The 72,089-nt window shown below is 37.2% G+C and overlaps 1 protein-coding gene across 1 annotated transcript; it reads left to right on the top strand.

Moving 5' to 3' along the window:
* The first annotated feature begins 38,392 nt into the window (after positions 1–38,392).
* LOC149234938 (spermidine synthase 2-like) lies at positions 38,393–44,961 on the top strand. Its single transcript, XM_089371990.1, has 9 exons — positions 38,393–38,826; positions 40,263–40,339; positions 40,577–40,699; positions 41,742–41,846; positions 42,767–42,839; positions 43,074–43,145; positions 43,312–43,507; positions 43,707–43,836; positions 44,567–44,961. The coding sequence occupies exons 1-9, from the start codon at positions 38,643–38,645 to the stop codon at positions 44,642–44,644; spliced, it is 1,038 nt and encodes a 345-aa protein (XP_089228116.1). The 5' UTR covers positions 38,393–38,642; the 3' UTR covers positions 44,645–44,961.
* Positions 44,962–72,089: the final 27,128 nt, after the last annotated feature.

Below are 72,089 nucleotides of genomic sequence, written 5' to 3'. Positions count from 1 at the left end.
CTCATGTGGTGGGATGGAAGATTCAGAAGGAAAAATGATGTGGAAAAAGTATCTGTATGACTGAGATGAAAGGAAGGATGACATGACTGACATGGTTCAAGAAGGAAAGTGATGGATGGTCGATACCCTCTGAACAAGTCCCAAAATATGAAGGCTCCATAATATTAAAAATGAACTTCATGACATCAAAAGAAGGATCCCCTCAAGCAATTGATAGTTCAATTATCTCCACCTATAGTAGAAATTTGATGGAAGCAAGTCCCTAGTTAAGAGGGAGCTTGGACAAGTCCTTGGGTAAGAGGGAGCTTGGGTACATTCCTTTTATAGGAACAGGTACATTCCTTCATAGGAATGGGTATATCCTCCCTAGTTGATAGGGATCACTAGGCACATCATTCTTGTCTTCACTTTGGAGGAAAGAATGGAGGATTAGGTAAGCATCTGGCATCCAATACTCTTTGAGGATGTGGTAGGGCATCCAATATAAGAGTGGTTGTAGAGGATCTATACTCTTTGAGGACTGGGAATCCAAGATAAGAGTAGTCTTATAAGGACACACCCTATGCACATTCAGATGGGGTATCTGCCTTGAGAGACAATGATGATGGTCTCTACAAATCACTGGTCTCTCCAGCATTGTGCTCTGATATTCTAGAGAGAGAGTTGTTATTCAAGGCCTTGCTATGTGACAATGTTGAAAATAACAACAAGAAATGTTAAAAATAACATCAAGAAAGATCTTGATTTAATTTTTTCTTGAATTAAATTAGGAATAAAAGTTTAATTCCACCTCAGGACAACTTGTAATAGTTAACTAAGTTAATTTGACTTAGTTAGCTCAATTAATTTGAGTTGAGGGTATAAATAGAGTCATGTCCAGTGTCTCCTACAATTAGGAACACTAGTTGAGTTTATTTTGAGTTGTAATTATTTAATTCAGTATAACTGAGTTAAATTCAATTAAACTAGTTCCAACTGATGGAGGAATTAGAGGGAGGTCCAATAGTGGGATGCAACCTATAGTAGTGGGGTGCACCTGCAATAGTGGGGTGCAACCTACAATAGTGGGGTGCTACCTATAGTAGTGGGATGCAACCTGCAGTAGTGGGGTGCAGCCTACAGTAGTGGGGTGCAGCCTGTAGTAGTGGGGTGCAGCTTGTAGTAGTGGGGTGCTGCCTATAGTAGTGGGGTGCAACCTGCAATAGTGGGGTGCTACCTGTCGAATAGTGGGGTTCTTTCTGAAGTGTAGTGCGGTTTTGCCTACAATGGTCAACCAATAAAATGAAGATTGACTCATAATTAACTCATGCATGTCAGATCAGAGAAAGACCTAGGTGAGATTGGAGTTCAAGGACAATGTACTATCATTTTTTAAATCATCTAAATTAAATTGATGTTGCATGTGATAAAAAAATTCCTATGAGGATTGCACAAATCCTAATTGAGGAATTTTCTAATTAAATAGAGGCTAATTCCCAAGGGAAACACGTCAGGAAATATGGATTTGGGCAAGAAAGAAATTGGATAAGTATTGGCTTGAGCTTGTCTAGGAGGAAGTGAGATAGATAGATAGTGCAGAGGTTGCTCGAGCTTGAGAAAAGCATTGTAATATTCTCATATTTTCTGGTTAATTCAATATACAGATAGCAGGGGTTTTTAGCTATGGATTTCCCCAGAAAATCATTATGTTATGTCTGATTTAATTATTTCTCTTTTTATGCTTCATAATTTCATCGATCGTTTATTGTTTCTGCTAATGAGAGTCAATTTTCTTAGCATATTACAATATGCAGTTTGAATCTAAAAGAAATTTATGCATGTTATTGGAGCTGAAATCACTATAGAAGAGAAGAATATGAGTTTATCTTTTGCAGAAGAAATTGAATTTGTAGTATCATACTTCAGAGCCAGCAGGATTTCATTCTACAGATTGAGACTCGAATATGCCATTGAGGGTAGTTCGAACTATATTGCTTGGAAGGACAAGATTGAGGAAGTGTTGGAAGACAATGAGCTTATGGAATTCATAGACAAAGATATTCCTAAGCATCCAACATGAACTGATTCTTAGGATCTGGCAGGGTGGAGAAAGTGTGTGGCAAAGGTGAGAAGGATTATTCTAGAAGGAATTTGAGATCATATTGTCTCGAACCTCCATGGTAAGGAGACTACTTTTGAAATGTGGAAGGCCTTGATAAACCTGTTTCAAAAAGATAGTGACCACATGAAGCTGGCACTAAAGGAAAAGCTTAGAAAGATCAAGATGGAGAAGGGCGACACAATACCGAAGTACTTGACCAAGTTCACCCAATATCAGGATGAGCTTGAAAGTTTTGGTGTTACAGTTACTGAAGACAATATGGTGAGTCTAACAATTCTAGGCCTTCCCAAGAGCTGGTACAACTACTAGGAATTAGTTAATGGGAGGGAGAAGCTATCGGAGTGGGAGTGTTTGTAGTCTGACTTGGTGCAAGAAGAGATTCAACAGAACACCATAGATGGGACCTCATCCAAAGAAGCGGAAGAGAATTTTGCAATAGTCAACAAAGAAAATAAAGCCAAGGGAAAGAAGTCCCAAGGTGAGGAGGGAAAGAAGAAAGAATTGTCCAACATCAAGTGTTTTCACTATCACGAGTTTGGGCACTATGCCATTAAATGTCCACAGAGGAAAGCAAGAAAGAAGGAGCCTGCAGTAGAAGCAACAGATGAAGCTTTAGATTCACAATTCGAACTTGAATTTACTCTCATTGCATGCATGGAAAGCACTGAATGGGAATCATGTGGTATCTCAATAGCGATACCTTGTTCCATATGACGGGGAATAGAGATCTCTTCAGTGACATGGAGGACAAATACCTTAAGCATAACATAGAGTTTGGAGATGATGGAAGGTATAACGTGACTAATATTAGTAAAAATACTTTTGAGAGGGATTTTGGCTCCCCTCTCAGACTCACATATATGATGTATGTTCCAGGACTAAATAAGAATATTGTTTCTATCGCGGTGTAGGAAGATGGTGTCCATGATGTGATATTTAGCAAAGGAAAGGTGAAACAAATTGGTGTGCAAGTAAAGAACCTGTATGAAATTGAGGTAAAAGATGCAGGGAAAGCCTTGAGGAGAAAGGTAAAGGTTAGAGACTTGGTGGTTGAGAGGGAGTATGAATTACCTCTCAACATGTAGCCTCAGCTAGTTGTGGAGTAGCCACAATTGTAGAAGTAGAGAGGAGCTCGAGTGGAGACATCCACTCAAGAAGAGACCTCCAGTAGGGGGAAATTTCAAGTCAAGTGGGCAGAGGGAGCACATGCAACCATACCTCTTGGTGAGAGGTGGGGCGATGTGAAGCAATAGTTCCAAGAGTGCAGAAATTTGGGTAGCATCCATTGAGGTGTGTTTGTGTCATGGACCATTACCTTGTTATGGGGGCCCATATTATTCAGTAGCAGGAGGATCAGTGTTAGTAATATATTGAGGAGTATAGAGAAGTGTTGACAGCAGAGCGAGAAGCTTAGTAGTAACAGAATTTTACCAGTAGACAGTTGCAGCCACAGTTGATTCAGTTTTTTTTGTTTGCATGATTTTTGGTTGCAGATGTTGCAGTAGAAACAACAACAGTGAGAAGATTTGCATGAAGAACATGCCAAAGGTGCTGGATTGGAATAGGTGTTAATCCCTTTCTTTTTTGGAGGGAGTGTTGAAAATAACAAGAAGAAATGTTAAAAATAATATCAAGAAAGTTCCTGATTTAATTTGTCCTTGAATTAAATTAGGAATAAAATTGTAATTCCACATCTCATCACAACTTATAATAGTTAACTAAGTTAATTTGACATAGTTAGCTTAGTTAATTTGAGTTGAGGGTCTAAATAGAGTCATGTAGAGTGTATCCTATAATTAGGAGCACTAGATGAGTTTATTTTGAGTTGTAATTATTTAATTTAGTATAACTGAGTTAAAATCAGTTAAACTAGTTCCAACTGATGGAGGAAATAACGGGAGGTCTAGTAGTGGGGTGTAGCATGCAGTAGTGGAGTGCAACCCGCAGTATTGGGGTGCAACCTACAATAGTGGGGTGCTACCTGCAATAGTGGGGTGAAACCTACAGTAGTGGGGTACTTCCTACAGTAGTGGGGTGCAACCTGCACTAGTGTGGTGTAGCCTGTATAGAGGGGTACTGCTTGCATTAGTGGGGTGTAGTCTGCAGTAGTGGGGTGCTGCCTATTGAACATTGCAGTGTTGCCTGAATTTTAGTGTGGTGTTGCCTATAGTGATCAACCAGTAAACTAAAGATTCACTCATAATTAACTCATGCATGCCAGATCACAGAAAGACCCAGTTGGGATTAGAGTTCAGGGACAATGTACTATCAGTTGTAAAATCATTTAAATTAAACTGATGGTGCATGCAATTGGAAAAAGGCCTATGAGGATTGCACAATTCATAATTGAGGAATTTCCTAATTAAATATAGGCTAATTCCCAAGGGAACATCGTAAGGAAATAGTGACTTGGGCAAGCAATAAATTGGCTTGAGCTTGTCAAGGAAGCAGTGAGATAGATAGAGATAGTGCAGAGGTTGCTCAGGCTTGAGAAAAGCATTGTAATATTCTCATAGTTTCCAATTAATGCAATATAAAGATAGAAGGGGTTTTTAGCTGTGGCTTTCCCCAGAAAATCATTGTGTTATGTGTGATTGAATTATTTCTCTTATATGCTTCAATATTTCATACGTCGTTTATTGTTTCCACGAATGAGTAGAGTAGATTCAAGTCAATTGTTTTAGCATATTACGATCTGCAGTTTGAATCTACAAGGATTTCTACAGACAATGCTAGTTGGTATGATGCTATATATATGGGTTACTAATCCGAATATTCTTATGATAATTCTCCAGATTGAGAATGTCCAAGTACCTTGTATGGATTATGAATACCTCCCTAGATAAGATGGAATGTTGAAATATGTACCTAGGTTCAATCTTCATAATGACATATGTAATCATGATTTTATATATTTGATGTAATAAGAAAAATAAATTTATTATTGTTGTTCTTGAGGCATGAGTTTCATGCTCAAGAGAAATTTATTTTATAGGTCAAGCTCCTATTATGATCTTCTAGGGCTTTTCATTGAGTCTACAAGTCATTGTCATGTATAAAATACCCATTTTTGAATGTTACATATTGTAAAATAATTTATTAAAGTCAAAGTTGTGTCAAAAGACCCTCCAAGACCTATTCATAATACAAATATCAAGTTGTCCTACACACATGGACAAGTCGTCCTAAAAGAAGCAATTCAACCCTCTAAGAAGCCTATATAAAGGAGACTTTGACCTCACTTGGAGAGACACACTTCACTCACTCAAGTTTGATCATGAGGAAAAGAAGTAGTGCGAATAATAGGAAGATGAAGGAAGAAGGAAAGTCGAGTTGTTTTGGATTTGTTTTTGGGCTACTTCTTTCCACACATGAAAAAGAATTAGCGCACATATTGCTAAAATAAAGCTGACTTGTAGAAGTGAAGATAGTACATCAAGAAGAGCTATTTTGGGAACCAAATTATCTAGGAGAGAGAATTTATCCAAATGAAGGAGAGAGGAGGAGGAATACACCATTGTTCTTGACATGCGAAAAGGCTAGGGTTTCTGTAGAAGAATCTATTGGAGAGGTCAAAGTTGCGGAAAATTCTACTGGATAGGTTGAAGTTGCAAAATAAGCTACTAGATAGGTCGAAGTTGAAAAAAAAAGTTGTTGGGCAGGTCAAAATTGTAGAAGAAGCTGCTGGAAGTCAAATTTGCAAAAGTTACTAGAAAGGTGTGACTTGGTCTTGGCAGGTCTTGGTCAAGGGTCAAAGGTGTTGGAATTTGTCAATTGAATTCCTATAAGAAGAAAAACAAATTATGGTGGTTTTTTCTCTCAAGTTGGAGAAGGTTTGGCCCTAGATGATCGCCTATATCTTGTGTCCTTTGTCTTATTTTTCTTTATTGTTGTTGGGAACGAGTCCCCTGGGGTCAATTTTGGGGTTAAAAGCCCAAGTTTTGTGTAAAGAATGTAAAGTCTTCGCAATTTGTGGTCACGGAGCACAAAGATGCAAATAGTCAAAAAGGGTTTCCGCCCTTAGTTTAGATAGTTTGTGTCGTCTTGATGAGATCTGCCCTTGGTCCGTGGACCATGGGATGGTATAAAAAGGGAATCTTAGAAGATTCTAAGGTAGTTCATAATTTTTTGGTAGAGTTCGGAGTTAGTTGATTGGTTTGTGAGAGCTAAGAGTGAAGAGTCTTAGCATAGGAAGAGGCTTTGTAGCTGAGTACACAAAGGCCTAGGGTAGAAGTCCACAGCTGAGTGCGCAGACCCCTGCAGCTGTGTGTGCAAGGTAATCAGAGTATGTACTGGAAATATGGATTATCAATAAAGAGAAGTATTCTGGAATTACCTGTGTATTTTACTTTTGTTAATTGCATGCGATTATGTTATGTTGAATACTGGGTTTATGTTTTAATACTACTATGATGCGTGAATCTATATGTTTCTCTTTATTATATGAATGCAAGTAAGAATATATGTTTACGCATGATAATTATAATTACCTATTAAGACAGTATGAAACTAAGAGAATCTGAGTAAATATAGAAGTAAGAGTAATTACAGAGGCATGTAAGTGCCTGATCTATCTATTTAGGGTCTGCGAAGGATGATCGGAGACTTTCGCGGAGGCTTCAAGGACGAATAAGAGAAATACTTTGATAAGCCCTAAAGGGCTTATCAATTTGCGTGAAGGAAGGGTTAGGGCATATAATCGACATCACAACCATCTCACGGTGCGGAAACTTGGTTCCTTCATCCCCCCATACTGCTTTGGTTGAGACTTCAGTCTGCGCTCATGGATTGATGCCAAAAGGGCCAGTAGTGTAGGGATTTGCTTCTCTACTTAACACTGAACCTGGGTCAGGGCCCATCAAGCCAACAAATGATTTTGTTGTCGGGACCTGGATCTACATAACAAGATGTGTGATGTCGCGTCATTGGAATCCAACTAAGAACGAGATTGAAGACTGGCTGGATAGAAAGATCCATGAATTTGCGGCACAAGAAAACAAGAATCCATGATTGATGAAAGAACAATGGTTGGACAGGTATATGTACACAAAGATACATGAAATCTTCTTCTGTTCCTTCTCGATTGAATTATACGAGTGGATTGTGAAGTTAGCAGATGGCCAAGGGAGGTGGAGGCTTGAGGGTCCGATTGTCTGGACCCCGGAGTTAGTACGTAGATTGGAAGCCTCTGAAGATAAGATCGCACGTGTTGTCAATCATTGGCTCAATCATATCATAGGAGGATTTGTGACAAAGTTCGCGGTCGATACTTCGGTTAGTTACAGCAAAGTAGAGCGCCACTTCTTCAAAGGGTCAAGAGGTAAGTATTTAAAATCGTTAAATACATGGATTAAGATGATATTGTGCCAAAAGAGAGTTATGTAGTTACCTTGATGTTTGGGGCTACACGAAGTGGAAGGACTTTCAAGGATAGAGGAAGAAAAGGCTCTAAATATAGCCCACTGATTGAACCTCCTTTGAGTGATGACAAGGGAGCAGCACAGGCTCTCTGCAAAGCACTATTTAGTTGATAAAGCAAGGGTTACCGCGAATACTTCATCCACCCCCACCACCTCCATCTTCACCTCCACCGCTTACATCCTCACCAACACCACTGCCACCTCCGCCACCGTTCAATATGGTGAACTCTGTAAAGCTACCTGTGTTCAAGGGTGTGGGAAATGAAGATCCTAACCAGTTTTGGTTTGTCGCAAAGGCTGTATGGGAAGCTCAGGGTATCACAAATGATAAAATGAAGAAAGCGACATTGGTTAGTGCTTTGCAAGACCACGCACTAACTTGGTACATTAAGTATTGCATGGATAACCCGATGTCCACGTTGGCAGATATCCAAACTACGTTGAATAAGGAGTTCAGTGACCTAAGTTTGAAGCACAATCAATTGTGGGATTCAAATAGTTCATGATGAAGCCTGGTGAGACACCCTGGGATTTGGATCATAGATTGAAGTGTACGATCTGTGAGGCTAACATGAATCTGACCGATGGGTAGCACTGCGAATGGTTTGTGGCCTCACTCGTGCCTCATCTAAGGGTAGCACTATCACAACAAAAGATTGGGACCCAAGTGGAAGCTCTGGAAATCACGATGAGATTGCATGAGACACCAATGCAGGATGCTAATCTGGGAGTTTAGTAGATTCATGCGCAGTTACAAAACCTTTGCGTCGAAATGCAGAGTCTAAAAAAAGACAGAACAGCTTAGCCAGAGGCGCGCGAAGAAGTGTGGTGCCTAAAGTGAAAAATCCAGGGGCATGACAAAGATCATTGTCCAGTTTTCGCAAATTTTGTTGCAGCAGGGGGACCAATGCCTCCAAGGCTGGAAGCTGCAGCAAGGCCAAGTACATGGCATACGCTATGGTGTGCTATCTGTCAGGTAGCTAGGAAACATGAGACAGATAATTGCAATTTTCTATAGAAATTTGTACAAACACCGCAACAACTCTTTTGCAACTTCTGTCAATCAGTGGGTCATGATGAGCACAATTTCCGGAGTTACGAATTAATGATGGATAGGACACCTACATACAGGGTGCAGGCAGAAACACAACCTCCAGACCAAGGCACTGGAGGAGCGCGAGGCGAGTATCAGGGGTACAGACGAGGCCAAGGTGGATGAGGACCTGGTAGAGGTCGAGGGCAGGTTATTTGTTACAATTGTGGAGGACCGGGATACTACGCGCGAGACTGCTTGAATCTGACGCGGCTGTCATGCCGCTATTGTACTCAATTTGACCATGCAATCGAGGATTTCCCTATATTGTTAACTAAGATACGCGAGAAGGGAACCTAACCTCAGCAACCGACTCAGAACATGCAGATGATGAGGGTTGAACCTCGTGAGGAAGACCCTAAGGTAAATATTGCGTTGTGGAGTGGAGCGGCGACTAGTGAGGATAAGGGGAAGTAGCCTGAAGAAGGTGAGTGGGTCTGCAAAGTTCCAGAAAGGGAGATCGGGTTTGATTTAGAACGCGCAAAACAAACATTTATGGAAGTGAAGAAAAGTTTCGTTGAGGCCTATACCTCAAGGAGTCAAGAGAAGAGAGCTGAAGAAATGGACCTGTTCATGATTACCACGTTCTTAGAGACCTACATGAAATTGCTACGCGATAGTAAGGCGGTGAAAGGACTCTAAGAGCTGATCAATAGGTGCGCCAGCAAGGAAAGCTCTACTGATGAATCGTGCGTAGTTAGGAAGCTTGGTAAGCATAAGGCAAGAACTAGACATGAAATGAGACTCGCCGCACAGATAGGAGAATACGAAATGGACCAAGTTATCTTGGACCTAGGGTCCGACGCGAAAGTTTTGCCGAAACAGACATGGGAAATAATGGGGAGACCTGCACTACAGTGGTCTCCGATTCAGTTAAGGATGGTGAATCAACAGAAAATCATACCAATGGGGAGGTTGCAGGGGGTAATAGTCGATATCGAAGGCGCGAGCGCACTAGCTGATTTTGCAGTGATAGAGATCATGGATGACAAAAATCCTTACCCCACGCTCCTTGGGATCGATTGGGCCACTGACATGAATTGGGTAATCAATCTGAAGAAGCAGAAGATGACATTTCAGAAGAAATTTCTCCGTGTAGTGGTGCCACTAGACCCTGCAGAAGGACCGTGCTATACTGAACCAGCTCGCCATTATGAAAGTGATGATGATTTAGACCAGATTTACAAGATAACGGCATGAGATCAGGATTGGGTGAATCTAACAGCAAATGGATGTATTTCATGGGACCGCGAAAGTTCCTGCACATCAGATTCAGAGGAAGAACTGGAGCACTAACAAAATCAACTACATGAAGTATCTACGTTGCGCTGTAATATGATGACCAATTCGTTGCACTGTGTATCATCAAAGGTAAGAAATTTGCCTTACTATGATGATTAAGTGATGTTGATCACTTTTTGGATGAATTTGAGAGAGAAGTGCTAGAGAAACATCATTTGTAGGCCATGGACTAGGCGTTGCGCGCTACACCTGTGAGATGGTGGGGCACTCACAAGGACAATTTTGATGATTGGCGCGTATATAAAAAAATGATGAGAGTGCGGTTTGGTCACCCACAAGTATGGATAAGAGAAAAATATGATGGGAGAAATGATCCGCGTGACCACTTGGCCAAATGAACTGAATATGGAGTGAAGCCTCAGTTGGAGTGGGTACATATGTTTTTTCATATCTTGGATGTTATACCGATGAATTGGTACTTGGAGACAAAACTCCGCAATGGCACTGAAGAATGGGATGTTTTGCACCAAATATTTTTGATGACATTCAACTTTGAGGATGGGTTTTAAAGTATCGATGAAGTGTTGTAGGAGGTTAAGGCAGAAATTTTCAGGATACCGCAGGATCCTCTAGGTTTCATTCAACCTTATTGGACTACCCAGCTGAGCCATGCGCTGGAGTGCTACAATGTGATAGTGGAAGAAGAAGACGAAGACCCAAGGAAGATTAATATTCCAGAGACTGAAGGTCACCGTGAAGTTGAAGGACCGCAACTAGAGCACCCCAACATAACCGAGTGCTCAAAACTAGACAGGTGAACATTGGCACGGAGGCAAATCCGAAGTTTTCAAAGATTGAGAACTATTGGGACAACGCGACGGTAGATAAGGTCGTCGAATCACTCCGCGAATATAAATATCTATTCCCCACAAAGTTTTCATATCTGAAAGGGATAATAGGAGACTTGGGTGTCATGAATATCACCCTAAAACTGGACGCGAAACCTGTGAAGCAAAGACATTACTACCTCAATCTGAAGTATAAAGAAAGGGTCTGCTTAGAGTTAGATAATATGCTCGCGGAAGGTATCAATGAACCGATGGAAGAATCTGATTGGGTGAGCCCAATAGTAGTTCAGCAAAAGAAGTAGAAGGAATAAATAAGGATGTGCATAGATCTCAGAAAGTTGAATGATGCCTGCATGCATGATCCCTTCCCAACTCCATTCACCAACGAGGTCCTGGATAATGTTGGCGTCCAAGAAGCATATTCATTCACAGATGGGTTCTCTGGGTACAATCAGATCAAGATCGCACCGGAGGATAGAAGTAAGATTACCTTCATGACTGAATGGGGATGCTTCCAGTATACAGTGATTCATTTTGGGCTGAAGAATGCGCCGGTGATCTTTTCGCGCGTAATCATCACGGCATTCAAGGATTTCATTCACAAATTTCTGGAGGTATACTTTGACAATTAGACAGTGTTTGGATTGATAAAGCACCATGTGGAAAGTCTACGCTTGATGCTAGATACATGCCAAAGGTGCCAGATCGCGCTCAATCTGAAGAAATTCTTGTTTTGTGTCCCTTTTGGGATCTTGTTGGGTCATGCGGTATGCAGACACGACTTGATGGTATACCTTGCAAAGATCGCGGTCATAATCAATTTGGAAGCACCAAGGAGTGTGAAATAGTTGTGCGCAATGTTGGGGCATACGGGATACTATAGGAAATTCATCAAGAGCTATGCCCAGATCACCGCGCCGATGGAAAAACTGTTAAAGAAGGATGTTACATTCTGTTGGAATGAAGAATGCCAAAAGAGCTTGGATGTGCTAAAGGAGAAAATGGTCACCGCGTTGATCCTAGTCTTCTCAGATTGGAAGAAGGAATTTCATGTGCATGTGGACGCGTCATGTATTGCACTGGGAGCAGTACTGACACAGGCCGGTGAAGGGGACTTGGATCACCCTATAATGTTCGCAAGTAGGAAGTTGTCAAAAGCTAAGAAAAATTATTCCATGATAGAGCGCGAAGGATTAGCTATGGTGTACATGCTCCAAAAGTTTAGGCATTATCTGTTGGGTGGACATTTTAAGATGTATACAGACCATTCTGCATTGAAATACCTAGTCAACAATCCTATGTTGGAGGGGAAGATATGCAAGTGGTCGTTGTTTTTCCAGGAATATGACTTTGAAGTCATTGTGAAACCAGGACGATTGAATGCAGGACCGAATCATCTGTCGCACACTGAAACTGGAGAAGAGCCTACTAATTTGGAGGAAGGATTTCCTGACGCGTAGATCTTTGCGCTGCACATCACAGACAGCCACTTTGAATATATTATACACTTCCTAACAACAAGAACAGCTCCGGAATAATATACAAGTCAACATAAGAAGGAAATGGTGGTGTGCATGACAAAATTTTCTTTCATTGCAGGGCACTTGTACAAAATGGGATCAGATGAAATATTGCGACATTATGAGCTAGAGTTTGAATGAAACAGCATCCTCGCCGAGGTTCATGGCGAAGCCACGGGAGGTCATTATGCAGGAAAAGCAACAGCGCAAAAGATTCTACGCGCTGGGTTATGGTGGCTGACCTTGCATAAGGATTCAAAAGCATATTGTAGGGCATGCGACGCATGCCAAAGGACTGGCAGACCCTTGCGTAGGGATGAGCTACCGCTGAATCCATAGATATCGTTACAACCCTTCGAAAAGTGGGTGATTGACTTTGTGGGACCAATTTAGCCTCCAGGGAAGAAGACAGGTGAGCGGTACATCATCATTGCGACTGAGTACTTAACCAGATGGGTAGAGGCGTAGCCTGTCAAGGACAGTACAAGTGTGACAGTAGCAAAATTCATCTTTGAGTATGTGCTCACAAGGTTTGGCTGTCCAAAAATTTTAATGAGCGATCACGGTACACATTTTCTTAATGAGACGATCAATGCGATGATGGAAGAATTTCAGGTTTACCATCAGAAGAGCACACCATATCATCCACAAGCTAATGGGACAGTGGAAGATTTTAATAAAATATTGGAGAGCACGCTAACAAAGGGTTGCAATGCTCAAAGAAATGAATAGGATGTGCGCGTGCCCGCGGTGCTATGAGCTTATAGAACGACTTTCAAGAAGTTGACTAGACAAACACCGTTCAGATTGGTTTATGGTGTAGAAGTTGTGATGTCGATGGAATACATTGTACCTAGTCTGTGCATAGTAGCATTCGGCGGATCACGGAGCCCTAGAGGAGAGGCTTGAACAACTAATAAAGCTTGAAGAGGATATATTTCTAGTTGGATTCCATCAACAAATTCAAAAGGAGTGCGAAAAGGCATGGCACAATCATCACATAAAACTGCGCACCTTCAAGGTGAATGATTTAGTTCTATTATATGAAAACAAGTTTGATAAATTTCCAAGAAAATTTCGTATGCATTGGTTGGGGCCATATGTCATCAAGGAGATTATCGATGGTGGAGTAGTTAAATTGGTAAAGTTGAATGGAGATCCATTCCCAAGGAGGGTGAATGGCAACTGATTGAAGCCATACACCAACAATCCGGCTAGATGACTACAGGATGGAAGCACAGTCTTAGCACTCCACATAGCTAAAAGGAGGCGCGGGACTATAAACTACACTTCCCGGGTTATGGAGCTGCGAGATTGGGCAACTTCTCGGAATGAAGGAACGTCACAGTGTCAGCAGAAATGCGCGGGGAGCTGCACTATCGAAGAAGTGACCGTGCAGTGAAGCCGAAAAGTGACCGTTATGGTCACTGTTCATGACTTGACAGTGATAAAATGGATAAATGGAGTGGGGGGCTGACATTTAAGTCAGAATTTAAGGGAAAGATCTTTGAAAATCTGTCACCAGTCCAGTATTTATGAATGAATTGTGGGGGGAATGATAGGATTTGAATTCACAAATGCCTATAAATTACAAGTGGTTGCCTAGCGAAAAACACTTGGCATTTTGAGAATTGAGGTGTTAAGCTCTCAGGCGCGTATGAAACATGAGTACTTTGAAGCTTTGATAGCAAGTACAACATTTGAGAAGTTTCCAAAGGAAACGCAAGAGTTGTTGTCTAGTATCATGTTGGCGCCCGTAGAAACTGTGAGTGCTAGAGAAGCAATGGTAGCTGAGGAAGTTGCCCCGGAGATAGAAAGAGTTGAAGTACCTGTAGAGGTACGAAAATCTCTGAGGTACCCCAGGCCGAGGCCTATGCCGACCAAAGAGGGTAAAAAAAAAAGAAAGATAAGCCGAAAGCAACACCGTCGGTATGAGGATCACCCAGGAAACACCCACAGAAGGAAAATCCCACCGCGTAGGAGAAGGAAAAGGTAGTTAACTTGGAACCTGAAGAAGAGAGTGAAGAAATCAATATGGGTGGGGACAACATTGACATGGGGGCCAAGGACGTTGGTGTTGAAGGGTCTGACCCTATCTCTAAACTACCCGAATACATTCCTCCACGCTGAGGTAAGTCATAGGTCCCAAAGGACATTGATGAGAGCAATGTCACGCTCCATACACCATTGTTGTCGGACAAGATCACATTTCATGGACTGAGCTTGGTGTGCGTCCCCCTTTTAAATATGGAGGATTGGGATTTGGTCGAGATGGAGTGCTTTCCCCACTTAGCGACTGATCAGTTCATGCATTGTTTCTTCTATAAGGACACTGGTGAGATCGTGTTGGAGCTAAGGAAATGGATAAAATGGGTGGATAGGGCAGGAGTGCTAAACATGCTATGGGTGCTGCATTACAACCGCATGCCCATAACCATGATAGTGATCAAACAACTGTTGTGCTTGGTGCACGATGGGTGCCTATGGTTGGAAGAACCAATACCGATCACTGACATGCTGATCCATAGGATCACTCAGCTGCCGCATTCAGGATTAAATCCGGCCATGGAATTTGGCGGAAAGACAAGTGAGCGCAACCTTGCTGAGAAAATGAAGGACAAATTTAAGCTCATCAAGGAGCCGCATGGCTACTCCATTTCTAGTATAACTGACCCTGTGGTCAAAGTAGCCACCCAGATCCTAGCAAGGAAAATTATGAGAACGTGTCGCGCAGATGAAGTGTCGGCACTGGTTGTATTATTAGTACCCAGTGTGCGGAGAGCGTACAATTCAACTAGGCACACTACCTCTGTAGCGAGTTCCATGTGAACTACAGAGAGGCATAAGACCGCAACAAAACATTTCACTATGCATGGCTGCTACTATCCATAATACTAGTCATATGGGATTTACTGGAAGATAGTCAATTTCCTCCGGTCGCGTAGGATTTACTGGAAGCAGTGAAGTTCACTTCGATCTAGGCCACCAAGGACCCCCAAAGGGTCAAGGATAGCAAGATCTTTTGGATCTTGATGGATATGAGTACCAACATGGCCATCAACCGTAAACCGTGGTTGTCGCAGACTGTCTTCGACCAGTTGGTAGAGTATGTGGAGTTCAAGGCAAACTTCCATTGTGTCTCCATGTGAGTGTGGAAGGACCCTAAGAAAAAGTGGTATAACCTTCCATACCTCTCCACAGATGATGCAATCATGGTGGTCCTTGACTGCTGGCCAACAGAGTGGTACACGGCCTCAGACTTGAAAACTAGGTCTAGCAAGTCTGCAGCGAAGCATAAGAAGGAAGAGGCCAGACTAAAGATGGAATAGTTGGCCAAGAAGAGGAAGAAAGAGGCTGAGGACAAAGCCAAAGCGGAGCACACTGCCAAAAGGTAGATAGATGGGTAGGAAGGAGAGGAGGAGCGCAAATCTGATAGGAGTTAGAAATCTACTTCCCCAAAGACAGAAGAGGAAGAGCAGTGATCTGACCAAGGAGAAGCAGACCCGGAGACTACTCCGTTCTGGGTTAAGCACAACAGGGAGCAATAGAAAGTAGGGAAACAGAAGAATTCCAAGGCCAGCAAAACGTCCCTTGACCCAATCACCTTAACAGAGGGTGATTTGAACGACATTGGCGATGCGGTGAGGGATGCGACCGCGGAACTTCTACAGTAGTTCCAGTAGTAGCAGCAAAAGGCCTTGGGTGCCATTCAAACGGGTCTATGTGAGCTGCAGATTCAGGCATCATAGGTATAGACCAGTGTGGGGAAAAGCAATGTAGTGTCAACTAGTTTGGCACCTGGAACGTTGGAGGCAACAGAAATGGTGCGCACGCTGGATCCTCAGGCCATAGTGCTACTGGATGGAGCGCTGGCTGCAGAAGCAGAAGCTGACAAGCCACTATCAGCACCCTCAAGAGGGTTGGGCTAAATTTGGTTGCGCTTCCAAGTGAATCCCTTCACACCTTACAAGATGGTGTGGTTACAGAACTTCGGGCTCGAGAACAGCACACCCTCAATGTTATCAGTGATTAGAAGGTGAACAATGCTTAGTTGGTTGCATAGAATAATTATGCCATTGATCTTCTTAAGGTCACCACAAAAAAGAATGATCACATGACCAAGGTGGTGGCTGAGGCATTCAGGATTTTGCTAGAGCTGGATATTCCTAAAGATGCACCAGTGGATGTGAGAATTCAGAAGCTCGTTGATGGAGTGTGCGAAGTGAGAACAGAGTTGGCTAAGGTTCAGTTTGAACTGAACCTTAAAACTACATAGCTTGAGTTGAGGGCCCAGCCTTCGACTCCACCAGAGCTTAAAGAATAGCACGGACGCTATCAAAGATGCAGTAGCAGCTATAGATGTAACCATGAAGGAGTGTATTGTGCTCTTCGAGCAGTTGCTCGAAGTAGTCACCAACCTATAGGAGGATCCCATTGTGTAGAGGCTCGAGACAGAGGTGCAGGAGCTACAAAAAAGATATGATGAGGTTAAAGGAATAGCACGTACCGTCACCATTACACAAAGGTTAGCGAAGCTGCAGGAAGCAAAGGCTCTGAAAGAGCATGTGGATGCAACTTAGTGCAAGGAGACAGTACTCAAGGCCAGATTGGGGCCTTGGCTAGAGGAAGCCTATGTACTCACTTCCTCCATTGAAGGGAAATTGGCCAGTCTACAGGTGACACAGTAGAAAATATAGGAAGGTAGCACAGAGCCAGCAACGAAGCAGTTGGTTGAGTAGGTGAAACATGCGGCAATAGAGTGCACCGTCAAAGTCGTAGTGGTACAGTTACAGCTGGGAGGTCTTCACGATAAGATATTCACAGCAACAGAGTGACTCGGGGTTGAGTCACCAGATTTGTGTTGGGGTTATGTTGGGATCGGGTCCCCTGGGGTCAATTTTGGGGTTAAAAGCCCAAGTTTTGGGGCTAAAATCCCAAGTTTTGTGTAAAGAATGTAAAGTCTCTGCATTTTGTGGTCACGGAGCGTGAAGATGTAAACAGTCAAAAATGGTTTCCACCCTTAGTTTAGATAGTTTGTGTCAGCTTGATGAGATCTTCCCTTGGTCTGTGGACCATGGGATGCTATAAAAAAGGAGTCTTAGAAGAGTCTAAGGTAGTTCTATTTGCTTGTAAAATCAAGTCTCCAAAATCAAGCCAATGAAGACCTGCAAAAGAAGCAAAATAAGAAATAAGAAATAAACTATGAATAAGAGAAAAGTAACAACAGATGAACATGAATATGTTTATGCATACCTGGAAGGGTCTAATTGTAAGAGTACCTTATAGATATTTGACATTCTCCCATGTATTATCTTTGATTTCGCATATGTTCAAAATCATCTACTTATTTAACCATTAAGTAATGAGTTATTGATTTGCATCTACTTCATAATAACATTAAGGGACAAGAGTGGGATAAGTGATCATATAAGGATTGCATATGAATTGAAAATTGAATTTCTCAAGAGCGCTTGATTATAAATATTTTTTAGAACATCACCCTTCCTGGTTTTCTTTTCAAATTTAACAAAGTGATGAAGCTTCATCAAGAAGAATAAGAAAGTGCAGTGTAAGTGTAATTCAAATGACCATACTTTTCAAAGACTCTTTTTTAGAGAATGAAGTAGATGCAAGGAAGCATCATGGCGAATTACATGTTTATTAAAAATATGCAATAATGAAATAACTACAAACCGGAAAGGAATCTATATCTAAAATAATCTATTCCTAATCCTAACAACATGAAATGAAACATGACTATGTAATATAGTTATACTTCCATTGTAGCCCTTCAAACATTTTATTTCTTGCGTGTATGTACAGATCAAACATTGGTAACGAAAATACAATTACAATAAAACCAACAAAAATAATTTTGAATGCAGTATATACACTAATTGCTAACATATTTATAAAAAATAGTGTATTTACAATCACCTTCTCTTGAAAAGTTTCCTCCAACCAAATCTCTATGGGATCATAAAAATAAAGATGAATATTGGATAGAGAATGGAAGAGTTTATATGAAAGATAAGTTGAAAAAAAGTTAGTGTTATATACATAAGACAAATCATTAATGATCTTCAGTAAAAATGAAGCTTCCAAACAACTTTGAAATTGATCAATGAAATTTGGATGGGAGTTTAATGAATCTATGAGAAGATCATTGTTTAAACTAAGAGGTTGGACATGTTGAATCAATGTACTCAAAAGTGATGATTCATGTTGAAAATTCACTCTAGAAGCAAAAGTAAGTTGATAACACATAACCATCAAATGGAATTGGGAGATCAACAACTCTAAATTTGAGATTCTTCTTCACATTCTAGTAATGCGTATTGCAATTGTTCAACACTTAATTGTTCCATATGTCAGCAAATGACATCTAAATATTGAAAAATGAAAACATAACATAAATCTGAAATCAAGCAAAATAAATGAAGAAAAAACAATGAAATCACATCATAATTTACATTATTGTTACAATTAATGTTACAACACAATTGGGACTGATTTGAAACAATTTCCTTTTCACAAGCACTAGCAAAGATAATACAATTAGAATGATCATCTTGTGAAAGAGGGAAAGATTTATGACTATGAATAGGAGTGAGAACTTGATCATCATAAGAATCATAAATTATGGTGAATCCTTGAATGTTGAAATCACGAAAATGATTAATTGTTTGAAAATGAGAATTTATTGGAACAATTTATGAATTTGAGTTTTCTTCATTCTCAAATATGATTTGACTTTGATCATGAGGTTTTAATGAAGAATAAGATAAATCAACATCCTCAATTTCAAAGTAATCATCATAGATGACTTCACGACATTCACAATAATTCTCTTCATTCTCATATGGTGTATCAAAACAAGAAGGAGTATTGAGCACATGTTCATCGATATCAGAAGAATGATCAATTATTGTCTCTTTATTTTGATAAAAACTAATTGGCAATCTAGCCTTTCTATTTTCTGGATCATCGGTAATACAAAATGAATATGAATTGCTACTAGTAAAAATATCAAGATAAAGGGAAAAATGGGAGTTAGAAGCAATGAACCTGAAAAATATCTCTATTTGCAGAGTTTTGTGCATTTTCTCCATTACAAATTTCAGATTCTTCATCATTGATTTGTCTACTTATGCTTTCTTGAAGATTGTTGCTTGGTTGCCTTGCATTTTGTATTTGATGATCACATTCATAAATTTTTATAGTTGATTGCACATTATTGTAATCTTCAATTTGCTCTTGTGCTTGCCAATTTATTAATTGATTTTCTGATTTCATTTCATTTTGATTTTCTGATTTTGTGGCAAGTAGTTTTTCAAGATTATTACTAGTATCTTCTTGCGGTAGCAGAATTTTCCAAGCTTCATGACTGTGTTTCATTAACATGAGAGAGTGCATCATGATCATTATTAATTCTATAAGAGGTGTGTACTAAGTGAAGGAATTGATCATACATGACAGAAGCAATTTCATCTTGATTAATATGCACCTCCATTTTGGAATTCTCAATTATGTTAATAAAGGTTGAAGAAGATTCATCAAAGCTTGTAATGGTTTCCTATGGACTAGGAATGCAAGTAAGAGAGAAAACATATTCAAACCATTCCATCAATCCAATATCTAAAGGTTTATCTTCAACTTTGAATCTTAAACAATTTAATCAGAATCTAGCGGTAAAATCTATGAAATATTCATTTTCAAACTTCCATAAATATTCAAATTCATCACATGCATGTTCATCATCATAACCGTCAAATTCATAAAGGAATTTTGTGATAAATAGATCCCAAATGTGAATAGAGGTAACTGGAAGCGAATGACACCATCATCTCACTTTTCCCAAGAATGTAAGAGTAAAAATTCTACATAAAATACCTTCATCAATATCAAGAAAAGTAGAATTTGCAAAATTTTGAATAAACTGTAAGGCATGATCAAATGCAGAAACATTATTCTTACTGCTAAATTTTACCTTTGACAAGTGTCTTATTGTTTCCGGTGGAGTATTGGAGGATAAACATCTAGTAATACAACTCCAAATTGGAAGTTTGGGAGGAGCCATTGTGATTAAAATAAAAACTTTAAAATACAAAAACTCTAAAAGACAACAAGTCGCCAGGCCCTCTTTCTAGCGCCAAAAATGTTGATGGTCCAAAATGACCTTATCAACATGTAAGGGAGACCACCCGGTCAGGAACTTAAAGCAACTCCTTTTCCATTTGGAATGGTGGTTCCGACTGGTTCAATTGGGTCCAATTACCCTCTCTTTCTCTGTTGGCTTATAATATGTCTATTAGTTGCCAATAGAAAAGAGACATTAGATCTACCCTCTTGTAGAGCTCATGCAAGAAAGTGATCCTTAAGCTGAATTAATGGCTCAGCCAAGCCACTCTAAAGTTTGCCCCTATGTAAGAGGACTTCTAGAATGCAATATTAAAACTAAATGCAAATCTACTCTAAGTAACAGAAAATAAATCCTAAATTTATCTCGATTGAAAGAAGGATTAGTCCCCCTCTCAACCAAGAGCAAGGTAAAAGGGCATTTGGACCAACTTTGAATTTGGAATAAAAATGAAGTCAATAAGTCAAGGAAATAGTTCTAAGACTTATTACTAGTTCAAGCAAGTATATATATTCAACTATTTGATGAATAGTCCTCTGAACTCTTATGCACAAACATCGAAATTCAAATATAATGAATTCAAACTAAAGCATATATGACTGCATTAAGGAAATAATTCTCATAAAATAATCATTATTAAAACCATGATAAACTTGACATGAATTTGCTAAATAGTTAACAAGTATGTCATGTTTATCTATTCGAATTCGTAAGTTAACTTGATAACAATTAGATCCATCATTAAAAGATAAATTTCAAATGATTTAAACAAGCATATATTAAATGAATTCACAATAATGCAGAAGTTCACAAACACATACTTATCTGGACTAAGAATTGCCTCAAATTTTATTAAATGTCGGCCATCAATCAACCTCTATCTTCGACAATAGTGTATAAGAATTAAATATCTGATCAAAGCCTTTGAGTACATTAAATTCTAAAAAAAATTCATGATAGCATGAAATTTTCAAAGCTGAAATACATCTCTTTTAATCTCCATAAATCTATTCCAAACTAGCTAATTCTCTACAAAAATATCGCTCCCTACAATAGTGCCAAAAACCCTCTCTTTAAAGAGAATTTTCTCCCCAAGTTTAAGATCTAGAACCCCTCCTCTCAATTCTACAAAAGCCATATTTATAATTACAAAAGAAAATCAAAATGAGAGAGCTATTGGAGAATAAATTTGCTCCAACAAATTTTAATTGGCCATAATATTCTTTCTCTCTTGCTGGTGCAATTCCATTGTTCCAAGTCTTCTCTTCCTCATCTCCCCAACTGCTCTCCTGCCAAAAACCAATCAAAAGTAAATTAAATTGCAAATCAAAATTAGAATTACCAAATTTGGGAAAATAAACATCTCCAATCAAAATTAAAATAAATAAATAAATAAAAATAGATCTTCCCATTGATCCCTGTAAATACATTATTAGTCAAAGAGAACATAATTGAATGGATCCACAATCAACATAAGCTTTGGGAAATGAAAATGCAAAAACTAAACTCATAAAATTAGTTTTGATTGCAAATTCAAAGCTTTATTTTTTGTTAAATTATAGACTTATTTAATGACCAAATTTGGTCATGCAACCATTTTAAAAATATTCTCTGTGGTTTTTTTAACGAGCCATCCTAGACCTCATTTGGCCAACTAAAACTCAACTTATAAGCCTCCAAAGTTGAAGTGTCAAAATTCTCATAGTTCTCGAAAATGCATGCATGAGCTAAAATTAAACAAATTTTAATTAAAAATATAATCCTAAATTAAATTAAAAACTTTTAATTAATATTAATTACTTTATTGATTATAAATTTAAACCATAATTACAATTAATTAAATTTTAAGATAAGTTAATTTATTTACAAATTATAGAAATTTACTTAAATTAGAATTAATTTACTAAATAGTAATTAATAATAAAACAAAAATAACACAACATATTACACCAACCTCAACCTCATAACAATATATTACACAAAACATATTACACCAAACGTCAACAAATTAATATACCAACGTCTTATAACAAACCATCAGAAATATGAAGGATATTGGGCATCAGAGGTATTTAATAGCGGGGGTTCTCTTAGTTTCGAGGTTCCGATTGGGCCTTAGGACAAGGCATCAGAGGTTAAAAAAAATGAAGTTCCGATGTTTCAAAATTTGATGGAAAATCCCGAGGTGTGAAGGCATTAGGTGATGAGAGGAGAGAGAACGAGAACATGAGAGAACTTGAAAAGCGGCTTGAGTCAATCAAATGCAAAGGTTTTTGCTATGATTATTTTGTAGGACCGTTAATAAAAATTGAATTATTTAAAAATTAATATTTATAATTAATTTATAAAAATGAAAATAATATATATTTTGTATTTTTTTTGGCCTAAGCAATAAAAAATTTGGAATTTCAGATAAACACCATTTGCAAACCATGCAACCAAATAAGATGAAATAAGAACCAATGGGAAGCTTGCGAAAAGTTGAACCAAATGAAGCAATCAAAAGGGAAAACCGAAGAAAATAAAAATCTAGTAAAATAATAGGACACTTAACCAAAAGAAAATATATAAAAAATGATTTAACCAAAATTTACGGAAAGGGTCTCCATTATCTGAAATAAATAAGTTAAAAATGGGGGTGTTGAGTTTTCACCACAACACCACCAAACTTGCTAGACATGCTTTCATTATTTCACATGCTTTAGAATGAAATGTGAGATCATTTCCTTTATCACACATTTGACTTACACATACAAGATTTTTTTTTAGACCTACAACATAGAGGACATTTTGAGTTCTAGTCTTTCCATGATCAAGACTAATTGTGTCCTTTCTAGGTATCCTTGTTGATGCATTATTTCCAAAGGTAACACTGCCTCCTTTTTCTTCTTTTATAGTAAGAAATTTACTATGATCTCCTTTCATTTTTTTTGAACATCCACTATCAATAAACCATTTGCTTTAAGCATATAGAGAAATTCCATATTCCTCATGTTTTTCTTTCTTCCTTTTCTATACATTTGTGCACTGTTCTCTATGCCTAGTAATGTCTTCTTCCTTGATTTACTTATGAAACCTTATTGTGTTGCTTGTACAGTCACATGATTTGTGCCCATAGTTATTACACATGTAATATTTAGAATGATCCAATACAGAAGAAAATGAGTTGAATCTTCTAACACCACCTTCATTAAGACTTCTAGTTTTGATGCCAATCATCTATTCCTATTTATCACATAGTCATTTCTTACATACGCTCCACAATTTATTGGTTTATGACCAAAATTATGACAAGCAAAGCAATCACCAAAGAAGAGATTTTGATACTGTGATGTGAAAGGCCTTCTTGGTGGAGTGTGGGTGGAGTGGCTCTTATGAATTCATTCTTGTTGATCTTGTGAGAAAAATCAAGTCTTTGTTGGTCTATCTCCTTTCTTAGTGCTACTTTCATTGTTAATAGAGCCATTTAGAAAATAAAGTCTCTTATCATCTTCATCTCCTATCCTGGTGCTTCTTTAATTGCTGGTGCTTCTTTAATTGCTAAAGGATCTCTTGAGAACATTGGCATATCTTTTTGGATTTTCTTCATTTTCCATTTCTAATGGCTTTGGGCTTAATTCTCCCTTAGAGATCTTATGATTTTCCTTGTAGCCAAGATCTATTTTGATGAAAGGTGACCTCTGATAGCTGGGAATATCATATAATGTTTTTATACTCTTTCCAACCTTCAAGCTTTAATTCAATTAAGTATTTTATTTCTCTAGTTCCTTTGTCAAGGAAATACTTCTACTTCTAACTTTTCACAATCTTCTTCCTTTTCTTTCAACTGGATTCTCACTACTTCTTCTATCCTATTTGCCTCTTCTAGTTGTCTTTAGGATGGAAACTATTGTTTTATCAAGATCATGATCCTTTTTCTTCTCATATTTATACAATAGTTCCTTCTACTTTTTTATCTTACCTGTAAGTCTATTTAATTCTTCTCTAGAACTAACAAGTTATGCTTCAAGGTTTACTTTCCCATCAATATCATCATCTTATGAATAAGTTTTCTCTTCTTGATTTTCAACATCTTGTTTATCACCTATCTTAGCATCAAAGGCAATAAAAATAAGTTCTTCATCAATATTAGATGCATATTCACCACTCTCTTCTAAGGAGCTATTATATTTTCTAGAATAAAAACCTTTCTTCTCGGAATACTTTTCTGTTTTATGTTTATAAGACTTGCTTCTATTTTCAAGTTCTTCTTCATCATCACTACCCTCACATTTTTCATATGGACATTTAGCAACAAAATGCCCTATTCTAACACAAATAAAACATTTGAATGGTAGCTTACCTTTGTATTTGCCAAATCCTCTTTTTAGATTTCTCACAAATTATGCTTCTTCTACGTCTAAAACATTGATGGAATAATCGTTGACTCTAAGTTCTTCTATATTCTTTGAAACTTTGAAAGTTGCTTCCTTTAAAGTTGAGTTTTATCCTCATTTCATATGCTGTGAGAATACCATGCAGCTCATCCACCTTTAGGTTTCTTAAATCCTCCATTTCTTCAATAGTTGAGAGCTTTGAATCAAATATCAAGGAGAGAGATATCAACACTTCTTGTACAATTATTGTTTGCTTAACTTCTTCACCAAGTATTTCGATAGTATTAACAATTTCATCCACATCAAGGAAGTAGTTTGCAATATCTTCTTCATCATTCAACTTCAAACTCCTGAACCATCTTCTATGGGTTTGGAGTTTTTCCCTCTTCACATTGTCATCTCTTTCATAGTTGTTTTGAAGTTTGTCCCAAATGTCCTTTGCATATTCAAAATGCATTACTTTGACAAACTCTAATTATAATAGGCCATAGATGATGGAATTCATGGATTTTACATTATTTACACAAGCCTTCTTACCATTTTGATTATATGGAGGAGTTGTTAGAGATTTATAATCATCCGCTACAAATTGTCGAATTTCAAAACCAAGAGACATTAAATAAGTCCTCATCCTTACCCTCCAAAAGGAATAATTTGTTCCATAAAGTAATGAATCTTTGCTTGTGAAAGAACCTTCATGACTGGCCATGGTCCCTCTAAGGTCTTCCTTCTAGTGGTTGGAATGTTTCCATTGGAATGAAAACTTTTTTGTAACATAAAAGGCACCAACTTGTTGTTACAAACTTTGTAGGAACCAACCCATATGAGATGCTAATCCCCCTTGTTGCAATATTTGTAGGAACCAACTTCTAGGAGACATAAATCCCTTCTACTACAAGATTTGCAGGCACCAACCTACAAGACACACTAATCCCCTATGTTTCAATATTTGTAGGCACCAACCTACAAAGGCACCAGTTCCCTTTGTTGTAAAATTTGTGGGAACAAACCTAGAGGAGACGCCAATCACCTTTGTTGGAAGATTTACAAGCACCAATCAATAGGAGACACCAATCCCCTCTACTGCAAATATTTTGAGGCACCAACTTACTAGAGACATGAATCGCCACCACTACAAATATTCATAGGCACCAACTTATTAGAGACATGAATCGCCACCACTACAAATATTCATAGGCACCAACTTACTAGAGACTATAATCCCCACCACTGCAAATATTCATAGGCACCGACCTACTAGAGACACCAATCACCACTAGTGCAAATATTCATAAGCACGAACTTATTGGAGACACCAATCCCCACTACTATAAATAGTCATAGGCACCATCTTCCTTTGCTAAGTCTACTTGCTACTTTTTCCTTGACTAGGTCTGCTTGCTACTTCTTCCTTCACTAGCTATGTTAGCTACTTCTCCCTTCACCAGGTCTACATGTTGCTTTTTCCTTCACTAGGTATATCAACTACTTTTGCTTTCACCAGGTCTACTTCTCCCAAACTTGTTGTTTTTGGTTGGTATCTTCCCAAGAACAAACTTTCACAACATGTCATATATCAAATTTTGGAAATATGATTCTAAATTCTTTACCTAAGTCACTTTTGTATCTCTTCTTGGATTTGTGAACTTTTTCGTAGTCTGAACATTCCTAGAAAATAAGTTGTAGTGAAAATGCCAGAATGACTTGTTTGAAGTTGATTTTGGGACTATTCAATAACCATAGCTTCCACGTGGCATATCCTCGAAATTATAGTGAACCAGAGTCTAAAATTTATATCATAGATACCTATGGATCTCATCTCCATCTCCTCGATATTTCACTATGTGAAACATCTCAAACAAGTTTATAGCGAAAATCCCAAGCTGACCTATTAGAAGAAAAATTTCAGGAGCACTAAAGAATCCTAATTTCCTTAGATCATATCTCTAAAATTACAATAAAAAAAATTCTAATATTTCTACCATAGGCACACAAAGAACTTCCCTCTATCTCCTCTAAGTTTTATGGTCTAAAACATCTCATAAGAAAATTTATAGCGAAAATTCCAAGCTGACCTATTTGAAGCAAATTTCAAGAGTATTTAGGAACTCTACTTCCTCAGATAATATCCTCAATATTACGGTGAATAAAAGTCTAAAATTTCTACCACATGTATATGAAAATTTTCTCTTTATCTCCTCCAAGCTTCACAATTTGAAACATCTCAAAAAGAAAGTTACATTGAAAATTCCAAGCTGACATGTTTGAAGCAAATTTTAGGAGCATTTAGGAAGCCTAACTTCTTTATAGCATATCTTTGAAATTATAGAGAACCAAAGTATAAAATTTCTAACACTGGTACATGAATATCTTGCTTTCATATCCTTCAAGTTTCATAGTTTGGAACATTCCATAAGAAAAGTTATAGTGAAAATTCCAAGATGACTTGTTGATTCCAAAAATCACATTTTTGCTCCATCTATAAGACCCCAAGAGCAATCCCTAGATTTTGTTACACACCTCAAATATCTTCTTGCTTATACAGTCATAAAATGCACTCATATATCATTTATTTATAACATTTCTACATTCACTTATGGGCTTTCTTGTAAAATTAACTGGGTCGACCTGTACTTTCTAGCTAGGCCAACTTGTACTTTCTGGTCGGATCGACATGACATAATCTTTCATATCTCCTCATTCCTATGGAGTTAGAGGGAGTGCCATATATCATTGGAAAGGCCCCATAATAATACATTCAACCATAGATCTTATGATCCATTTGAGTTAGGTATTTATAATAAAACTTCCTTCAATGATAGGGTATCCAAATTGGGCATCAAGAAAAAAATTGGTATCCAAATAATATTTCCAACAATCTTCATCTTGCAATATTTATCTTAGAAATTTGTAGTCTCCCCCTGTTTTTGACATCAATAACAACAATATTTTGAATAATCTCCCCCTTTATCATTGATGGCAACCCTTAGTCAATTCTGCAACATTATTGTAGTAATCCCCAACCTTTAGTTGGGCATCCATCTTGGTCTTCCCATAACTTTGATGTTCTTGATCTCCCCCTATCTTTGACATCAATGGAAACACAATATTCAACATTAGGGATTTTCTTATGTTAATGGATTTCTCTTTTTATGGGTGAGCATGTGTCAACGAGTGATTATTTTAAGGGCCATGAGGGATTAGGAGAATTATTGTGCTCATAATTATAGTGATTAAAATATGAAAAAATATAAATAAATAATTTTGACCATGGCATGGGCAGTAAACATGTTGCCAGGGTCAAAAAACCTTTGTGGTAAAGTGGAAATGTTGTCACTTCACCAAACAACCAAGTCTCCATTAATAATTTATATTGATATCATCATTATTACTTATACTAATTATGTATTATGTAATGCCCACTCCCTGATCCTGTTATCTTGTTTATGGTTGTTAACCACTTGTTGAGTGATTTACTTTTGTTACTAATTCTTATAAGTATTATCAATATAAATATGAGGTATGTGTATGCCAACTACAAACCCATACCTTGCACAGATACATTAGTATCCTATGATTAGTAGTAAACTTGATCAACAGTTAAACTTGATTAATGGTTAATTAATTGATTAATCCTTAATCTCGATCAATATTTAGTTAATGATCATTATGATTAATTCAATATAATCAGGATTCTAAGGAAGCCATTTTGATTTGATTGACCCACAAAAGTAAATATAATTATTTTATTACTACTATTATTTTATTAATATAGAATTATTATTTTATTAATTTATCGTACTTTATGACCTCACAAGTTTAACTTCCTCGAATTAATTTTGGATAAGGAAATAGGTCGAGGATGGCAAGGCCATTATAAGAGGTTGGTGGCATTAACTTGAGGGGGGAGGTAAGTGCAGGAAAATGGGAGAGAGAAGGGGGTTATTCCGAAGGAACTTTGGGGAAAACTTGCAAGGATTTTGGGGTTTTGGCACTTGGGGGTGCATAGGTTTGGCTATGACTGAAAGGTGGATTTTGGTGTTGGATACTAGAGGGGTATTGGCACAGGGATCTCAAACACATTGCGACTACGATTTGGACTTCGACTTAGAGGGATAGAGAACTTGTGGAGTTTCCTTAGGCTAGTAAGTTGGATAAATTTCCTAGTTGGTAGGGTGGCATATTCAGTTGGATGGTCCTAGAAGGAGCACCACAATTGAGCCACCGTAACTAGGCATTCTTGTTGTTATTGTCTAAATTATGTAAATTGTCGTAAATTAAAATTCTTTTACATGCTTTTAATATGTTGTGACAAACATATCTTGAGATGTTAAACATGTTGTTGTTCTTTTTTTAATGCTATGAGATTGTGGAAGTTTGTTAGGGTTTAAGGACCCTGGAATGGGTCCTTTCATTATGTAAAAATTTATTTTATATTAGAAATACTTCTTGTAAAATCCCTTCAGCCAAGTTGTTGTGCTATGAGTGGCATATCTATGCCATTAAAAGTCACCTAAGGCTTCCACTTAGACTCGTTTGCATCTACTTGAGGGGTTTAAATTTGTGCCTTTATATTGATACATGCTTAATCCACCTTGTTGTTTCCTTGTACACTAAATTCCCATGGGATAATGTGTATTGTTTATTATTATTATTATTATTTAAAATTATATGTTTGAAGATTTAATTGATGCCAACCTATAACCTAATAATTTCTTACGTAGGGGAATTGCTTTTGGGACTCGTATATATGTACTTTAGATATTGTGTTAAACATTTATTTAGATGTTTTGTTACATGTTATAACTCAAGTTATGCTAGTCACTTGGTAAGAACTTTTATAAACACTATAATGTACTACATTTAGACCATTAATCACAAATTCAAACATTTTTGAAGGGATGTCGGGATATATAGATCTATTGGATGTCTTTTTTGGGTATTAGAACACCATAAATATGATAGAAGAATAAATATATTCAAGAGTGGAGAAAGAGTGATATAATATTTAAAAAAATAAAATAAAATTCAATAACGAGATACCATTTTCTAAGTGATTACTAAAGATATTTAGGAACCCATGGCCCTCCATATACCAAATGTAATCGAAATAGGATACCAATTGGAGAGTAATATATTCAACAATATTATATTCTTAGTAATGTAGTGTGTAAATTATTTTTTGATACCCATATCTGGTAATGCAACATATATGATATGCTTACATGGAGTATAATATTTAGTAATATATTATATATGAATATGTAAGGATGAGATGCCAATAATACAAGGCATACATGCTCCAAGTAAAGAATGATCACTAGTTTGTACATATGTACATTAAAAATATAATATAAATACTACCAAAGGATGCAAACAAAGAAGGGAAACAAAAGGCATTGTGAGGCCACAAGAGGGAAAGAAAGGAGGTTTAAGGGGGCTAAAATGAACTAATGATATTTGTTGCTTCCCACACTTAACCTAAGTTCTATAACATTTTACTATACCCTCTAAATTGTTCACCAACCTTGAAATTTGTTGTCCCAGATGAGAGATACATGGGATTCTTATGAATGCATGTGATCTCTTCTTAGCATGCAACATTTCTTATGATTTTGGATATGTATGGTTTCTTCGTTCATAATTCACTTAGTCACCTTCCTTGGTGCTTATGCATCCATATCTTGCTACATAGAAGTATGTAAACCTTGAGTTTCGTTGTCCTAAAAGAGAGATGCATGTGCTTCTTATGCAAGCATGTGACCTCTTCTTGGCATGCAATACATTCCTTATGATTTTTGTAGGGTTTCTTCATTCATTATTCACTTAAGTTTTCTCCTTGGTGCTTATGCTATCATATCTTGTTATCGTTAGAAGTATGAAAAGCACAAAGAAGGGCTATTAATATTTGCTAAAGAGCAAAAGTAATCTTAACTATTGTTATAAATCCTTGGTTTGTAGTGTTAGATATTCCTTGGCTAGACTACACTAGAGCACTAGAAGGAAGGTAGATATCTTGAGGGACTATTTAGAAAAGGAAAGGATCCCATTTCTAGTATTGTGCAAGTCAAGGGAGAAGAGAGGTTGTTGAGTGGGTTGCTGTAGCTAGAAAGGTATAAAATGTTAGTTCCCTATTTGTGAATTTGGTTGAGTGGAAGATAATATAGCCAAACCATATTTTTTCTGTTATAGTGTTATAGCCTTAGCTCATGGTTGGCCTCTAGGATAGAGTTACTGTGGTTTCTAGGTTGAACATGCTTCATTTGCAACTAGTTGGTGGAGAAATTCACACAAAGATAAGAACTTCATTGTCATTTATGAATATGGAAAACATTTTTTTTTTACTTATTTTTATGTATTATCTAAATTTGTGGTGAATCATATGGAGTAATTGGTAATGTAATCATGCTTTCGAACCTTCTTAGAATACAATAGAGGATTATTTATAATATAAGTTCCTTTGTTGTGTTTTGTGTTCAATTTATTAACATATGGTCAAATAACTTTCCTTTGATTACACCACCTTTGAATGCATCCATAGGGTAGTTAGATGGATTTTAGAGTGCCCCGTCACCTCAAAATGATTACTAAGGCAATTGGCTCTCTCTCTCTCTCTCTCTCTCTCTCTCTCTCTCTCTCTCTCTCTATATATATATATATATATATATATGGTATCATTCTATTTGATATTCCTATTTTTCATTATCAATGTGTAATATTTTATTTTGACTTTATTAATTCAATGGTTACATATACTGATTATTATATGACATTATCCTAAATATATAGTCAAGTTCTTTACATTGAATATATAATCAATACATATATATACAACACATCACAATAAAAAAAAAGATTAATGGATTATATATGATCCTAAAGGAAATATTATAGTTGCATATGTGTGGAGCCTAGGACAAGTCACTAATTATCATGTGGAAGCATATGCACTATTGCATCTCATTCTTGTTGCCAAAGAAGATGAGACTAAATATTTTAAGGTCACTCAGGGCTCCACAGTGATCATTAAACCAATGTTAGGCATAATCTCTCCATTGGATTACAAGCTTTAGTCACCATAGCTCAAACCATAGTTTATTTTGACTTTATTAATTAATTCATTGGTTACATATACTGATTATTATATGACATTATCCTAAATATATAATCAAGTTCTTTACATTGAATATATAATCAATACATATATATACAACACATCACCAAAAAAAAAAAAAAGATTAATGGATTATATATGATCCTAAAGGAAATATTGTATCTAGATATGTGTGGAGCCTAGGACAAGTCACTAATTATGATGTGGAAGCATATGCACTGTTGCATGTCATTCTTGTTGCCAAAGAAGATAAGACTAAATATTTAAGGTCAATCAGGGCTCCACGGTGATCATTAAACCAATGTTAGGCATAATCCCTCCATTGGATTACAAGATTTTAGTCACCATAGCTCAAACCATATTTTATTTTGACTTTATTAATTAATTCATTTACATATACTGATTATTATATGACATTATCCTAAATATATAATCAAGTTCTTTACATTGAATATATAATCAATACATATATATACAACACATCACAATAAAAAAAGATTAATGGAATCTATATGATCCTAAAGGATTTATTGTAGCTACATATGTGTGGAGCCTAGGACAAGTCACTAATTATCATGTGGAAGCATATGCAATGTTGTATGTCATTCTTGTTGCCAAAGAAGATGAGACTAAATATTTTAAGGTCAGTCAGGGCTCCACAATGATCATTAAACCAATGTTAGGCATAATCTCTCCATTGGATTACAAGCTTTTAGTCACCATAGCTCAAACCAAAAAAGGAATTATGCTTCTTCTTTACAATTTGATTTGTGCATGTGAAAATAAACCTAAATCTGATCGTGGATGAATGGGCCAACAAAGCTATAGAGCTAATCCACGGAGTCATTTAAAAAAATAGTAAACACTTGAATAATTTCATCCCCTAACATTTCTATGGATTGACACATTAGTTGATATGCATTAATCTCCAACAAGGATCATAGGATAACTCATCACCCTAATGGCTTTCAAAATAACAAATAGAGGACACCTTCAAGTGCCCTCACCATACACACATTCAACTCCGCCTCAGTTGATGAAGATTTTGAAATGGATTTCTTTAGGGGTTTTGGGATAATGGAGAATTCAACAGATAGAATTGGGTGCATAGGTGGCCTACTTCTAGTGGTGGTAAGTGCCCCCTCTATTCTTGGGACATTGTCATCCCTTTTTGCATTTGGTTAATCAAGTTTTTTTTTATCGAAAAGGGAATTGTGGAACTAGTCTAGAAGTTGGTAATGGAGGTATATGTTAGTTTAACTCTCCTTCTATTCTTAGGTGTTTGTACTTTAGTTTTCTACTCATTCAAGTCTATCCCTTTGGAAATTTATGGTGTTTATGGTCTATGTCCTAGATTCCATAATGGATTGTTGGTGCGACAATATAGCAAATTGGTGATTTCATCTTTACTCTACAAGGATATAGTCTCAGTTTCTAGCCTGAATCCTAGTTTTGGTAGTTATTATTTATGGCACAAGAGTTCTTCTCCAAGTAGTTAGCTTTGTCGGTTTACATATTTGACTCTAATGCTTTATCTACAATCTTGATCTTATTAGAGCACATAGAAGTCTTGTGTTATATTGTCATATAATCTTACAAAGATTGTAAGGCATTTGGTTTGTGTAAAGGTTTTATCTTTGCTCCTTGCATTCCTTGTTTGTTTGAGCTAGCAGAAAATACAAGAATGGATAATAGGGATATTTAGGATTAAGTGAATACTAAGGAGGTTAAAAGAGATAACTCACTTTAATAGGAGCTCATTCCTTTTTGTGACATAAAAAATTTAGAAAGTTGAACATCATTATATATATTAGCATGTTACTTTTATGGATATGCTGGTGCTTCAAAAGTAGGGAATTGACATTCTTAATTTGGAATATAACATGTTGCACATCCTTGCTATGAACCTTCAAAGGGAATCAATATTTGTAGCCTCAAACAATAGGAAAATAAGTATATCTACCCAAGCTAAAAGTAAGAAGGATGAAATAGTCAACCTTCTAAAAGAGCCAATGGACATAAAATAATATAATTCTCCACCTTCAAATATGGGCCAGGAAGAAGATACTAGTCATCATTTCTCCATTAAGATCATTTTTCTATATGTATTTCAAAGTCAATAGACTTTTAGGAGTTTTTATTAAGGAAGCAACATGTAAGACTACCTGGAGTGTGTGACATGTATCATGATGTGAACTTCTCCATGTAGTAGCAAAGAACTGCTTTTCTATTTTTGGAAGCATTAGTTAGGCCTATGTATCTAATGTTAGATAGTCTATAGCCTTTATGATAATATAACATTTCCACTATGGTAAAAAAATAAAAATAAAAGAAATAGTAAAATTAATCCACACCTATTACTGAAGGTGAAGAGAATAAATATCAAACTTTCAACAAGTATAATAAAAAACATACCAAGTATTATGCTCTAATAGCCTCAACATTACATAGACTCACATTTAAAAAAAGTTTTGTGAATCTAGTTATGGCTAAAAAGAGTCATTTAAGTGATAGAGAAGAGTCACAATGACTTAATCATAAACTCCTGTATCTTTCCTACACATCGTCATGCTTGCATATTTTTGTGGGTCTATTTGTTAGTATTCAAGGTAGTTTTGTGGTAAGAGAAAACTTGAGAGGTGCAAGGGGATGTTCCTCCTCATATATGCTTACTTTCAAATCCAAAGTACATTCAATATTTATGAATGCCTTCAACAATGAGAGGTGAATCCTCTCCCCACTACTTACTACTATGATGTTGTTGAGACTCTGGAGTTAAAACCTAGTGAAAGTGCACGTGAAATTTGACCCTATTAAGACATCATAAGAGTTACAAATTAAAATGTTTTCTAGTTCAATTAAATGCATGTCACCTCTAAAGATTTAGGGGGGACCACATGACATGGAATATAAATTGGGTGCAATTAATACACACCTTAATGAATGTGATCATGTGGTTTCATATGACATGGGTAGATCCAAAATGAAAGTCATAACATGCCAACTCAATAATTGATTTTGGAAAGGTAAGATCCTAGCTGAAGTGCAAGTGAAGTTTGACCCTCTTAAGACCTCATAAAAGTTATAAATATAGATAATTTCTAGTTAAGTTAAATGCTTATGACCTACCAAGATTCAAAAAAAGTACATAAAATATAGATTGAGTGAAATTAATACATGCCTTAATGAATGTGATCATGTAGCTTTGCATATCATGCTTAGACTCCCTACATAAAAATTATAACATGCCACATCAACCATTGATGTTCTAATATTTTTTTTTTAATATAATGCAATGTGATTTTAATAATAACATACCCCTTTTCTATCCATTTTCAATATAAAAAAATCCTCAAGATAAAAAAATTGCCATTGTAAAAATAACCCGTCACATTGCATGAATGTGATGAGCATAACATTAAAAACACCACTAATATTAATAAAATAATTAAGAAAATACCATTACACTCCCCAACTAATTTTCAAATTTGTAAATATTCTTCAAATTAACATCCAAATCAGCAAAGACTTTGACTCTAAAATGAAAAACTCCCAAATAAAGAAAACGCAGTACAAGTTTGTTCAATGATGTTGGTCTGACTGGTCAATTCAATAAATACTGTCCATTCATTCATCATTCCAATGAAAGTTCTCTCCACTCATTCATATATCATGAAGATAAGGGCATGTAACCCATGAATGGAATTAAGACATGCAATACACGTTATTTTGGATGAGACTAATAATGGCTAAGCCATGTAATGTGATCCATTAATTAATATAAAACACAAACCACAAATCCTTTAGGGATAGAATAGAAGACTTTTTTTTAAAGTATCTTTAAATTAATATAAAATATGGTTTAAATATAAAATAATACTGAAAAAGTCAACAAAGATTTCATCTAAGCAACCAATCCACCCCGTGAAATTTATCATCACAATGACCATGACCATCCACACCCCATGTTCCATCTAATTATTGTGATCTTCTTCCCTGCAAACATCTAAATTTGTAAAGGGTTGAGTTAGTCAGTGGTAGCAGACAAGTATGATATAGTAGACAATACTATAGACAATTTTTTGTCCATTTGTAATATGATTGAGTCACTGATTGGTAGCAATAGACAAGACTCGTGCTATAAACAATACAATAGGTGAGGCTCTACATGGTTAGAGACAACTCCAGGGCCGTTGCTTGACTTGCTAGTTGCTTGACTTGCTAAATGCAATGGGATAATCTAGAAGCATGGCCAAAACAACCTCAATCATTATATTCCACCGTCCATGTCTGTGAAGGGACCCAATCATATCTTTGAAAGAGCCCAATCATAGCCCATGACATCAACGGTGACTAGGAAAAAGCCTTACCATGGTCCAATAAAGAACCCAATCATGGCCCACATGGCATTATACCAATTATGAACATAATACTCTTTTAAACCCTAAGCACCCCTTCAATTCTGGCTAAAGACATCTATGAAAGAAACCAATCATAACCCTTGACCGTAGTTGTACTATGAAGGGTCAAGGAACTTTACCATTGCAAAAAAGTGAACCCAATTATGGTTCATAGGGCGTTATGAATTTTCAACATTGAACTGTTTTGAAACCTTAAGCACAAACTTATGACAAGGATAGGCTTGTTTGGGGATCTTTAAATCCAGGGGGAATATCCAAGCCCACATGTCCTTAAGGAAAAAGGCCCATGTACTCGTTGGTACTTACAGTTAACCATGATATCTTATTGCCCATGTTCATAGTTTAAGTATTTATCTTGAAATTGTGCATTTAATTATTATATATATAAATTAATAATATAAATATAATTTTTATTGATATTATTTTTTTTAAAATGTAGGTTATGGGTTTTAGAGATTGGCGATTGCTATGTCACAAAATATTTGTTTTAGGTAGATCCACTTGAACTAATCACTTTTTGCTAATTTAATTATAAAGCAACTTAACCATAAAGTCTAACTTTGAGATTGTTGAGAGAATTAAACCCATGATCTCTCAATAGCAAAGACGCTTTAACAATGGGTACTCAACAAATTGACTAACCCTTGTGACTATTATTATTTAATACAATTCTTATAAATATAATTGTTGTAATAAAAATTACACATATAGTTTATGATTTTTAAAGCTGATAAAAATATTTAATTATTAATGTTTTTTTTTTTAATCATGGTGGAGTAATTTGAGCAAGGCTCAAGATCAAATATAGCGGATGCCGCTATAATACCAAGAGTATATCCAATAGTCTGTAAGCAAAAAATATTGGGGATTTATGACTTAGCAAGAGCCGAGACTCCACGAGAGTGGGGGAGGCTACTCCTTAAGCCTTATCACAATAGGCCAAAGATGTCACCCTGTGGGATTTGCAAGAAATATATTCTTGTATTATGATGTAATAGCTCAAGTGGTTGAGAGGTTAGTATTCTCTCTACTTGGGTTTGAGTTCCAAATGAGACATTTGCTTTGTTGTGATGAGGCTAGAAAGGTAGACATCCCCTATTTGTCTCGACTCCTTATTAAGTCATAAGTTACCTAACTAGTGTTAATTTGCAGATTGCTAATTTATCTTAGAAAAAAAAATCTTGATTTTTAGACATACATGGAATATAGTTCACCCATTAATACATACATATATATATATATATATATATATATATAAAGACTTTTTTATTAAATTTAATAAATTAAAGTCAAGTCCCACTAGCACAACTGGTTGAGGATGAGCCTCGTTAGCAAAGTGACCCAAGATCAAACCTCACGGGGTGGTTGTGCCCTGTGCTAGGGGGAGGAGACATGCTAAAAAAATCCAATCAGTAACTTTAACGAAGTAACTTTAAAAAATTAAATACCGATGCCCCTAAATCATGACTCCTCAAACCTAAAAAATCACACAAAAATTAACCAACAAAAACATATCAAACATCAAAATAAATACTTAACCTTAAATATCGTAAATAAATAAAACTTTGATTAACCACCATCTTTACCAAAGGCATCAACCATGGGCCACGTGGTATCATCCTTTTTAAGTCTAATGACCAACAGGGCTCCTAAATCAAACACTAATGCTTAACTCCCCTTTGAGTGGAGCCCATGTGCCCATAGGGAACCTAAACTTTGCCTTTTCTAGGTGTGGGTAGTGATGGAATCCCACATATAAAACTAATATCCAAAAGCGAAAGAGAGTGCTTTGTTGACTTAAGGATCGCCATGTCCAAATAAAACCCTAATCATTGCCACTATTATTAGCCTCACCCCATTACCTTAAAAATATTCCTTAATCACGGTTAAAAGCCAAAAACTGTCCGTATCACCGTGATTGGACCAAAAATATCCAATTATTATTGCTGTGTCTCGCACTCGAATGCCCATAATTAACCTTTTGGTTAAAACCGATTAACGAACCCTAGGGAGCACCTAAAATAAAAATCAGATCCCGAGGGCCAGAGAAGCTATTAAACTCTGGACGTCTTCTGGGCCCCAGGAGTTCGTGGGATTTGTCGAACCGCCGGATCCTCGCGATGCGATGTCGGTTTAAGGGGGCTTAGATTTTGTGAGTTGTGACGAAGGATAAGCGAGGGAATTCGATTTATAAAAGGGCGACGGCTCTGAGCGAAGGAAGCGCATATTTGGGCGATTTTGCTGTGCTTGTGTTTTATTGGTATTTTAGCATTTTATTGTTATTTTCTGTTTCAGAGATAGAGTGGAATAAGTTGAGGCGATCTTTTTGAGAAAGGTAGATTCGGTCTGTGTGACTGAATCCAATCCATGGCCGAGAACAATAACAATAGCAGCAGCAACAATGGCTTCGATCTGCCCATAAAGCGGGTTAGGCCTCAAGAGGAAGGAGAAGACCACCCACTTTCCTGTGTGGACGCCATGGATGGAGTGGATGGAGGCTACCCATCTGTTATTCCTGGATGGTTTGCTGAAATAAGTCCTATGTGGCCTGGTTCGTTAGCTTCAATCCACTCCCCTGTTTTTTATTTTGCAGTTGTGATATTATGGATTGCTTCTGTTTTAGATTGAGGACCCATGTCGGTATTCTCAATGCAAATTCACTGCTTTGTTTTGTTTTGGATTTCAATGGGTCATTTTGGGATGCTCACTGGCCCAAACCCATCTCTATACTGGAGTCTGATATGCACCTGGAGGTTAGAAAGCTGTGTTGTATATCTATTAATTCAGAGGCTGGTTATTAGAGGGGTTTGGGCTGGAGTTCATGTTGAATGCACCCAATATATCATGTAGATGTTGATGATCATGTCCATCCAGCCTGTATAATGCACCTTGCTTTTGTAAATGCAATTAAACTTCTTTTTAAGTATGACTCTAAACTTTAGAGTCATTCTATGGCTTTAGATGGGTTTATCATACAATTCTTGAACTTCACGACATCCAGGTGAGTATCAGAGTTGGATATAGTGTTGTCCCTATTGAGTGCATCCAATGTACTGTCTGGATTTAATGTACGATTACACACTTATAGAGTGGATAACTCACTCCCACCACCAGTGCTGTAGAATGCACACATTACTTATATGTAATTAGAGCACTAGGGCTGTAAAATGCACATCAGTTATCTGCAATTAGGGTTTTTTTGGAGTATGATTGTAAACATATACTATTTTGCATTGCTGATGAAAGAAAAAGTGCTAAATCCCGACATTTATAAGCTTAAAAGTGTAGAAACTATGGCAAAATTAGCTTTCTTTTGGCTTCTAGCCCAAGATATTTTTTTCTGCATTAGAGTTGCGTGAAGTTTCTAGTGTTGTCTGCTTCAAGTTCCTCTTAATTGGCATATTAGAGTCCAGTCCAAGCTTCATAGTTTTCGTCCGTTAGTTCTATGTTTAGAAATATAAGGAACTATCGTCTAATTAATCCAGTCTTAGCCTTCTAGCCCGAACACTGTCTTTGTGGATTATAGTTGCATGGAGTCTACAATAGTGTATTCCGTCGTAAATTCCTTTTTAGATGGAAATACTAGTTCATGGCAGGAGATACAATTTCGGAGGAATGCTGGGGTCTAGTTTAAAGCGCAGGAATTCTTTAATATATTGTCTTCCAAGTTTGTATGTAAAGATATTTATATACCGCCTTACCAACTATAGCTCTACCTGGTTTGCTTTATTTGTATTGTTTTGGGTCAGTCTTATATCCTGTTTTAGATCCACTATAGTGGGAAAATGTATGTTGCATAAAATCCTCATAAATTGTTTTATGTGACTTTTTGTTTATAATCTGGTTATTCAATTTCAGAGAAATGGTGGGGGTTTAGTTTAAAGGTACAGAAGCTGTTCAAAACTAAAATCCATTCCATATAATTTGATATTTTTTTGCCATAATTGGTTGTTTTGTCTGATGTTTTTATGTAATGATAATTTTCAGGTGAGGCCCACTCCCTAAAAGTTGAGAAGGTTTTGTTCCAAGGAAAGTCGAAATATCAAAATGTAATGGTATTTCAGGTATGCTTCCATCTCCAGCTCTTGGATAATATTGACCTAGTTACTGTGCTTTAATTTATTTGTGGACTGTTTTTTTTAGCGTCACCCGTTGGCTTATATTTTCACAGTATTGCTGTGTTCTCTTCAAATTTTGCTTTAATATTGACCGGGTAAGTGTGCTTTGCTTATTATGTAGACTGTTTTTTGTGGGATCACCATTTGGCTTATATTTTTACAATATTGCTGTGCTCTGTGCAGTCATTAACTTATGGAAAGGTTCTGGTGCTGGATGGTGTTATTCAGTTGACTGAAAGAGATGAATGTGCTTACCAAGAGATGATAACACATCTTCCACTTTGCTCTGTTCCAAATCCAAAAAAGGTTTTTGTTCGGAAATCCCTTTCCACCTCTGAGCTTGGTATTTTTAAAAGCACCCAGTAGCTATGTCAAATGCGAATCGATTTCTTTTAAATTCCATCATTTGAGCAATTTGAGGATTCATTTAACAGTGTTCAATCTATTTAAGGTACAGGCCCTAGGTATTAGCATCATGTGGTATGTCTAACTTGAGCTTATTAACTTGCATTGTTGCTGATGACCTTTTTTCTTTGTTGTGCTGTCATGGTTGAACTCCTTACTTACTAGAATTAATTTGAATCCATCTAATGTATCTCGTTAATTCATAGATAAAGAGGTAGAAACTCAATAGCTTCTATTAAATGCCTTTCTTTTCCAGTCATAACGGTGGGTTGAAAAACTATCTATATGGAAGCACAAAAATATATATTTGCAATGCAGAGGTTTGTGTCTTGCAAAGAATCCATTGAATCAAAGATTCAAAACCATAAGTTTAAGGTCTAGAAGAACTGTTTTTACCGTCTTTTTATGCAATGTCATACATTGGCTGGCTGATGCGGATGATACTGTCTTCATTCTTTTTGGTAGAGTGAAGTGTGTACAACTCTTCTCAGACTTGAGTAGAGTTGTGTATTGATCCATACAAGCAGGGATTTTACTCTATGTAACATTCCCTGTGGATTGGTTAAACCTTAAGACTCCACGGGTTTCTTATAGTGCCTTCTTGTACATGGTTAGAGGATGGCATCCTGTTTATTCTGTGATAGAGAAGACAAAGATATATATTATAGAGAAATCCTTTTCAACTTGAAGCCTAGTATCTTTGATATGTATGCTTTTGGTTTTGATGAATGCATTTAGTTTTCCAGTGGCAAGTATTTGTGTTTCACAAACTTGCTACTTTTTGGCTCATCTTCATTCATTGCTATGATTTTTGGGGTGAATAATTGTTAAATATTTAACATGCAAAAAGGTTTTGTTTCAATTGCCTAAGCGAGCTGTGCAGTAAATAGGAAGATCTATGATGTTTTCTGTTTGTATTTGATGGTTATCTATCCTTTTGCAGGTATTGGTCATTGGAGGAGGTGATGGTGGGGTTCTTCGTGAGGTTTCTCGACATATGTCAGTTGAGCAGATTGATATTTGTGAAATTGATGGAATGGTCATAGATGTGAGTGTATCTAAAAACTCTGCATATAGTAATTGCTTGCTTCAAGTGTTCCTTGAGTCTTTGGTCGTAGCTATCAACATCTCAGAAAGCTCGTGCAATTTTTCTATCCCTTTATTATCAAGATAGTGGGGGATCCATCTATTTTTCATGTGTGTAACAGTAAAAGAACTAGCTGACTTAAAACAAATGGCTGAACAAACCACCTAAAGACTCTTTTACCACACAAGTAGATAACTGAGATTGGCAACTTGAGGAATTTGGAAGTCTCACTGCATGACAGATTTGGGGTTAAGAATGGATCTGAGATAGTTATAAGGTTTATTAATGCCCTTGTATGAATCAGAAAGTGCCTCCAACTACTTTCCATTGTAAGAATAACACTCTAGTAGGCAAGGGCTTCTAGATGATTTCCAAATTTTGGAAAATACAATAAGTAGGAAAGGATTATGTTCCTTGTACATTGCAGTAAACCATTTACAAGAAACAGTATAGATATTTATTTTTCTTGTAGACTGTTATTTCAGCTATGCATTTAGACATGAGGGTAAACAACTGACCTCATCAAGTAGGTGCTAAAATATTGATATTGGCACTTTGAGGAATTTGATAGGTCATATTGCATGGCAGATTTGGGGTTGAGATGGATGTGTGATAACACTCACTAGAATGGGGAAGATTATGAAAATGTTCTTGTTCAGTAGACATCATAGAGATGTATTTTTCTTGTAGACTATTATTTGAGCTAACTGATTGGGGCATGAGGGTAGCTAACTGAACAGGTTGATACTGTATTTTCCATTTTCCTTTTTTAACAATGTGCAGAGTAATTTGGGATGATTAAGAGCTTGATTTGCCAATAGCGATTTTTCTATACTGTAATTTTTTTAGAACTAATGTGATGACCCCATCTGATCATCCAGGTATCCAAGCAATATTTCCCTGAAATTGCCGTGGGCTTTGATGATCCTCGTGTGAGGGTTAATGTTGGTGATGGTATGCCATTTCTTTGAATTATAATTTGTAACTGAGTTTGTTTACGATTCAGTGTGTGTTCATGGTTACAGGTTCTTGAGTTTTTGGTTTATAATTCTATAGATAATATTATTATCATTACTTTGAGTGGTAACTTGTTTATAGTATAGTTTTATCGTTTTATGTCAATAGCTTGTGAAGTAACTGTTGCATGTGAAGCACATTGCTGATGATTTGGAATTTGTTCCTTTTCAGGAGTTGCATTCTTAAGGGAGTCTCCAGAAGGCCTGTATGATGTTGTTATTGTAGATTCGTCAGACCCAATAGGTATGTTGATTTCTTGTCATCGGATTTCCTGGTACTAAATGCAAGTAATGGCTTGTCATATACCTGAAGGTATATCTTCTTTTCTTTTAGTTTTCATGCTTCTTCAATTTGCCTATTGGTTTAATTATACATGTAATATGTCAAGTTATGTTGGTGCTTGAAGCAGGTCCTGCAGAGGAACTATTTAAAAAGCCATTTTTTGAATTGGTGGCAAGAGCTTTGCGACCAGGAGGTGTAGTGTGTACCCAGGCGGAAAGTATTTGGTTGCACATGCCCATCATTGAAGATATTGTTTCAGCTTGCCGCCAAACTTTCAAAGGCTCAGTTAATTATGCATGGACAACTGTTCCCACGTATCCAAGGTAGGATCATATTACCTTTGTCCTTTTGGACATTGTTACTACAGAACAAGAACATGCCATAAAATACCTTACTTTCTGTTGGGATGTCATAAATACCTAAGAAAAACGATATGCATAAATGATAATATACATGGTTCTAAAAGCAACAAAATTAACAATAGTGTAAATGGTGTGTAACTTATGTTTTGCTTTTTTGCAGCGGGGTAATTGGTTTTATGCTGTGTTCAACTGAGGGACCAGCTGTAGACTTCCAACGTCCCATTAACCCTATCGAAAAGCAGGAATCTAATGTTGAGTCAAAGCGTCCCTTAAAGTTCTATAATTCAGAGGTTTGTTTTCATTTCTGTTTTTGATACTTTTTATCTTCACCATGAATATACCTGCCAAAGCTAATTATGACCATATTTTACATATCTCTGCTTTTCTCTGTTGTAGTAGTTGCAAGCTTTGCCAGAGAAACTGCACTATTAAGTAGAGCCATTTTCAGGACTTGTTCATTTGAAAAATTTTGCTGTCCCAAATGCTGATAATGTGTCATATTGAGGACCATTTGTAATTGTCATTCATAGAGTATGCCTTGTAAATAGTTATTGCAATTTTTAGCCTTGCCAACCTAATGTTATAATGTACCAAGATATTATAGCTTTTAGTTAAATCTGACTCCTATGACCAGTAATAAAACTGTTAGATATCTGTGTCTATCATTGGTTTAATCACCGATTCACCATGCATTTTGAAATGTTTTTGATTGTTCTATTTGGCAGTTTACAGCCGGTTAAGAAGAATACCCTATGTTTTCTTGTTAAATTCCTATAAGAAGCTTTTATCCTATCGAATTCTGTTCTGATGGATTCCTTAGATATTATTCCTATCACGTGCTCAATTTTTACTAGTTTGCTGTAAGTCATCTTAAATCAGAAGGGACATTGAGTATTATATAATATATCTTGAATTCTGTTCTATACTAAAATTTCATTGTGAAATTGCAGGGACAATAGGCCAAAAATTGCTCATCTTTTTATTATCTTGAATCTAACGTCAATCCTTTTTTGCTTGCAGATGCATACAGCATCATTTTGTTTGCCGGCATTTGCTAGAAGGGCGATAGGTTCCAATGTTCAACCACCATTATCTTAAGTTTGAAGTATTTGTGAGCTCATTGTTCCATCGGAACAACGTGTTGCATTATTGTTCTATTTGATTAGTTTTACTTGTAAAATGGCAAATGCTTGTTATTTAGGAATAATTTTAATTCAGGAACAGCTGATCTAACTAGCATTAATCTCTATCTACTTTGTGGTAGATGCCTTCATGATAATTTTTTTTCCGGTGTAATTCATGAAGGAATATATTCCATCAATTTGAGAAAATCCACAGTGACCATGGATTTGGCAAGATGCCTATTATTTTTTGATTTTATTTCTGGACTAAAAGTTCAGAATCATTTGTGACCACTTTGCTAATTATTTTATGAATCAAATGGAATTAGTAGAAAGAAACTGGTAATAATCAGTAAACATGCAAAAGGGGCCTTGAATGATACAATGAAATAGGACACAAAAACTGAGAAGAGGGTATTTAGTTGATATGCTTCGAGTTAAGAAATGATCTTGAATGATTGGTCAATTTAGCAATTGGAACAATATGTTCAAATTGTTTTGCAGATCAGTGAAATTTTGGCAAATGAAAAAAAGTTAAGAAATTGCTAACATCAATAGTAATAGATGGGATCACCGATACGTTACTTTAGTTTTGAACATATTAGTGGTGCACGTATGAGATGCTGACACCAAAGTATGGAGAAAGCTCTGCAAGCAAACATTTTAAATACAACATTTCTGCAATGACTTGTTATTTCTATCTGATTTTGAAATTCTGTCCAACTATAATTTCTTCACTCTGTTATTAACTTTGGAAGAGTCTTGGCAATGGTTCTTGGTTCACTTGTGAGCTCGTACGAGTTATTAAATATCCCTTAGTCCAAATATAATTTCTTCACTCTCTTATTAACTTTGGAAGAGTCTTGGCAATGGTTCTTGGTTCACGAGCTTGTACGAGTAACAATCTCTTTCCATTTTTATTGTGGCTTCTACTAACTGAATGGCATATCATAAAAGAAATTATGTTGGATGGAAGTTTGTGCTATATGGTACCACCAGCCTCAATGGTGGTACGTTTTTTTAAAATCTTAAAAAAAATGCAACAATGTTGAATCTCTCTCCAATCTCTCTCCACACAGGACAATATGTAATTGTAAACAAGTATTATAAAAGATACTGTCATCCGTTGTAATATGCATATTTTTTATTTATTGGTGTAATGTATGGTTTGGAAGAATTTGTTGAAGCAAATTCTATGAAATAAGCATTTTGTTCAATTACGGAAGTTCTCATAGCCTGTCATGTTAATGGCAGTTTATTTTAGGGGACACAATTACCATATCAAGATACAAAAACATGTATTAGGCTTGTTGTGATGAGGGGTAGATTTTCCCTCTTGGGTGGGACTCCAAATGATCATTGATGGTATGTGTCATTTTCATTCTTGCTGAGTTACGAGTTCTTGTTAGTATTGTCTTGTGGGTTTTTGTGTTTATTTGGGCTGTTTGTACTTGTCCATACTAAATTCACACTAAAAAAATAAAAAATAAAAGGTAATGTTGAATCACTGATTTTAATTCTTGTCATCTTACCTAGGTCATATTTATGAGGGTGTTTTTCAATTTTAGTTATTCCCTAATAAGCGAAGTGGAATAGGTTTTGGTTTTGGTAACTTAATTTATTCAAACAAAAACTGCTTAGTGTGAGAGGAATGTGAGAGGAATGTTCAACAATAACAATTATTATTGTGGTTCATGTTGGCAAGATATTGTGTAAGCTTGGTGGCTTTGATTCATATAGGTGACTCCATATGAATAAAGGTTTCTTTTTGAGATTATGGAGATCTTATTTATAGTCCCTTGGATGAAGCGATGGTAGGCCTAGTAAACAAATGATTAGAGGTGGGGTGAGTTTTAGGAAGAGAAATCCCAAGTCTTTAATTAATTTTGAAGTGTGATATGGTCTTTTATTGTGAAAATCATTTTATTGTGCAAAAAGGAAATTTTGAGCAAGGGTAGAGTTTGTATTTGGCTTGTTGTGATGAGGCTTGTGTGGGCCCCCCAAATGATCGTTGATGGGATGTGTCTCTAGGATGTCTTAGCCCTTATGAAGTTACAAGTTCTTACTAGTATTGGCTTTTGGGTTGTTTTTTCTATTTGGACTGGTTGCACTTGTCCTTAATAGCATCACACTATTAAAAAAACAAAAATTAAAAGGTAATTTTGAACCAATGATTTTAACTTTTGTCACTTACCTTGTTCATATTTGTGAGGGCTTTTTCTGATTTTATTATTACCTAATAAGCCAAGAAGAATAGGTTTTGGTTTTGGTTTTGGTTAACCTAATTTTGTCAAACAAAAGATGCTTAATGCAACAAGAATAACCTAATTTCGTCAAACGAAAGATGCTTAATGCAACAAGATTGTTTAACAATAAGATAGTTGTGGTTCTTGTTTGCAAGATATTGTCTAAGATGGATGACTTTGATTCATATAGGTGACTACATGAATAAAAATAGAATTTTGGAGATCTTATTATTGGTCCCTTGGATGAAGGGATGGTAGGCCTAGTAAACAAAGGATTAAGGGGAGTGTGAGTTTTAGGAAGAGAAATCCCAAGGCCTTATTAAGTGTGATATAGTCTTCCCTACGTGAAAATCATTTTGTTGTGCAAAAAGGAAATTTTGAGCAAGGGTAGGGTTTGTATTTGACTTGTTGTGATGAGGCTTGAGGGGTAGATTTTCCCCTGAAGTGGAACCCCCAAATGATTGTTGATGGGATGTGTCTCAAGGATGTTGTGGCCCTTGCCAAGTTGCAAGTTCTTTCCAGTGTCGACTTGCAGGGTGTTTGTACTTGTTTGTACTAGCTTCACACAATTGAAAAAATTAAAAGGTATTTTTTAACCAATAATGATGAAGAGTCCACTATATATAAATTCTTAGTGGGTCATAGATATAAATGTAAGCAAATTTTGATGAGGCTTTAGGGTAGGTTTTCCCCTTGCATGAGACCCTTAAATGTCCATTGATGGGATGTCTTGGCCCTTGCTCGGTTACAAGTTCTTGCTAGAATCTTAAGTGATATATTTGATAGAAGCTTTTACAAGATAATGCATTTGGGTCTCCATAATTGGCATAATTGCCCACATGACAAGGCAAACATTGTAACATGTAAGTACAAAAATGTAATTTTGAGCAAGCGCATGGTTTGTATTTGGCATATTGTGATGAGGCTTGAGGGGTAGATTTTCCCCTTGAGTGCGACCTCCAAATGGTCATGGATGGTATGTGTCTTAAGGATGCCTTGGCCCTTGCCAAGTTACAAGGTCTTGCTAGTAATGGCTTGTGGGTTGTTTGTACCTAGTTGCGCTGTTTGTACTAGCTTCACACAATTAAAAAACAAAAATTAAAAGGTAATTTTGAGCCAATCATTATGAAGAATCCACTATGTATAAGCAACTTTTGCTGATGCTTGAGGGGTAGGTTTTGCCCTTGAGTGGGACCACCAAATGATCATTGATGGGATGTGTCTCTGGGATGTTTTGGCCCTTGTCAAGTTACAAGTTCTTGCTAGTGTTAACTTGTGGGTTGTTTGTACTTATTTGTACTAATTTCACACAAGTTAAAAAAAAGTAGAAAAGCTAATTTTGAGCCAATGATGATGAAGAATCCACCGTGTAAATTCTTGGTGGACCTCACAAATATATACTTCCTAAACAACTTTTCATGTATAAATTTTAATTTGTTGTATATCTGCAGGGGTTACAAATAATAGTTTTCTTTTTCATATTTGATTATTTATTTTTGCAATTTAAATTTCAAAAATATGCCATCAAGTACTAGAAAATGATTGTGTTGTTGGCAACTTTATTAAACATTAGTGGATGTGGATACAATCATTCATAGGAAATCTGAATGCTTTGCACAAAGTCACCTTAGTACCATCATTGAAAATGCTTAGATATTGATGGTATTGAGTGCACATGAAACGCCTTCACCCTTGACCTTGGAGTAATAGTAATTGTAAATTTCATTGTAACTTCGATGCCTCACTTATACTTAATGAACATTTAAATAGAAAATATCTCATTATTGCTTGCAATATTGATACCATGTTAATATTTGTTTTTTGAACTTTGATTGGTTGAGTCTATCTCCCTCAATCTTGAGATCTTGATAAATTGTTTTTATTTCTTTAGATACAAGCCTAGAACTTGTGAAAGCTTTGGAGGAATCAAACCTAACTATTTCATCCATAGTGCTTACTATACTTCACAAGTGGTGCCTTTGTTATATAAAATTTGCACATTTGGTTATAAATTTTCTCACCATTAAATTTCAAATTGTTGACAAATGATCCATCATTACTCTTTGTTTTTTCCTAAAATATTTTAAATTTCATCTGATTGCTCTAGAGGTGCTTTCTAAAGCATAGTGTGAAGGAGGTATAATATTTTCAGTGCTAAAGATGGAGTAACAAAAAAACATTTCAATGATAACACAAAAGACCATGTTGCGGATCTATCATGCATGGAGAGGGTTCAAGTTCCTTGAGGTGAACTTTTTGTTAAGATTAAAAAAGCCTTGAGAAAATGTTTTTACCTTAGGGTATTTGATCCCTCTTACTAGAGGGTATAAACCCAAACCCCCATTGATAATGAAACAAAATTTAAAATATTTATCTATGTGACATGTGATACGACCATAGAATATGCAAACATCTACTTGAGTAAAAGAAAGCAAAGGTGATAAATATAGTTTCTCAATTGTTGTAAGAATTAATGTCAACACAAAGAACTACGAACTTAAGAGTTGTGTGGAGCATGATTAAGAGTAAGCATTGGATATAAAGAACCAAAGCACAAAATCACTCTAATGATCTAAGAGGCAAGGAGATTTTCAATTATATGATTACATATGTATAGAAGAGATGAGTGCTCACATGCTCGATAGAAGAAATGCTTGCATATTTTTCTTTTGCACAAAATAAGGATGATCGTTATTGTGTGTGTTAGCTTGAGAGGTTGAGTATTATGAATTACAAGTAGGAGATCACAGGGTTGAGTCCCTAACTTGGATATCTTTGTGGATATTATGGGTGTCATTGGTCAGTTTACCCTAGGTACCATCTTCAAAATGATGGGAAGTTCCTAGTGTGGGTTTCTTTAGGATGTGCATTCCATGTATACATACACATATATGTATTTGTGTGTATAGGCATGTATTCATATGTATTTGATATTTTATATGTGTGCATGCACACATACACAAAATGTAGGTTATCAAATATTAATTTCTAATTATGGTTGGTGATTATAGTTTTACCCTTTGTAGTATGGTGGTTTGCTATTCATTTACTAAGGTGGACAGGTACGCTGATATTATGGGCCTCACTTGAAGTCCTAGTTAGCTAGGTTGCTAAAATTGTGATTGGTTTGTTTACCTTAGGTACCATCCTCAAAATGATGGGAAGTTCTTGATGGGTTTCCTTAGGATGTACAATCCATGTATACATACACGTATGTATGTGTATGTATAGGTATGTATACATGCATACACATGTATGTGCATGAGGATACAACCATTCATAGGAAATCCAATTGCTTTACACAAAGCCTCCTCAGTGACATTATTCAAAATGCTTAGATATTGATAGTATCGAGGGCACTACATGAAACACCTTCACTACCAACCTTGGAGTAGTAGTGTTTGTAAATTTAATTGTCAACTTGGATCCCTCACTTATAGACATTGGACATTTAAATATACAACACCCCTACTATTGAATGTAATATTGATGCGAAGTTGATATTTGTTTTTTGGACTTCGATTGGTTGAGTCTATCTTCCTCAATCTTGAGAACTTGATAAAATGTTTTTATTTCTTTAGACATAAACTTGGACTCTTTTAGGGTTTTGGAGGAATTAAACGTAACTTTTTCATCTAGTGTTTGCTAAACCTAGCTAGTAGTTTCAACAATCATATTTGACACAATTTCCCCTTTATCTTGAAATAGGGAATATTTGTAGTTGAGTATGAAGAATTTAACCATGTTTCAAAAGTAGCACCTTTGTTATCAATAAAATTTACACTTTTATTTATAATTTTTTTTTACCATTAAATTTGGAGTTGTGTACAAATGATCCATCATTACTCTATTTTTTCCTAAAATATTTTAGATTTCATCCGATTGCTTTGGAGGTGCTTTATAAAGCCCAATATGTAGGAGATGAGTAATTTTTTCAGTGCTAAACATGGAGTAATAAAAAAAATATTTCAATGATAGCACACAACTCCATGTTGTGGATTTATCATGCATGGAAAGGGATCAAGTCCTTTGAGGCGAACTTTTTGTAAGATTGAAAAAACTTGAGAACATGTTTTTACCTCCAGGGATTTGATCATTCTCACTAGGAGGTATAAACCCAAGCCCCCATTGATAATAAAACAAATTTTAAAGTATTTATCTATGACATGTGATAACACCATAAAATATGCATACATCTACTTGAGTAAAACGAGGCAAAGGGGATACCAAAGATACTCTCTTATTTGTTGTAAAAATTGATGTTAATACAAAGAACTACAACACTGACAAAATGTAACATTGAATGAAACACATTATGTTTATAGTTGTGTGGAGCATGACTAAGAGTAAGCTTTGGGTATCAAGAACCAAAGAATAATCACTCAATTATCCAAGTGGCAAAGCGATTTTAATTATATGATTACTTATGCATAGAAGAGATGAGTGTTCAAATGCTTCATAGAGTGTTCGAGTCCTTGGCTTGGCTATCTTTGTGGATATTATGGGCATCATCGATTAGTTTACCCTAGGTACCATCCTCAAAATGATGGGAAGTGCCTATGCCTAGTGGGTTTCTTTAGGATGTGCATTCCATGTATACATACATATTCATGTAGTTTCATATTATATATGCGCGCATACACACAAAATGTAAGTTATTGAATATAAAAATCTAATTATGGTTGTTAATCGTAGTTATACCCTATGTAGGCTGGTGCTTTGTTATTCATATGCTAGGGTGGATAAGCATGTTGATTTTTTTCCCCAGAAATATTTTTGTGATTTTCATTAATAAAGTAGTGAAAATTAAATATTGTAGATGTTGTGAGTAGCATATCCAAAAATGACTGTTGATCGCATATCGATCATTTGATGGAAAGGATCAGTCAACATCCATATATATGATTTATACAAAATTTAAAAGATCATCATAAAAGTATCTATAAATATCTGAGATGCATACTAACATTTAACAATGTTAATATCACCTCAATATATATGTCTGGAAACAAATATATAATAAATGTTGGGTGTGTGTTATATTCTTTCCATGACTAGTCACATGCGCGAGGGAGTTACAGGGGGGGCGACAAGGCCCCTTGTTCATTGCACTGGGCGTAGAGCCCTGGGAAATTTTTGTTGGACCCTATATTAGGTGGGTGGACCTACCTATGGTTTTGTGTATGGGTTTTGCACATGGTTTTGGGCATGATGGTTTTCTGCCCATGGTATTTTGTAGATTCGGTTATGTTGGACACCTAATCCTAAAGGGTTAGTGTGGAATTCGAATGGACAAAAGCAGTCCAAGAGACCTTGGGATCTGAATCCCAAGAGTCACCTATTGTACTATAAATGTGTATCTTATGTTAATAAAATATATGCACTCACTGATTTATCTTTCCTATTGTTTTCCTATCCATGTGTGTTTGACATGGTATCAGAGCCATGATGTGTGGCCTGTGTAGTTTTGTGCAACTGGTCTGAGCACTGGCCTTTGTCATTCTGACTTGAGCACAGGTCCCAGTCCTCAGAATAGTCGTAACTCCTTTTCTCTGGCACACCAGCGCTGCCTTTGTAACGCCAGTCTGTCCATGATGTTCTCTGGCGCACCAGCGCTGCCTTTGTAACGCCTGTCTGTCATATGCGTTTTATTTCTGAACGCTGGCCTGCTCCACATGTCGTGTCTGAGCGCTGTACATTAAAAAAAAAATTGTGAATAGCACTGTCATTTGAAGCGTTTGCGCTGCCCTTATACCTGCGCTCTCTGTCTGCCAGGCGACTGTCCATAAACGTTTGATGTTCTGACTGTGCTTTCCTTGGAAGGTCGTGCTGCTGCTTTTCACCATACGTTTGTATCTCTGCGGCTTTCTCTAATGAATGCATCCGTTATGAGAACTCCCTTGTGCGTTCCTGGACATACCTCTGCGTGATTCTTTGCAGAATCCCTGAAGCTCTGTCACGGCTTTCTCTAAGAGATTCTGGCATAAACGTATTGTCATTTGGATCCGGTGCCGCTGTGGAGGAACTTTGGTCCACGGGAACGCTTCGGTTCTTGCAAAGAATGATGGGTATACCAATATTCCCGTCGCATATGGTAAATCAAATCGCACGTCTATCATTTATTTGCACTCAGGTGTGGACTTGTTAAAACCAGAATACTTCTTCCCGTGGCCTGATCTTCGCTAACATATAACCTCGGCCTCGCACAGTCCTCCATTTGATCTCCCATATAGACGTTGTTGTAACAATGCATTCTGTCCAGTAATGAAACGAAGGCTGTCGGGAGGGATTTACATTCAGGTGAGCGCTGCAGTGTGACTCTCTCTGCTGGACGTGTGCTGTCTTCCACTAGAGCTGTTGTCTCTGCAAATTGTGCAGCAAATTGCTTGGTCTGTCGGGAGGGATTTAACATTCACGCTGCAGTGTGACTCTGTTGGAAAAACGCTCCAACGTCGTCGAACCTCGAAGTGGGTCAAGGATCGTAAGGCAGTGTTTTCATGTGTGATATATATGTGCGCAAGATGAAACCGATAAAAACAAGTCGCGTCACATGAAGCTATGGAGAATACGGATGGATGCATCTGAACTGCGCCATGGATTTCTTTTACACAAGACAAACGGTATAAGGAAATCGCTCAGATATATTACCTCATAAATAAATTTGTCCGTGAGCTAAAATGTCAATATAGGAATTGTTGTGATCCTTGTTATGAACGATCGTTCATTTTCTAATGTTTCTTTTCATGGCGGTGCACCTTTTGTTTGTATATTGTTATGAACCCCTCGGCAACGCAGTGGAACCGGGGTCTGTATGCGCAGTTGGATATTTAATTGATATTTCAGTGTCTACTTGTGTATAAATGGTATTATGAAGTCACAGGATGGGGTAATTCTTGTTATTTCAATTCTGCGGAGCCTCTATTAGTCTCTCTAATTTTGCAGCAATGAGCTGTTTTCCTAATCTTTCTTCAAACCTTTCATGGACGCGAGGAGAGCCCAAGTTGGTATCATAGAAAATACTTGCGAAGGATCCTCGGTTTGAAAGATTGCCTTGCACACATGGAGGCACTTATGCAGATGACTGCATTGTAGAACGTGTTACGCAGCATAAATACTATATTGTAGCTACATCGGAATTTAAAGCGTCGAATTAGGAAGATTCCTGGTGTACCTATTATATACATTACCCAACACAAGTACTCTATTGAACGCTTGCCAGAAGCAACCATTGGAGGCGCGCCACGATTTTAGAATTGATTCTATCGATGTCATGCTTGATTTAAATCTTGTCCTTCAATCATTTAAGGAGCTCGTTGAAGTAGGAACTAATGTCGCAAAGCTTGACTAACTCATTTGAATAAATAAGGAGTTTACATTCTTGCAGTGGATCATCTAGGTCACATTATGAGCACAGGGCCTTTTGTTCTATTCATCTCTGAGGAAATAATCTAAGCAGCAATATGAGCAAATATTCAGACATATTTAAACTAGGATTTGTATTTCCTGTGGTGGCGATGTTTTGATGCAGCAAGACATTCCATAATCATTGAAGACATAATAAGAATCAGATTTGAAGACTCTGAAAGATGCAGTAGAAGTACATCTACCCAGGTTTGTGTCATAATTCTGAAGAAGGCACAATTGTAAGCTAAAAATCCGAACCTGCCTATACAGTACTCTAATCTTTGATGCAAGGAGTGTTGTTGACTGTTTGCATTAAACAGAGATTAGATTTAGAGATTTGATATGACAGTATTGACACATTATTCTTTGTAAATGCCTATGATAAAGCATCTATTGAGTTGGTACTGCTGACATTGATGATCTATAGACATGTATTGATGAAGTGAAGTATGATTTCACATTCTAGAGTTTCAGAGAGCTTGACATTCCTTGATTCCACTGTTGTATAAAGAGTTTGGTGAGCTGATTGTAATCTTTTATGTTGCATGCTCCTCATTTGCTCACATTTATAAAGGATATTGCAATGACATTAAATTGTGAGTGATTGTTGTTGGTTGATAGTCGTGATTAGTTTCTTTAATGTATAAGATGATGAAGGAAATGACCAGACTTGAAGATGCATTAAAGTTACTGAATATCCTATTTCATTCCACTCCTGATGGGACAGTCAAAATCAGTAAGGATTTTCTCTCAGAAATTCAGACATGTCTACAAAATGCACAGGAAAAGATTGATTTTTTGCAGCTTGAATCACAGCTACAACAAGAAGAGCTACATCAAAATAGACACCATTCTGAACCTGTTTTTGTTCAGAACATTGAGACAACCACCCATCAGCAGCATGTCAATAATGTTACAGTTCATTCAGATAAAACAACAGTTGTACATGCAGATGCAGAAACTAAGACTGCACTTCCCAAGCCCATCATCAGACCTTGGGAACAGCTTGTCCACAACAAGCACAAAACTGGTCTTGGATATGACAAGGACTTGTCCTTTCATATTCCAGACTACGCCAAGCCCATTCAGTTTCAGAGTGCTGGATTCATTCATAACAGTTCACTTGCTCCTCATGACAGTTCACCTCCAGCTGTTTCAGACTCTGCCCCTCTTCTACAGCAACAACAACAGCAACAACAACAACACATTGTAAAATGCCAACACTGTGACCGAGTTGGCCATCTGAAAGATCATTGTTTTGATCTTCATCCATGTGAGCACTGTCATAAAACCAGCCATTCTTCACACAGATGCTTCAAAAACAAAGGTCCTGCAAGAACAAAGATTCATCTTGGATGGATCGCTTCTTGGCAATGGGCATCAACAACCAAGAAGATATTCCAAACACATGTCAGAACTTGTTCCAGAATATTGAACAGTCTTGCAGTTGAGTTTTCTCCATCATCTCACCTTGTATCTGACAGGGGGGGAAATGATGGTCATCTACAAGCTTCAAAGCCACATCAAGCGAGCCTGAGCCACAACCTGCCACACCAGTTTCAGAGTTGCAGCCAGAGACAAAGATGCCCGTGAACAGATTGAGAACACTTCCTCTAGCAGAAGACACCAGCTTCTTGCCAGTTTTGGAAGAGTTCCAGGAATTGCATTAAGCATTCCAGAGTTGTTGGTTATCCTTAAACCATCACAGGTTGAGACTTCCCTTTTTAGGTTGAAGTTTTACCTTTTATGTGGGGTGAGACCTCCCTTTTATGGTTGAAGGTTTCCCTCTTTAAAACAATAGGATCACTTCCTCTAGCAGAAAACTTCAGTTTCTTGCCAGTTTTGGAAGAGTTCCGGGAACTGCACTAAGCGTTCCAGTGTTTGTGGTCATCCTTAAACCACCGCCCTTTTTTACCAACATTTCATAGAGCACATTCAGCCTAGTGCTGCCATGCATTTTTTGCACATGTTGTATTAGAGCTCTCTTCTTGGACTCATACATAACCCTTCGGATTAAGGGGGGGAATGTTGGACACCTAATCCTAAAGGGTTAGTGTGGAATTCGAATGGACAAAAGCAGTCCAAGAGACCTTGGGATCTGAATCCCAAGAGTCACCTATTGTACTATAAATGTGTATCTTATGTTAATAAAATATATGCACTCACTGATTTATCTTTCCTATTGTTTTCCTATCCATGTGTGTTTGACAGGTTAAGGGAACTACGATTATGTTCTAATATAGGGTTAATGGATTGGGGTTTATGAATGCTTCAACATGTATATATATGTATTGTAACATTGAAAAGAACATAATGAAAAATCAATTTGGTAGTCCCATTTTTGGGATCCAGGGGAAATATCTGAGTATTTGTTTTATATTCTCGTCATTGTTTATTTTTTGTTTTTTAGAATTTGTCTATAGGTAATTTATGTACAGGGTTAAAACCTACATTTGGTATAAAAGTTGTTTCGGCTTTAAGGGGACACCTTTACTGCTGAGCGGTTTTTCTCGAGCTTGTGGTAGACCTTGCTCAACGAGAGATCTGCAGGATTGATTCTTGCAGTGAAAGAAGATGGTGAGTAGTGGAAAGATAAAGATCAAGAAATTTAATGGTCAAAGTTTTGAGTTGTGGAAACTCGAGAGGGAGGATCTGCTGGTGGATAAAGCTCAGTGGATCATGATATATCTAGGTACTGAACCAATGACAACGTCAGATGAAGACTGGGCGAAGTTGGATTGGAAAGAAAAGAGAAAAATGCGGTTGTGTATCTCAGATTTAGTATTGTTGAATGTATCAGGGGAAGTTATGGTGAAGGCTTTGTGGGACAAGTTAGGGACTTTGTACCAATCTAAGTCTCTGGTGAACAAACTGTTTCTACGGAAAAAGTTATATAACCCGAGGATGAAAGATGGAGACTCACACACAGAAGGGAAAATGAAGTGTGCCCCTTAGAAGCTTGTAATAGTATGCAGCTTGAAAGGAACACACGAGTGGAATGACATCACAAACTAAAATGAAAAATAGTCCACAAGTTAAAGTGATGAGTTAATACAACAACACACATTCAAAAAGATTTGTACAAATGCATACACAGTAGTTCATAAGCATATGTGTAAGTTAAATAACATACATTGCCAATACAACAAGAATAATCCTACTATATTAACAAAATATGCATGAAAGCATGCTGGCTCTGATTTTATAAGTGAAAGTTCCATCCATACATACACCATTGACGACCACTAGCCCCAATAGTGCAACATTACAGTCAAGAACACTTGCTCCTCCAAAGAAGTATACTCGCTCTATACTATGGAGAAGCCAAGGTTCTTCACATTATTCCCAAGCTCTTTCTAAGCCTAAGCCTAGCCAAAGTATTGGCTCCTAAAGTCTCGTTCTATGAGTTATGAGGTTCTATTTATAACAAGAGGGGGTGGTTCTTCAACTCCCCTTTGTGACCTTTGGACTACCCTCATGACTCGTCAACTTCTTCACTAAATGACACATTACATTACATGATGACTTTTCATATTCCAATATTGACACTTGGAATTTCACGTACAACATAATTACAAATAAGATAACATTTTCCACATATACCCATATAAGACAAAATAGGGTAGATACAACCTAACAAGACACAACACTATGATTCTGGTGCTTGGGGAAAGTCCAACTCAACAACCTCCACTTGCTGCTTCTTGGCCACATATTGGTGCCAAGCTTGGTACTGTGTGGTGGTGTTCCCAAAATACTTAACAATGTATTTTTGGAAGTAAACTTTAGCCTCCACATCATCTGGGTATATTGTCTTGGAACTTGTGTCCAACTCATTCTAAAGCATGAGCAACATTGTCTTGATCTTGATAGGACCACCTATGTACCTTTGCATGTTGTGTGCATTTAGATCCAAGTCTTCCTTGGTGGCTTCTTGTCTTAGCTGCTCCAAGTAATGATCGAACTCTAGCCGAACTTTATTCTTGGGTTTAGCATCAATGAGGGAACTGATTGATGGGATATGGTGTTTTCTCACCAGGACATCCAAGCTACTGTACAACTGCACATATGAGGTCTGCATGTTTCTGATGAATGAGGCGAGCTGCTCGTTGTTTTGAATCAACATGTAGACCTTTGCTTTCTCTAGCTTTGCATGTGGCTTCATCTTCTTCACTAAGTCAAGCGAGGGCCCTTTGTACCGCATTGTCCACTCTTGTACATGGGCGATGATAGCATGTATGTTTTTGAGAGTTTGAACAAAATCTTTGCTCCACTGCTGTAGGCCATGAAAACAAACAACTGCTTTATGCATAGTGACAAATATGTCATAGAGCTTCCACAAGGTTTCTCCAAGTGATGATACTTTTGCAAGTATCATTGTCCTCATCTCCCCCAATGCAGACACTGCATTTTGCATTGTTTCTCAGAGTTGTTCTACCTCTTTCCTGACAGCCTGCAAGTTATTTGCCATTTTTTCATTCTTGGTCGTCATATACTGAACATTTGAGCTTGTTTCTCCTGTATAGGTCAAGCTAGCTTCGACAATGGAAATTGGATTCTTCGTGGTGTCCGACACTCTCGCCCTTTCCTTGATAAATGATGTGTGATCATCTGGAAAGTGCTTCCTCCATGCTTGTACAATCCTCTTCTGGAACTCATCAAATGATAGATTTTACACATCCATGACCGAATCATCATTAAGGAGAAAACATCTCCTTACTTGCTCAGGGTTGGTTCTGATACTAGAGGTGGTGGATACTGAGGGATGACCTGTGGTGCTTTCAGCATCAGGTTAGTGTCTTCACACTATGACTCTTGTTCCAACTCCATGTCTGTCACTTCAATCAATTTCTCAATCTGGTGAGAAAGCTCTTGATCTTGCATCTGTTCACCTTCCTCCTTTGTTACTGGGTGTTTCAACTCATTAACCTGTATCGACATTGTTTCCTCTGTCATTGCACCTTGCCTTTGTTCTTCTTCCTGTTTCTTATTCTCTTCTAGTTCTCTCCTCAATTTCTATTCTTCTTTTAGCTTCTTCTCTGTCTTCCACAACTTCAATTTTGATTCTTGTAACCTGTTCTTTTCTCTCTTCCTCCACTCTACTCTCTTCATATGTTGCTCCCTATTTGCTTCCACTTCCAATGTTGCCTTTGTTATAATAGGATTTTCCATCATTTTTCATCTTTTCTCTCCCTCTAGATCATCAACAATCTTCCTCTTTCCCTTGTTCTGCACTAGATTGTTGCCTTCTACTGACGTCGCTAGTGATTTCGGAGTTGCCATTGTCTATAGAGAAGCCTTTCAAGCTCTTGCTATATTGATCGACTAATTAAGTATGGAGGCATTGTAGCAGTACCTCCAAGGATCCTCATCTCGCCAATGAAATGTACCGTGGATCCACAGAAAGTAAACTCTCATACAATGGTCCTTGCAAATACTGTGGGGATCATACATATTAAAGTCCTTGGTGCATAACTCAAATTTTACTATGTCCTTAGCTTCGACATATGCATATTTCAAGATTTTAATCTCGTATAATCCGACACGCAAAGGAAGAGCGGGCCATGGTGCTTTCTTCTTCCTATGCAGTCCTGTTGACAATCCTGTGGTGAGGTGGTATGAAACTTTGTGCATGATCAGTTTGTCAGTGGCATACCTTGGTAAGACATGCGGAGGATTCTCTCTCCCAAACACTCTGATGAAGGTGCCACTTGGTGAGGCATACCAATTTTCAATGTTTACTATCACCTCCATTGCTTCTCAGGACATGCAAGGTGGATCTTGCTCAAATATGAGCTTGTATAATGAGATGATAAAGTGGTTAGTTAGCCTTTCCATCACTCCTCGATAGTTGCAGTAAAAAAGAAACTTACAGTAGATGTTCACAACAGTCTCTTGTGGTGTCCATGTCCAACTCATGTTAGGGAACTTTTGTTGTGCACATATTGCATCTAGTAAGTATGAAAACATGTAAAGACTTGGTTTCTCATTCTTGGGCAGATTCTGAGCCTTAGCTACATGGGATTTCAATTGTTGAGCCAACATATCCGACCAGTTGAATGGCCTACCATCACTTACCAACTGGTCCATTAAGGCTTCCCACCCTTCATAGAAGGTCTCTATGCTCTCTTGACCATATATATATATATATATATATATATATATATATATATATATATATATATTTTGGCGTGGTTCACGGACACCTTTGGTCAGCGGGTGGCGCTACGTCCACGGGAAAAATCTAGGGTTGACGCCCCTCGGCCTATAACAAGACCTGACCCCAAGAGCTTTCGGGAATTGACCCTGTGACCTCCCAAACGAAGAGGCCCCAACTTGACCGATTGAGTTAACTCTTGGGGCCTCTTGACCATATATTCTATAAGCAAAGATGATCAATAACTGATAAACCTTCCTGAAGGACTTTGTCTTGTAAACATGGGTGGGTGTTTGTCTAGACTTTGACTACTCTTTCACCTAGTGCTTGACAATGTCTCTAGTGTTCACATAGCTATGGGTGGCATAGAAGAGTAGTTCCATGCACTTCACCAACTCAGGAAAGTGATACACCTGTTGAAATTCTTCTGCCTTGAAGGTGGAAAGCTTTCTCCCGCTGGCACTGCTCAATGTCATATTATTTTATTTTGTATGTGAGACAATCTAGATGATGATGTCCACACACATTAAGGCGGGGTACCTACATGCAACCTTGTATAACCCTGACTGTTGGATGCTAAGATAAACCTGCCGGTCCTCTAAGTATGCCTTAAATTCCTCTGCAAGAGTGTCTTTGATCTATTGCCATGTCAGTGTTGTTCCCTTCTCAATAAATAGATGAGTATCTTCATACACTGGTAAATCAATTGATATCTTATGAACTTCTTCCCTAGTACTGTTCTTGGTGGTTTCCTTTGATGTAGCTCTCTTGAATGCCATGTTAACTGTGACTTCTAGAGAGATGCTCAAGAACTACTGTACTGGTGGGATAGATAGGACACTCATGGCAAACAAATGTCAGTTAAAAACCAAAACAACTTCAAGGAAAGTTCAAGGAGCAAGCCGAGCACTTGATGTGAGGGATTGCACAGTTTTTCTTGATAGGGGTAACTGACTAACTGTGGGAACTACGCATTGCACAATCCCAATAGTCAGTGTGGAAGCTTGATGACTAGATTTGTGCAATGCACAGTTTAGTCTTAGCCAAGGCCTGGGAGAGATTGCGCATTCTGCAATATCAGTGGCCAAGCTGGGAGGTTGGCTCCTAGAACTGCTCAGTGCATAGTTAGAGCCAGGCCATACTATGCTCTGCGTAATTCTAGAAGCCAAGCTAGAGGCTTGAGTCTCCAGATTATGCAAAGCAACCTGTGCAAAGTGAGATCTTGGCAAGGGAACCTAGATCTTCCCAAGGGGAACGTGAAAAACAAGAAGATCTAAAATATGGTGTGAAGTTGAGTTCAAATCTGACTTAGTTTTGATGCATGCATGTGAAACAATTGATTAAACCGAAGGAAAACGAAGCATGTGAGGAGAGTCACTGCAAGGACGACTTTTGGTGCCAAAACAGGAAAAATCATGCGACACTTGGGAAAGACTATCTATAACTTTAAACATCAATTCTAAAAGTTAAAATGAGTTAAAACACCAACATGTAGAGAAACAAGTGAAACAACAATCACACAAGCCAAACAACAAAAGATGACAAAAAAGGGGCAAACGACGACAAAAGAAAAACCCACCCGGAAAAGCGACGACAATCGTACTGAATGTTTCCTTGATCTCCTTGGGAATTCTAGAGCCCCAAGATCGAGTGTGAAAATTGTTGGTTATGATTCAGGCTAAACCGGGTTCGATCTATACTGCGCACCAAAAAAACCCTTAATCACTATCCCTTTTCGCAATGACCTCCAAGAATATTTCAATTTCACCTGAAGTGACTATGGGAGGATAAAAAACCAGGTTTTTGTAGCCTTGAGGGATGTGGAGATGTGGCATTTTTATGTTTTATTTATTCTTAACATTCATAAATCACTTTGCCACATTACATTAACCACTTAAATACATCATACAAAGCCATAAATCATCATTGTGTTGAAAATAAAGTACAAATGTAATAAACTGCTACGCTACAACAGATAGTAATAAAATATACACATGAAGATACCAAATTACTGTGGTTCACCCCAATGTGGGGTTACGTCCACAAGAAATATTGCTAATATAATGATTCTTTGTACAACAAATAGTTCTTTACCTACGCACTAAGCTGCAGGTCATATGCACACTCAACTGCAGACACAGGCCTTTGCGCACTCAGCTGCAAAGCCTCACCTCTTCTTCCAACTACAGATCATAATAATTCCACCATAACATAGATCTAGATCATAATATTCCTTTTTCTTCTTATTATTTGACTATCTATACTATTACATCAAAGTGTACATCTTTACAATACCATGGTCCAAATACCATGGACTCCCTAATATAAGTAGCTATGGGTCCCAAAACCCATCGATCTTTTACATTGTTACTAAAAGAAGGGGCTTTGCCCTATCCTGAAGCCCTTATATCGCACGATATATTCAAAATGTTCCGCTATGCAGTCCACTTTGCACTCCGCTGCGAGCTACACTGCGTGCTCTGCTCCACAAATTGTGGAGTCTTTTCCAAAAAATAGGCCAATTTGGGTTGCACCCAGTAGGCGCCCAAACTCACATGTGACTCGTCTTGAGTCACTCAGCTACTTTTCTTGCACACCTCTTCTAATAGTGCTTCTGTCACATGTTCTATAGCCTTCTGTACCACCACTGTCTCCCTCTGTCGATGCTCTTGAAGCTTCTTACCTACTGCTTGGGATAGTTAGAGAGCCTCATCCTACCATGGCTGAGTTCTCTCTGTCAAAACTTGTTTTTCCTTCCTTAGCTCCTCAAGCATTTTTTGGAGGGAATTTCCTTCATTGGTCTTGGCGAGCTTCTACGAGATTGGAAAGGTATTCACAGTTTCCCGAATCTCCTTGAGTTGCTACTGCTTCTGCTAAATATCTTCCTGTAAATTCTGCACATTTGGATCTTCCTACATCAAATTCCAAATCTGTAAACTTTCATCCAAAAGTTTCTCAAAGGTTTCTATTGCTGCGGAGATGCTAGCCATTGCAGCCTTCAGGTCAGTCTCCCTCTGCCCTCGTACTCCCTGCGGCATGGTTGCCTGCAACTTCATTTGCAGCTCATTGATCTTTATTTCATATTTAAATTGCACATATGCCATCTTCTACTTGTATCCTTTCACTGCAAGGTCAAGCTTCGCGACCTTGTCCTCCACGGATTCTTCTTCTCGGACATCAAGGTCCAAAATTTATCTGCATTTTTCTTCAACCACCTCCTTGAACTTCTGTTGCTGCTGAACTTCTTGGTCCCTCTCCTGGATCATCTAGTCAAGCTTTTGCTATAATGAAACCCATTCTCTTTCTACCTGAATGTTCATTTGCGAGGTGTGTTGTTCGTGCATCTTCAACTCCTTTATTATTTCCAAGTGAAACTTATTTAATATCTGCAATGGTACTGCTGCGATGTTCATGTTGACATTCCTCCATTCTTTAGCTTGATGTTGAACCTCGACGGAGTCAAACTGTAGGGCTTCGATAGGTATCGATGCTAACCGCGCTGCAAGTGTAGGTTCTATTTTCCTTTTTTCTCCAATATTCTCCATGACCCACGCTGGTTGTCTAACTGTCTACGCCAATATTTTTAGTTCCGTAATCCAATGTTCGACACTTGTTAGAAGTGCACCATAGCGATCTTATAACCTTCTCCATGGCTCTGTCGTTGCTTCCTGTATCCTCTCCCTGATTTGGTCTAAGTCCCCTTTAGTGAGGATCATTGGTGTTATACCCTTCGTCTTATCTTCCTTCTGCTTCTTTTTAGTTCTTCAGGAAACTTCGACGCTTTCCTTCCTCTTTTCTGCGACAACGGGGTCTATCTCTGTCTTTTCTGACTCCTTATTCTGCTCATCTCCTTCAGGAGGATCCTGGTGACCCTCGTCATGTTGCTCTTCTTCCTCTGAGTCATGCTCATCCTTGTCTTTATCCTTTCCATTCGATTCTTTATGCTGCATTGTGTTCTCCTCTATCGCACTATCTTCTTCCTGTGTTTCTAGCACAATCATCCATTCTGCAGGCCACTACTGTACCTGTGCTAAGAGATCATCTTCTGTTACTAAGTATGGCAGGGGATTTCATTTCTTCTTTATGTCCCTGCGAGCCTATATATATACTTTGTGGAAATCGACCTTAAACTTCACAACAAAACTATACTGCTCGTATAAGCTTGGTGAAAGGCGAGGATGATGGTTCACTAACATATTTAAGTCCATATGATATAATACGAAAAACATCCTATTCTCCATTGCTCACAATGGTTGAGTAGTATACCACAACGAGGCATATCGCGCAGCTTCACAAACATCTAAAGCGACCGGAGGAAACTGCGAGTCCTTCAACTTTCTACATGTCAACATTGCAATTATCAATTTCAACCATGCATAATGGAATGTGGTACCTTTCTGATGTAGGAGCATGAGGCTTAAAGACAAAAGGGTTTGAATTTATTCCAAAAAATACAAAAAAAGTTTACAAGCAAAGGAGTGGGATCCTTTAGCTTTCAATTTACAAAGTTTTCTAGATAGGACTTGAGCTAGGATTTAGGGATTAAGTGATTTGTAATTAATTCAAGCAGTTTAGATTCAGTTGAGATTCTCGAGGAGTCTATCAACCAAATTAGATATTGTTTAAGATTAGGCAGATTCGATGCAATGGTTAAGGATCTGATTGTTAGAATGAAATGGTATTTATGTAATTTCTGAAAGATTGTAAGAGGATTTTGACTGATTTTGGTTGATTTGGCCGTATAAGATTAAGTTGCAGAAACTAAATCTCTGTGTGTAATGTGAATAATTGGTCAATTCCAGATGTTGCATTCCTTCGAATAGTATCTCTGTGTATTATTGAATTTCAGTCTGGCTTGAAAAATTAGAGTTTTGTATGATCTAGTGTGGTCACATTTAATTCCTCTTTCGCCATGTATTAAGATAGATTGAATGTGTTTCGAACCACAAAGCTTTAATTAACTAAGCTTCGAATTACAAGGAGTAGAACTCAACCTGGCGGAAGCACTAAAATCATAGCGGAACAGAGGGAAGCCTGAAAAATCATGGTAAATGCGGAAGAAGAAACAAGAGCCATCCGATCTACAGATCTAATAGAACTAATGATCATCGCACGCCAATAAGATCGTGCATTAGTCAAAGAAGAAAAGAAGTTTTATCAAAGAAGCTGTTTATCAGGTGAATAAAAAGTGGTAAGCGGTCTTTTGGAATTCTAAGCGATTCCATTAATTAACTGACATGTAGCACTTGGGTGGAGAGAGAAAACCACTTTATCGGGTGGGTAAATATCACGCAAGATCTTCATCTGATATCACTGTTAACCGTTGGATCAAGTATGCTTTGATCAACGGTGGAGGATCATCGATTAGTTTCATTGATTGGGTGAACCATCAACCGTTGGATTGAAGGGTAAGATCAACGGTGGAGAATTAACGCGATAATATTTGTGAAAAAGCAGATGCGATAAGGAAATAAACCAAAGTTTGAATTCCTTTTGATTCTGTGGCAAATGAAAGGTTTGTCATATTGCGGGTAAAACTTAATCAGTTCGGCTAATTTAGCAAAATAGCCAAGTTTGGAGGTAGATGATTGATACTCCAAAGGAAATCCAAGAAGAAGTTCCACTTGAACTTGCAGAAATCGTTTATGGATTTGAACGATTATCCATTACACATACACCCAGGCCACCACTTTCTCCTGGACCTGACAATAATCATTCAAAATTTTTTTGCAAAGGTATTCGACCCAGTTATACTGAATCCCATTGTCGCTCTACGCAGCTAATGAAACTACTGCTGTAGGGACTTCATTATCCCAACACTTTCTCATGATTTTCCTAGCCAATATGTGTGATGCGAACAAAATCCTTGGTCATTGATTGAGTTTATGTCATACCCTCGCTTCCCTTTTGTCAACCCAAATTTCTTCTTCATGCTTTTGGCTATGGTGTGTTCCTCGTATTTTTCAACAAATTCTTCTGCAGGGTTTTGCCTTTGATACGACAGCCTCATGATTCTCCATATCAACATTGGGTCTATAGGGATCCTCTTCCCCATCCATAGGCATCCATCATGCACCAGCGCGAGCAGCTTTCACACACAAACCATGCTGCCTAGAATTTTTCTGAAGTAAGACACATTTAACATGTTCATCATTCCTGACTGTGCCAATCCATTCACCCATTGTTGCAGCTCTAATCTCGTCACACCAATCTCTGGGTAGTTTACTTGTTTCAAATATCGATCTGGTGCGAATTATGGGTCTTTCTTCATGTCGTTGAAGTCATAGTTTGCGAAATTCAGATGAGGTATTTTCCCAAGTAATTCCCAAGTAAATGGTACTGATTATGGAAATAGGGGTGTGAAGGTGCCAAACTTCACATCCTTCGAGTCTTTCACTGGTTTTTCATTTGGTTTTCTCGAGAGAATATATGGTGTGAGAGGTGATGAAAATGTTGTGCCATCCGTTTTCATCTGATCTGCTTGCTCCACTTCTTCTTCACTGTCTCTAACTTGTTTGGGTTGTTGTTGAGGCTCGACAAGTTTCTTGTCTTGTTTCTTCTTTGTTCTCTATTAGTTAGTTAGTTTCTTTCATGGAGATCTCTAGTGTGTGGGTAATGATGTTGTTGTGGGCATACCAGTGGTTGCTGCGAATGCTTCCACGGTTTGAGGTAAACCCTTCTCACAAAAATTATGAATATTTCTTCCCAAGAACGCTCAGATGACATACGATAGCAATTTTTTTTTCAATCTCTTCACAACAACAACACTCAAATTCTCAATTCAGAAAAGTACAAAATCTAGGCAGGAGGCGGATTTTTATAACAATTATGAATTTCTAACCCCATCATTATCTCAAATTTTGTTCAGATTGTGTTCATTAATTGCATATATTTCCTTAGATCTTGTCAATCTATCCTCATAGATGCAACTCTCCACATGTTTTAATGTTAACTTTCCCTTTTAACGGTCATATTTTTCCGATGAACTTCAACGCATCCCATATTGTTGCGAACAACCCTTCTTATGTCGCACTTCCTATGTACTTCGACATAATCTAGACTGTAGAAAAGTAGCTTCCTATGTCAAAGCTCTCTGCAACGTAGTTTGTAGCTCAATGCCCATGTTCAATTGCAGGTGGCACTAAGACTTTTCTCCTTTCTTCTTTAGAGCGAAGCTGTAGGGGCAAGGATGTCCCTATACAACTTCAACCTACTACCGTTTACTTTTCTATGAATCAATTCTCCATTTAACTTTGCTAATTAAATTGCGCCTCCATCAATAATATGATTGATAATGTATGGGCCTAACCAATGCATATCGAACTTTCCTGGAAATTTTACAAACTTACTATCATAGAGGAGAACAAAGTCTCCTACTGAGAACTTCTTCTGCTTAATATGTCTATCATGCAGGCCTTTTCTCTTACTTTTTGTACATGTTATGAAATCCTGCTATAAATTTGTCTTCCTCCAAAGAAATCTACTGCGACATTCTTTCCTTCATTATGTCAGGGTCTTCCATATCTGTAAAAGTTGTAATCCTCAATCTAGGCACGATTTACTCCATGTGCATCACAACTTCTTTCCCATAAGCTAACCTGAATGGTGTCTGACCTGTCAAGTTTTTACATGTGGTCCTATAAGCCCATAATACTACTAGAATTCTAAGGTCCCAGTCATCTCTATTCACATTGCATACCTTAGTAAGTGAATTCTCCAAAATATTATTAAATTCTTCTACTTGTTCCATCGGCCTAAGAATGATAAGGAGTAATATTCTGATGATAAACTTGGAACTCTTCAGTCAATGCTTCAACAGTCTTATTTAGGAAGTGTGAACCTTGGTCACTCATCAAAATCTTTGGACATCTAAATCTAGACAATATATACTAAAAAAAAACTTCGCAGGATTCTTTGCGCTGTAGTCCATTACTGGTTGTGCTTCAACCAATCTCGTCAAGTAATCAGTTGTTGTAATTATGTACCTCGCACCAATCCTCTTTCCAGGTGGGTTGATGGGTCCAACAAAATCAATAACCCACTTATCAAAGGCTTGCAATGTAACTTGTGCTACCAATGACATCTCATCTCTTCTTGAAGGTTTTCCCGTTCTTTGACATATATCACATGCTTTGCAGTACTCATTCACATATTTATATAGTGTATTCCACCACAATCCTACTCTCAAAATCTTCTGCTCAGTAGCTTTTCCTGCATAGTGTCCACCAACTGCACCACCATGAGCTTCTGCTAGAATCATTTTCCTTTCATGTTCAAGAACATATGTGTGCAGTATCTCATCTGGTCCCATCTTATATAAATATCCTGCTATTAATGAAAAGTAAGTTGCCTTAACCACTAGTTATTTCTTTTGCTGTGTAGTATACTATGAAGGAGCCATCCTTGTGGTAAAAAATTAAATGATATTTGCAAAATGGTGATCCGCAACATTGATTGCAAATAACTGCACATTAGGGAGATTATCTTCTATGTTGGTTGGTTCTTCCCCTATTTCCAATCTTGACAGATGATCAGGTCCTACATTCGGTCTTCCTGGTTTAACAATTATTTCAAAGTTATATTCCTAGAATAAAAGTAACCATCTGCAAATATTTTCTCCTAAGACATGCTTATTAACCAAATACTTTAGTGCAGAATGACCTGTAAACATTTTAAAGTGTGATCCCAAAAAATAATGTATAAACTTCTGCAAAGCATACACCATGGCCAGTCCTTCCCTTTCTGTAGTGGTATAATTCTTTATGCTTTAGTTAACTTTATACTTGCAAAAGCTATAGGATGATCAATTTCTCCTTCACCAAGTTGTGCTAGTACTACTCCCAAAGCTACACAAGAGCCATCCACATGGACATGGAATTCCTTATTCCAATCAGGGAATACTAGTATATGTTCAATTATCATTTTTTCTTTCAATATGTCGAGGCTCTTCTGACATTCTTCATTCCACTGAAAAGTTACATCTTTTTTCAAAAATTTCTCCATAGGCGCAGTGATCTGCACACACCCCTTGATGAATTTCCTGTAATATCCAATATGCCCCAATGTAATGCGAAGCTGTCTTACAGTCTTAGGTGGAGGAACATTCACAATGATAGAAATCTTAGCAGGGTCCACCATTAGCCCTTTCTTGCAAAAAATATGTCCCAACAATGTGCCAAAGGGTACAAAAAATATGCATTTCTTTAGGTTCAAAGAGATCCTGTAATGTCTACATGTGTTGAGCATAAGTCTTAAACTTCCAATATGTTTTCTCAACAATCCAAATACTATCCAATCATCAAAGTATACTTCTAAAAACTTATGGATGTATTCCTTAAAAGCTGGAACCACCACTCTAGAAAATATAGCAGGGGCATTCTTTAATCCAAAAGGCATTACTGTGTATTGATATGAGCCCCATTTTGTACCAAATGTCGTCCTATGCAAGTCTTCAGGTGCAATTCTAATATGATTATAACCAGAAAATCCATCTGTAAATGAGTAAGCTTCTTGACCTCCTACATTGTCCAATACTTTATATATGAAAGGAGTAGGGAAGGGATCATGTAAACATGCATTATTCAACTTCCTCAGATCAACACAAATCCTAATTTCTCCTCAAGACTTCTTCTCTTGAACCACCATAGGACTCACCCATTCTAATTATTCTATTGGTTCAATAATTCCTGCTGCTATCATCTTATCAAGCTCTATCTTTACTTTCTCCTTATACTTTGGGTTAAACCTGTAAGGTCTTTGTTTGACTGGCTTTGCATCAGGCTTAAGGGGAATCTTCATGACTTCGAGATCTCCTATTATACCCTTCATTTCTGAAAACTTGGTGGGAAACAGTTCTTGGTATTCATGAAGTAACTCTATAACTTTACTGACTATATCTTCATCCCAATAGTATCCTATTGTTGCAAACTTAGGTTCCTTTTCTGATCCTATGTTCACCTTATTGGTTTTTAGTGGCTTCGAAATATATGTTATTTCTGGCTCAGGTCCAATTAGTTCGCGGTATCCTTCTAATTTTTCTATGTTGATGTTGCGAGGATCTTCTTCTTCATCTGCAATAAGGTTATAACATTCCAGCTCATTTTCTATATGCGCAGCCCAATCAGGTTGTTGCGATGTTAGTGGGGTTACATTCTCAAAGATCTTATTCTTAACTATATGGAGCGCCAAATCTGTGTATGGGCAATCATTCTCAAAGCTGAATGTTAATATGAAGCCATCAACCATGTCTGCCCAGTTTACTGTACCATGTCAAAGGTGTGTGTTTGGGTACCTGTTCTTACGGATTGCCTCTAATTTATGAATGAATCCATGTACCCATTCTTGTTGTGGAATCTCCTTCCATGCTGTAGTGCATAGATGAATATGCTTCCTAGGATTAGTTTCACCATCATATTTTATCTCTATCTCTATATCTATCTGTCAAAACCTTTTCCAAATCAATATTCAAAATTCCTGCCAACCTCCTATATTCTTCTTGTGTGCATTCCACCATCTAGCAGGTGTAGCTTTCAGGATTACATCCAAGGCTAGCAATCTTTGATTTTCTAGAACTTGTTCTTCATATTCATCAACAACAGTGTTTACATTACCTAAATCATCATAAGAAGGTAGGTTACATACCTCAGATATCATACAATGAACTGATATAGTAATTCTTGCACGTCGCCTTGTGGATACTTCATGTAACCTATTTTGCCAGTTTTCCAACTCTTCTTCTAAGTCTGAGGTACAAGAACTATCATGCTCCTAACTCAACTTTTCCTATGTTGTAGGGTTAACAAAATACGGTTCCTTTGTTTTCATTTGATAGATATATTCTATATCAGATGCACAATATTCTTCTTTGACCGTTTCTATGTATCTTACTCCTTTTGAGGGATCCAAGGGAACAATTACTCTCTGTTATGAAACTAGCTCAAGAAAAGATAGAAAAGAAAGATCAACACCTTAGAATTCAGCCTCTTCGAGGGGGCAACGTCCTTTACATTACATAAATGAACAATTCTTGGATGATACAAATGACAAAACCTCCTTTCTATATATAGGAGTCTAAGGAGTCACAATATAATCGAGCCGACCTAACAATAATAATATAAAGCCACAAAAATAACAATAGAGGGATTCTATGGGGTACAGAAATAACAATATGGGGGTAATAGGGGCACAACAATATAAATAAGGGGTATAACTACAATGGGGTAATCACTAGTATTATAGGGACCCAACATGCCCCTCTCCTTCAAAAGAGTGTTGTCCTCAACGCTTGAGTAGTTCTGGATACTTCTGCATAAAATTTCTCATCCTCCCATGTGGAATCTTCAGCGGATAAGTTCTTCCACTTGATAAGATACTCTGAAATTGATCGATTTCGTAGCTGTCAAGTTCTTGTTTCTGTGACTGCTTCCGGTTCCAATATAATTTTTCCTTCCTCGTCAAGTTCTGGCAATATTGTTTGAATTGGGAGCTTGTCACCTATAACCTTCTTTAAACATGAAACATGGAAAACTGGGTGCAATCGAGAAGCTGCAGGAAGCTCCAATTTGTATGCCATAGTACCAATCTTTTGCAACACCTTGTACGGACCATAATACTTT

The sequence above is a fragment of the Pinus tabuliformis genome, chromosome 8 (genome assembly GCF_031772625.1).
Source record: "Pinus tabuliformis cultivar Carrire ecotype Pingquan chromosome 8, CPIR1, whole genome shotgun sequence".
Taxonomy (NCBI): domain Eukaryota; kingdom Viridiplantae; phylum Streptophyta; class Pinopsida; order Pinales; family Pinaceae; genus Pinus; species Pinus tabuliformis.
Note: the sequence above shows the minus strand (reverse complement) of the source record. Positions and strands in the feature narration are given on the sequence as shown.

Bases quoted from the DNA above. Each gene is read 5' to 3' on its own strand.
- LOC149234938 (XM_089371990.1), top strand. From the start codon at position 38,643: ATGGCCGAGAACAATAACAATAGCAGCAGCAACAATGGCTTCGATCTG. The intron at 41,847-42,766 runs GTGAGTGTATCT...CTGATCATCCAG, and splicing joins TTGATGGAATGGTCATAGAT to GTATCCAAGCAATATTTCCC. The intron at 43,146-43,311 runs GTATGTTGATTT...TGCTTGAAGCAG, and splicing joins AGATTCGTCAGACCCAATAG to GTCCTGCAGAGGAACTATTT.